Source organism: Callorhinus ursinus, unplaced genomic scaffold (assembly GCF_003265705.2).
Source record: "Callorhinus ursinus isolate GAN/ISIS: 27379988/994484 unplaced genomic scaffold, GSC_fseal_2.0 scaffold25, whole genome shotgun sequence".
Classification (NCBI taxonomy): Eukaryota; Metazoa; Chordata; class Mammalia; order Carnivora; family Otariidae; genus Callorhinus; species Callorhinus ursinus.
Window position 1 is genome coordinate 40,231,437 of NW_027397087.1, and position 72,089 is coordinate 40,303,525.

The 72,089-nt window shown below is 38.3% G+C and overlaps 2 protein-coding genes across 5 annotated transcripts in view; one reads left to right on the forward strand and one right to left on the reverse strand.

Moving 5' to 3' along the window:
* Positions 1-2,467: 2,467 nt before the first annotated feature.
* Positions 2,468-18,502, reverse strand: RCN2 (reticulocalbin 2). Of its 2 annotated transcripts, none has more exons than XM_025884378.2 (7): positions 18,175-18,502; positions 17,678-17,783; positions 14,796-14,992; positions 9,121-9,234; positions 5,307-5,403; positions 4,290-4,429; positions 2,468-3,762 (listed from the first exon to the last, which is right to left on the reverse strand). In XM_025884378.2, exons 1-7 carry the CDS (start codon positions 18,316-18,318, stop codon positions 3,610-3,612), a joined length of 951 nt encoding a protein of 316 aa, XP_025740163.1. In that variant the 5' UTR covers positions 18,319-18,502; the 3' UTR covers positions 2,468-3,609. The 2 variants fall into 2 exon arrangements, with proteins under 2 accessions (XP_025740163.1, XP_025740162.1); XM_025884377.2 differs by having other exon boundaries at positions 4,290-4,432.
* Positions 18,503-46,440: 27,938 nt separating this feature from the next.
* SCAPER (S-phase cyclin A associated protein in the ER) overlaps positions 46,441-72,089 on the forward strand; it is a 539,023-nt gene continuing 513,374 nt past the window's right edge. For 2 of the 3 annotated variants that reach the window (XM_025883907.2, XM_025883909.2), the window contains exons 1-4: positions 46,441-46,559; positions 55,372-55,438; positions 62,483-62,600; positions 67,973-68,043. In XM_025883907.2, coding sequence (XP_025739692.1) covers positions 55,433-55,438; positions 62,483-62,600; positions 67,973-68,043 — 195 coding nt within the window. In that variant the 5' untranslated portion in view covers positions 46,441-46,559; positions 55,372-55,432. Of the gene's footprint in view, positions 46,560-46,602; positions 46,996-55,371; positions 55,439-62,482; positions 62,601-67,972; positions 68,044-72,089 lie in introns of those variants that run through there. The other variant, XM_025883908.2, reaches the window with a different exon arrangement.

The following is a 72,089-nucleotide window of genomic DNA, read 5'->3' on the forward strand; positions in this document are numbered from 1 at the left end:
TTGTTATATTTCTATCAAAAATTTGATTCCAGGGGCTCCTGGGTGGCTCAGTTGGTTGAGCGTCCAACTCTTGATTTTAGCTCAAGTCATGATCTCAGGATCGAGAGATCAAGCCCCAGGTCGGGCTCCATTCTGGGCGTGGAGCCTACTTAGAATTCTCTCTCTCCCTCTCCCCCTCACCTCCACTCTCTTTCTCTCTCAAAGCAACAAAAATTTGACTCTAGTTGGTTTTCTTAAATAATTTTCTGAAGTGGAAAAGATTTCATAGCTTAAGTAGAAATTTCTCACTTAGAAGGAAATATTGTTACACAAAAACCTTAGAGAAACAACAGGACAATTTTTTTTTTCTTACATTTAAACCTGTAAAGGAATCTGAAAAGGCTACATATTGTATGATTCCAACTATATGACATTCTGGAAAAGGCAAAATTAGAGACAGTAAATTCAGTGGTCGCTAGGGTTGGGGATGGGGAGGGTTAATAGGCAGAGCATAGATGATTTTTCGGGCAATAAAACTACGCTGTATGATACTATAGTGGTGGATACCTGTCATTATATATTTGTCCAAACCGACATTATGTGTAACACCAAGAGTAAACCCTAATGTAAACTGTGGTCTTTGGTCTTGGGGTAATAATATTGTGTCAATGTATGTTCATTGATTGTAACAAATACCAACTCTGGTACAGGATTTTGGGAGGAGAAGGCTGTGCATATGTGGGGAGCAGAAAGTATATGGAAAATCACTATACGTTTTGCTCAATTTTGCTATGGACCTGTACATGCTCTAAAAAATAAAGCCTATTTTTTAAAAAAACTGCAATGAAAAGAAGTAAGGCAAATATGGCATCATGGCTTTTACCCTGAGTGTCCTGGCTTCCTTTAAATTCATGTCACAAACTAGACAGTCATTTTCTATCCTGCAAATTTGTCCAATCAGAACCACATATGCATTGATTTGTACAAGTCCACTTTTCCATTGTGAAGTAGTACCTGCAGTCAAACAATGGAAGTGATTATGTCCTTTAGCCAGGATCAGCCAACAATTCAGAAAGCCACATTCTATTTTTACTCTGTTATAAGGATAAATTTAAATTCTCCTATCAAAATAAAAATAAAAAGCTTTATTTTTAAGGTTTATTAAAATTAAAAAAAGCCTTAAAAATAAATTTTTCTAGTTTGACTTAGCAGAAGATACAGAAACTTTTCAAGCAGACAATTCTTTTTCTCTGTATGCTTGTAAGAGCCAACTGTTTAATACTACATCTTCACTCAGGATAAGCTAGGCTCTGCTGTGGTTATACACCTCCCCTTCCTCCAAATCTCAGTGGCTACACACACACACACACACACACACACACACACACACACAATCTCAGCGGCTTAACATAGTAAAAGTTTATTTTTTGATCATGCAAAGTCCAGAGGGTCCAGCTGACCTCCATGTGGTCACTCAGAAATCAAGTCCTCTTGGATCTTGCGGACCCACCGTTGTCAACTGAGGCCTTCTCTACAATGCCATGGCAAAGAAAATGGGTTTGTCACTGGCCCAGTCTGGCAGTGACAACACACTACTGCCACTCATTTTTAACTCGTCAGAAGTAGCTATTGTCTACCTGTAAGGGGGCTAGAAAATGTAATTTTCTTCTTGCCAGGAATGAAAGAACAGATGTTCTTCTAATGTCACCAAAATTCTTATATCTGCATAATCAAGGCTTAATGTAGAATGCTAATTCTTAACTCATTAAGATGAAAATAAAATCCGTATCTGATTATCTGTAATTCTGGTATAGATTTTGAAGAATCTAGTAATAAAAACAAAATAGTTATCATGCTAAGCAAACTAGTTATTCCAAATATCCCAATTTCAGTAAGGCTGACAAGTGATGAGTGAGTGATAATGGTATATCTTTAATTCTTAAACTGCTGTGACCAGGTAGGTGTTGTAGGTTGAAATGAAAATCTTGTACTGTAGAAACCAAGTTAAGCGAGCTATCAGTATGGTATAAAAGTTTACACCTTGCATTCATAATTCACATCAGCACAGATGGGGACGGGAGAGAGGGAGGCAGATGCTGTCAATTCTATCAGAAAAGAGCTTCAGGTTTTCCCAAATATTCATTAAGGCCTCGTGAAGCCCCCGGAATGCTATGTGTTCCATAGAGGACACAACTTTAGTCTGGGAAAAGATTAACAGATAACGTAGCTGAACTCTTCCCCCACAAATCAAAGTAATTTTTTAAAAAAGAAAAAAAACTGTGGGTAAGGGCTAGGAAAACTCAAATTCTTCACCTTCTTACTTTTCTTATTCCCCCCAAAGGTAAATAAATTGATCTCCAGAATAAGGTTAAAACTGATCATTTAGGTATAGATAAATACTTACCAAGTATGATTTTACTTTTAGTATAACAGATACTGAGCTCTACCACTGATAACTAACCAGTTCTACTGCTGATTTCAACCTGTGTAATTTTTTAAGATTTTATTTATTTATTTGAGAGGAGAGAGAGGGCATGAGCAGGGGTGGGGGACGGACAGAGAGGGAGAAGCAGACTCCTTGTGGAGCGGTGAGTCTGACATGGGGCTTGAACCCAGGACCCTGAGATTATGACCTGAGCTGAAGGCAGATGCTCAACCGACTGAGCGCCCCCAGCCTGTGTAATTCTTATGATCATTTCTAGCACCAAACAGCAAGACCACATTTGTTACAATAGCAACTGAAATATGTCAGGTATACATTCAATTGTAACATGATTCTTTTATCAAAAAGGAAAAAAAAAACAAAATAATAATATGCAGCAAGAATAATTCAAGGTTGGAGAACACTCACTACCCAAATATAGGAATGGATAAGGTAAGATAATGTATAATTCAACAAAACCTATTCTAAATTCTAGGTTTATCTGGGAGATCAAAGAAAAACAAACATATAAAAAGATAGGACATTTCATTTTTAATCAGTCAAAAATGAAGAGTTCTGGACAATGTCAAATTCCACACACCATAATGCTATAGTTACACATTAAATATAATTACTATCTATATATATGCAAAAATATAAAGTTCTATTTCATACAATAAAACCCTTTATAGAAACCATTTTAAAAGTAAGCAGAACTTCTCAACATTAAAATGTGAGGTATAAGTCCTTTCTAAAGGTTCCTTTAAAGGTTTTAAAACAAAATGCTAAATCTAAAAACAATGTCCTTTCTGTCAGTTCCCAAGTTAAATCTACTTAAAACAAAAGAAAAATTGATAGCTCAGTCACATACTATTTAAATAACATTGTTCAGGCATCTCTAAAATCCTCCATTTTTTCAAGTATGGAAAGAGAACTCAAATATCCCACAATACAGTACTAAACAGATGGAATATTTAGGATTTTGTCATATGGCACAATATTGTTTTATTTCTTCAATACATTTTGAAATAAATACCAGGTTTTGTTTCATTTTTCTTCTAAAAGGCCAAAATTACAATCTACATTTAAGATCATTTTGATTGTGGTAAGACTTGAGTGTAAAATATAACATCAATATTTTATCACAAAAGTAAAGCTGGTAACAAGGTATAAAAGAAGACAGTATTCTATTCAGATCTACCCAGGGATTAAAGTTCATCATGATAGAAATATTCATCATGAAGCTGTCTGCCATAATCTGTAGCTTCACTGGTAAGAAACAAGTCCTGGTTCTCCAGAATCTCTGCTTCCGAGAGCTTTCTGTCACTATTCAAATCCATTTCATCAATTAGGTGAAGAGCCTTTAAAACAAAATAAATCAAGTATAGTAAGTATTTTCAGCAAGATGTTCACGTTTCGATGTGATTTGATTTGTCAAAATCATTCAGGTATGCCAAGTACTCATTACTGTCTGAGTATCTCAAAATATTACATATTATAACCAGGGCTGTCTATGCTTTTCTCATTATCTTCTTTCTTAATTTCTGCTAGGTTCTGCCTCCTCCCTACTTAACTCCTATTTAGGATATCTCAAGGTTAAGCCAAATTAACGTAACCCACTTTGGGCCCCTATAGGTAAATTATAAACTTTAATTATTCAATTCACTGTGTGGTCAAATTAATACATGATATAATCTTAACTTCCTTGTCTCCCCGACAATCTAAAAACAGCTCACAGATTTCAGTCAAGAAATAGCAATGCACAGATCCTAAACAATCAACTCTAATACTTCTTTCTTCAGCTTAAGGCTTTGAACTTCCTTTCCTATCACTAGCACCTAATTTGGGGGAAAAAAAAGGGTATATATAGTCATTCTGTAACACTCACCTCTTCTTGTGCAATGCCCTGATTATTGGGTACTACCCAAGACAATAGCTCTTGGGGGTCAAGCCTGCCATCAGTATCTTTGTCATAATCATTCAAGAATCTATCCTTCTCAACCAGTATCCACTCTGGATCTTCATTTGCTGCTTAATGGCAAAAATAAAACACAATAAATATCACAAGAATGTAACATGTATCCAATAAGAAGTTTGGTACATCCCTAGAATAAAGGAAATGAACTTAAAGCTTACTACGTAAAGGAAGCCCAATGAAACAGATCTACTTATCTGACAAGTCCTGACATAAGTATACACTATATGATTTTCCAAAGTGACACTTAAGTCTTTAGACTTAAGTGTTTTTAAATCGATGCTCAGAGTTTTTAAATCGATGTGTATTATCACAAACTAGTAAGTCTGTTAACTGCTGCTATCTAGTTTTCCCACAGTTGAGCTGGGTAATGTTTTTATGTACATCGTGTGACTATATAAAGCTTCCTACATGTGCTTAGCAAGTAATACCATGTGTAATTTTAAAGTGAAATTCACAGGAAGTGATGCTTTTCAGCAACAATTCTGTCTGAAAAGACAGCCGTGAATAGAAAAAGCTGCATATGCAAACTCCTCAAATTTCAAACACTCAGTAAGACACCTTCTACACCAGTATTTTCTCTTTTAAGATCTATGCAAAGGTACAGGATTTTGTTTAAAAATATCAACCTTTACTTTCTTGCCCATTTGAATTGAGAATGACATTATTTGTTTGAAAAGGAAGAAAAATCTTTGAATCCGGACGTGGAACTGAAAGTGAGCGAGACCATGTTCTCACGTAAGCTGTGAGTCCTTCTGTTTTGCTTGTATTGTATCTAACTTGGGAGAACAAGGAGAAATCAGGCGCACCTCTTTCTTGTACCATTTTCCTCTGTCAAACACAGCTCTCAATGAGCAAGACTGTCTCTCAATTCCTTTCTTCTTTAATTCCATGCTTTTTTCCCTCCTTCCACACACCCAGGGTACTTACTTGGATCCCGCCTATAGTCACCAAGAAATTCTTCCAAACTAACAAATCCATCACCATTTTTGTCATGTTCTTCTAAAGCCTCTTGAATGACAAATTCCTATTGCATGTTCATAAAAAAACAAAATAAAACAATTTGTCACAAAATTTTCCCACCACCACCTGAATCTATTCCAGTATAGAACTTCTTTAGGAATAATCATTTTTGTTGTCCATTCTTGCAAGACAATCTTTCTAAACAGTGGAATTTAGAGGCAGGAATAAAACCACAAGTACTGAGTAGCTTTAAATTCAACATCTTTAAGCTTCTACTAGCAAGAACTCCGCTTTGCCCTCCTAAACAACCTCAGCACTAAACTCAAACTCCTATTTTCTGCATGTTTCCCTCCTTCTCCAAAAGGACACTTCCTACTACCCTGCTCTTCCTTAACTCCACTTTCCCTCCAGTCCATTAACAACCCTAAAAGAACCCTTATCTTGGATCCCTCTGCCCAGAACTGTTGTTCTGCCTCCAGATCTAAAGCAAAGGTGCCAGGCCCCATAAACCTACACCTCCCTGCTTCCTCTTTCACCAAATCTACCCCACCCACCCCAAACTGCCCCAAATCTGTTCCTCTTTCTTATCATGGCTTATCAACCAGTCCTCTCTAACCCCAAGATTACATGATTTCTAGTTATACTGGACCCAAGATGACCTGCTTAATGGCCAGCTATTTCAGTTCTTCTCTTATTACCTTCCTGTATCTTCTACCTTTTCTTACTTTGCCAGTCTCCACCCTGCACAGGAGACCCACATCACGTTCTCCTTTATTTCAGAATCATAAAGTCTAAAAGAAAGAGAAACAGAAATACAAACCTAATCCTTATAAATTTTTTCCCATTTCAGTGGGCTTTCACTGCAGCTTGGAAGTCTGTCTCTGCCTCAGTTTCCCTAACATATACTCTAAAGCTGTTTTTTGAAAACTCCACTTTGAGTCTTACCAAAACACTCTCCAAATACGCTCTTGGCAAAGACCCACCCATTTTTCCAAACAAGGTACAAAGGCTTCTGAAATGCCTGTTCACCAGCATTGCATTCTCCCCTTTAATTACCTCTATTTTTATGCCTATTCCTCTCATCCTTCCCTTCAATCTCAAGAATTAAAATTATCTTTCCCCCTTCTCTAGAGTGAAGGCCTGAACAGTCTTCCTAGATCCCATCCTTTCTCATTTCCTGAGTGCTTTCTTTCATTTTTAACTCTGGCCTCTCCTAAGGCTCCACTCTCTTCTCTGTTAGCTCCTTCTTCTATGCCTTTAAACACATTCAAGTCCCCTGCACGCTTTAATTGCCATCCTGGTTTCTTTTCTCCCATGCCAGGTCTCTTATAGGTTACGTTTATTATTCTCATTTCCTCACTACCTGCTGCCACCCAAATACCTTTCAACCTGGATTCTAGCATCACAGCTGTAATGAAAATATATTCTCAAAAGTCTCCAATTCTAGCCAAACCCAAGGGTCTCCTTTATATCTGTATGAAATAACACTTAAACACAAGTTGTTAGTTTTTAAAAAATCAAATGTTACAGATTTTATATATAGAAATCGGGATCTTAACCAGAGATCCAAAAATTACTTTTAGAGAATCTGAGAATCTCCTGAAATTATTATCCCATATTTTGTGTATATGAGCATATGTGATTTTTCTGGGACAGAGTCCATAGATTGCCTATTTTTATTTATTATTTTTGTGAGAGAGAGAGAGAGCTAGTGCGCGTGTCCACACACGCGACTGCGAGGAAGGAGGGGTGTGGGGGGAGGGGGACAGGGAGACTCTTCAGCAGTCTCCACACCCAGTGCGAGCTGGGCGCTATGCTCGATCTCACAACCCTGAGATTATCACCTGAGCTGAAATCAAGAGTCGGATGCTTAACCTACTGAGTCAACCAGGTGCCCCTACTGCTCCTTATTTTTAAAGGAGTCTTGATCCAAGATAAGTTAAGAATCCCTGATTAAAATGACTATTCTTCCATTCAAGTAATCCTCTTGGGAAACAACAGACTTATTTCAATAATGTTGCCATGGTTAAAATAAATTTTGGAACTTTATGAATGAAAGTTTCTCTAAATTCTAACTTTTAATCTAAATCAAAATCACCTAGTTGATCTTGCACCCTGCCTTTTCCTTTATCAAATATATCCTTAAATGAAAAAGCGATTCACCAAAACAAATTAAGGTAAATACGAATTAATGAAGCTGCTCTAAATGAGACACCACTTTATGGTCACACCTCTTATGTGCTGCAATCAACTCCAACTCGGCACAATCAAAGAACATCCTTTCCCATCCTGACACACCCCATTCTGTCAAAGGTACTACCATTTTAATCATTTTACACAAGCTCAAAACCTCAGAGTCATCTCTGACTCTTCCTTTCTCTTCTCATACTTATTTAGTCAGTCAACATTCCTGCTTGTGCTTCCTTCAAAACGATGTTCATGTTCATTTCATGCCCTTGCCACATCGTACTCTCGGGCCAGAGCGCGGTATGCCTAAGTCATTTCATTGCTTTCACTGGTCATTCCCCTCCCCAGTCTTCAAGTCAATTATTCCTTAATTCCCCAGATAATCAATATCCATCATGCTCTGCCTGCCATGCTAGGTAGGGTGCAATTAGCTTGTCTCAACTTAATTTTGGCACTTGAACAAATTGTTCTCTGCACTGTTCTAAAATTAGGTTGTGTATTTTGTGCCAAGTGAGAAGCCAGAAGCCTCAATGGCTAAAGTGGTGGCAACAGTCATATCTTGCCACTGAACTATGGAGAAAAATGTTATCTGCAGCCTTTTTATTCAAAGGCAGCAGCTTCTAACCATGACCCACTTAACATAAAGCTGTATCTTCCCTCCCTGAAATATCCAGAGAACCAAGCCACACAGCTAGAGGCTGAGGCTAGACAATAAACCTTAATATAAATATTTAGTCTATTTTCTACAAAGCTATTTATTGTATTAGTCTTTACTCTCCAACATGACAGTTTCTCTTCTCAAGAAGCTTGCCAAGTCATAGTAGGGACTTAATCAATGTTTGTTGACTTAAATCTAGAGTTCAACAAAAATTCTGAAGAACTGGTACTTCTTTTGAGTACTAAAGGGATGAGAGGAGGACTCATTTTGCCTCTTGCTGTAAACACATTAGTCAGTAGCAGCTTCATCACCTCCCAAAATCCTATGAAAAGGGATCCAAAGGTGATAAGTTTTCCCAGAGGCAAAGTTTTTACAAGTGATGTTGTAAACTAAACAGGAAATACTGACGTTACTAATACTGGAAAACAGAGAAAAGTCTGAAAGCTACAAAAAGGAAGGAAATGAAGGTAATGTGACTGTGCAGGAGAAAACAGCCAGGAAGATTTACCTTCTTCCTCCATATGATGGAGATATACCTTCTACCTTCTCATCAGCACCCCTCCCCCCACCACCAGAAACCATTTTCCACCCCTATCTTAAGTGGGGAGAACTTTGGATCTTGCTGTCTCTTAAAATTCCAGTTGCCCCGAAAAACAAACTGAGGGTTCTAGAGGGGAGGAATGTAGGAGGATGGGTTAGCCTGGTGATGGGTATTAAAGAGGGCACATTCCGCGTGGAGCACTGGGTGTTATGCACAAACAATGAATCATGGAACACTACATCAAAACCTAATGATGTAATATATGGTGATTAACATAACAATAAAAATTTAAAAAAATTCCAGTTGCCCCATACAATTCATTTTAATGACTTAGAAAAAAACAGGTTTTAAAGTTTTGGTCCCTCAAGAACTCTCTTAAAACTTTTCTTCCTTACCGTCATATAATCAACTTCTTCAGGATGCTCAAAAGCAATAAATTCTTCAAGATTCAAACCAGGACCTGCATCTTGGTTTGCTTTCTCAAATCGCTTCTTGTCCTTTAAATGAAGCTTTGAAAATTAAACATTGAACATGATTAAGATCTCACCCACATGGAAACATCATTATACATACTTTGAAAACTACATACTATGTGAAATCTGAAGTACATTCTCATACATTATCTTATCTTCCTTCACATCGTTCTCTTGTAGGTTAGAAAAATCACAAACATTTATGAGAAGCAATAGAGAGACAGACTCTAGAGTCAGAGATGCAGATCTGAATTCCAGCAATGCCACTTACCAGTTGTGGCAAGGGCATTTTGCTTAACTTAGGGCAAATTGCTTACCCTCTCTGGTTTTCTCAACTATAAAATCGGGACAAAACTCTTTATTAAGCAATTGGGATGAGGACCCCTATCAAGCAATTAGTAAACCTGAGCATTTAAAAATTATAATACATTACATGTTACATATTATTATTACTGATAGAGAATGGAAAGTAAATGATTTATTGAGAGGGATGTCAGAAATATACCTAAAATAGGTTGGACTCTGATCCTCCCTGTTCTTCTATAGTACTGCACACTCTAACAATCTCAGCTGTTTTGAATGCCCAAAAAGCAATAAATTCAGACTATGTGTTAATTCTTGATATTCCATTATCAAATTGTTTCTGGTCCTTGGAATGACTCTGCAAAAATGTTAACAGGTTTCAGAAAAACAGTCCTCATGTGAGAATACTTTTGGTATATGTATCTAATATTTGGAAGTCTATTCTTGGTAGTCTCTTTATAGTGCTAATAATTACGTATGTTCAGGCATAAATATCAAAAGCTGAAGTGGACCTATTTTGAGGTTAAATAAATCTTCCTTTTTCTCTTTTTGTAAAGTATGCTCAAGTAGTAAATCAAATAGTAGCTATTAGGGACAAGGCTGCTTTTAATGCATTTTTCAAAGGTAATTCTGTAATCAAGAGCCTTGGAAGCCAATAGTGCTATACTGCTAATCCTGCATAAATTCCATTTTGAGTATTTCTGGGAAAAACTCTCCTTTCTATAAACTACATGTATTAAACAGCACATTTAAAAACACACAATTTCAAATATTTTAGGAGCTTTTAATTTATGTGTCTCACTGTTGAAAAGAAATGCTCTTTTCAGTTTTCTAGAATAGAAGTTAGGTGGCCATCATTTACTGAACACTACTTCTTTTACAATGACTGATTTACAGTGGAGAGGCTCACTTCTTCCCCCAAAGAATTCATCTTTTAAACCATCCATTTCCATTAGCCAGTTATACTTACCAAATCATGACAGAAAAACAACAACAACAACAACAAACTTGTTTCCAAATAGCTGCTTTTAACTTCATGTTTCTTAATTTCAGATAACTAGACCAAATAATTTACACTTGATGTTCAGGGGTTTAACATGGGGAGAGGTGGACAAACAAGAATTTGAGATACTTCGTTGAGTCCATCAAGTTCTTTTTGAATAAACCACTATTCAAAATACTAAGTGCTTAGATTTCCTTATGAAAGAACCCTTCAGTTTGGAGCAAAATGTCCATGTTTCAGCAGTGAGAGCTGAATTTGGCCAAATTTGCCTATGGAAAGAAAGGATCTCTTTCAGCAAGCTCAGATTGTTTTTAAAAAAATTAAGGAAAGTAGTTTTCTGGTTCACATTTCTCAGATTTTTAAAATAAGATTAAATAATGAGATTTTAAAAAGCAGTTTTATTCATGGTCATTTGAAGAAAACAATTTAAGAGCAACTCAAATTAAAGAAGCCAATACACAGAAAGACTGTTTTTCCAAAATGGCAAAAGATAACAACAAAAAAGGCTGTCAGTTTCATAAAACCTCAGCACACTTTTTTCTTCTGTGTAAAAATACCATATTCCAGTGGAGAACAGAAAGTGCTACATACAGTAGTAAAAAGGTAGAAACAACCATAATCATTTATTTTCATATTGTAACAGAAACCTGTGAAGCACAAATCTGCCATCTTTTGGTAGACTAATGATTTTACATGAGGAAATACATAATGTGTGATACCAGAACAAAAATCTAGGTCTTAAAAATTCTGATTAGCCACATACCAGATTATATCTTACATAAATAAATATTGCTTGAACATGCACATTCAGCAGCTGGCTTTGGAAGTTACACCAACTGAACTTTTTGCCAGGTAGGTTCCTAAACTTTAATTATCCTGCTTAAAAGTGTTGACTATAATTGTTCATCATTACATAAAGAAATGCTTTTTCAGGCATTTCACAGCACAAGAGGGTCCTTACTACAGGTTATCTCCATTCTCTACATGGAAACTTATGAAAAAAAAAACTTGATGCCTGAATTTTAGTATATGTGCTGCCGAAGCGAGCACTGATGCCTGAATTTTATCTTAAGATTTATTTATTTGAGAGAAAGTATAGGGGGGGAGCAGAAGGAGAGGGAGAGAGGATCTCAAGCAGACTCCTGGCTGAGTGCAGAGTTTGACAGGGGGCTCCATCTCAAGACCCTGAAATCATGACCTGAGCTGAAAGCAAGAGTTAGAAGCTTAACTGAATAGGCCACCCAGGTACCCCTTTGTTGTTGTTGTTGTTGTTAATAGGCTTCCATATAGAAAAAATTTATTTTATTTAGGTATCCAATTACTTTTGTTAGTTAGTTATGGTATAATGTTAAGTCTGTAACTTTGATTAAGACTGATTCATTCTTCATCCTTGCTTTTTTAATTTGAAGAATAATGCAGAAGTTTCTGGGTTCATCTTTATACCCCACGTCCAATTTTAGGGGGTTTATATCAAATTCTAATAAAGCATTATGATTAGGACTTCATGTAGAGACATGAAGAGAGACATGAGATAATATCTCATGTAGGGATATTCCTGGGTTGTCAGAGAATAGCCAATAGGACTCCCATTGAGAAGTGTTCATTTTAGGGATCCATCAATTCCTTAACACTATTAAGATCTATCTAATTCATTCTTAAAAAGTACAGTCTTATAATCAACATGTACTGAGTACCTGGGTGGTGAACACAGTATTAGAACCAGACACTTTTTTTAAAACAAAAACTGTTCAAAAGCAGTTTATATTAATGAGTCCTGTATCTCTTCAAAGTGAGTATTTTCTTCGCAACACCACCATCTGTTACTAATCACACCCACCCAAGAATACAGACTCAAGAAACCAAACACACATATTTCTGTTTTGATGGGATATCATTAAATTTTTTGGGTGCCAAAAGGAAAAAAAAAAAGGACACAATTATAATCTGATTCTAGTAAGATTTTATTATTTATTTATTTTTCTAGTAAGATTTTTAAATACTGTATTTAACTTCTCTTGTTACTTAGCAGGGAAGTCATATCATACCATGGTTTGGTTTTAGAAAAGTCTCAGAACTCGAATGGTGCTTTTAAGATTAATTAATTCCTACAGGATATCTCTAGACAGACAAATCCCAAATCTCATTATCATTTGTTTCTTTTTTAGCACTAAGTAGTAAAAAGACTGATTTCCACTCTCTTCAGTCTGCTCTAAGATGAAGACCCAAATAAGGAGGAAAAAAGTGAAAAGGAATCTTAACTAATCTAAAACTGATATAACCAATGCTTCAACAATTTTAAAAAGCTAATTCTGTACTAAATATTAAATATAAACCTACGTGAATCACACATGCTTTCTTCAACAATATTCTCTTAAATCAACAGAGAACTGTTTACCAGCCCAACTGCTACAATAGTATATTTAATAGTATAGTATAATAAATATATTACTATTTCTCCATACTATTATCCTCATTTTTTTTGATATGAGGAAACTAAGGCATAAGGAAGTTTAATAACTTACCCACAACTACACAACTATTAAATTATACAGCTGGATGTGAAGCTGGGCAAATTGGCTCCAAGGCTGAAGCCCTTAAACTCTACAGTGGTGGCATATGCAGAGCATATGCATAATCATTAGCAGAAAAAGCAATCCACTTTGTGTTAGTGATGGCCTTATAGACTTCAAGTGGCCAATATGATTCTAAAATAAACAGCATGTACAATGATAAATATGGCCACAACAAAAACTAAAAGGTAGATACCCACAATGGGATAAGTAAAGGAAAAGAAGAGGCTCAAATGTTTTCCAAGCACTCTTGACTAGTATTTTGGGAATAACAGTTTGCTACAAGGTGTTTAGTTTTGTTTTTTTCCACATATAAAAACATATCTTTAAAAAAAAAGTCCTTATAATGGGGTGCTTGGGTGGCTCAGTCAGTTAAGCATCTGAATCTTGAGTTCAGGCTTGAATCAGGCTCTGCTCTCAGGGGGAGTCTGCTTGTCCCTCTCCCTCCCTTTCCCCACATGCTCTCTCTCTCTCTAAAATAAATAAAATAAAATCTTTATTTAAATATAAAACGTCTTTATAATTACCTTTGAAATACAGAAGTATTGAAATAGCAATTTAAGCTTATAGTCCTTTGTCTTGAAAAGTTCCTACAAATTACTAAAAGTTCTTATTAATTCCTAAATAAAAATGGTCTTCCTCACCTCTGCTTTAGAAGCATTAGAACAAGACATCTTTTAATTTTGACAAATTAAACCATGAGAATCTACAAAACTCATAGTGATACTAAATCTTCAAAAATGAGTTATTTTAAATGGTACAGCATCTATGGAAGACCATATGACAGTTCCTCAAAAAATTAAAAATAGAATTACTATATGATCGAGCAATTCCATTTTGGGGCATATACCCAAAAGAATTAAAAGCAGGGTCTCAAAGAGGTATTTGTACAACCATGTTCATAGCAGCATTATTCACAACAGCCAAAAAGTTTAAGCAACCCATGTATCCATCAGTAGATGGATAAACAAAGTGTGGTATATACACACAATAAAATATTACTCAGTCTTAAAAAGGAAATTCTCACACACATTACAACATTATGAGAACATTATGTTAAGTGAAGTAAGCTACTCACAAAAAGACAAAAATATGTATGATTCCACTTATATGAGGTACCAAGAGGAGTCAAATTCAGAGAAAGAAAGTAGAATGGTGGTTGCCAGGGGCCTATAGGCGAAGGAATGGGGAGTTGTTTAATGGATTTAGAATTTGTTTTGCAAGGTGAAAAGAGTTCTGGAGATGGGTTGTGTAACAGTGTGAAGGTACTTAACACTACGGAACTGCACACTTAAAAATGGTTAAATTTTATGTGTATTTTATTACAATTTAAAAAATTTTGTATTATTTTATATAAAACTATCTGTTTAAAAATGGGAATGGGCCTCTATATTCTTAATAACTATGATATAAAACAGTTCAATAACAAAAAATAAAATATTGAGATATGTATTCAAAATACACTAAAAAGCAACTTGAAATGAGGACAAATGATGCCGCTGAGAAAAACAGATGCAAGGATACTTTAGGTAGTGCAGAATAAGAAGTCAAAATCTGGCTAGAAAGGAAATCATCAAAATGACCAGTGAAGTGGAACAGGTGACTGCCCAGAGAACAAGGCGACCCCAGTCTATGAGCTCAGGCCCTCTTGTGCTCATTCATGCAGGAAGGAAAAGTGAACTGATATGATCAAAAGGAACAACTTGCGCACTGGTACTCACCTGCCTAAAAGACTCCTCTTCTGCATCATCCAGAGCAGCATTCTCATCAAAGTCGATCACACGATCATACATCTGAATGTTGTATTCATGCCATGACACACTACCATCACTGTTTTTGTCATATTCAACAAACTGTTGTTTTGCTTCTTGCATAGCATAATGTTTAAAAGACATTTGAATCCATGAACTGAGTTCGCCTGTGAGAATTTCCCAGAACACAAATGAATATTGACAATAATTGTGATATTTACAGAAGTGAAGATTTCTAAACTTTCTCTAAAAGAAAACAAAAATCTTGAGTGTTTTCAAATACTGAATGAGAACTAGCCCAGTTGTATCCATAGAAATAGGAGTAGAAGGTGTGAGAGTGGTTTGGAGTCCAAGAATATAACAATATGTGATCCAAATAGAATGCAAACTCTTTGAGTAGAGTTTGGGTATGTTTTGTTCATTGAGGTACTCTAAATGCCTAGAAAGTACCTGGCTCAACCAGTTATTTGTTAAATGAATTACCACTTGGCCAAAATAGTACTTGACTTTTAAAAATTATCATCCACAAAATTGCAGATAACGTTTGCTAACTATCACAGATCTCTCAAGAGGTACAAATACGTTAATAATGACCTATTTATTCTAATATGTATTAGAAAAGTGTTTTCCATTTATGAAAGTAATATAAAGTTTACCTTTAAAATAAATTTTATGTTGAGTTGAATCAAAACCATATTAAGGAAATAATAGATGGTAAGTAGCTAGGACCTAAATTGTGAAAATGTATTCAAGTGACTGAAGTTTGAGAAACATTGTTACAGTATATGTCCTTCAACCATCATAAAACTTCTGGAGAAAATTTTAACAAAAGTTATGGGTAGCATTTATGACTTAAGCCCTTCTTGCAATAGCTCTGTCTTGGTACCTGAAGACATGGGGGAAAGTTTCTAAATCTCTAATGTCCACATTCAGGTCAACTTTAAAAAAATCTATTCAGAGATATTTACTACACTGCATTATGGAAAAAAGGTCATAGGGAGAACATGAATATTTGCAAGGATAGCAAGAGTACAGCATTTGGTTTAAAGGTAACACACCATTTGGTTTAAAGAGTGGTACCCCTTTATTGGTCTGGGGGAGGTCAGGTGAATAGAAAAGTAAAGACACTTTGTCTCTCCTGAAACTCTAAATTAAGGCAGAATTACAATTATTATAGCAACCATGTACTGAACAATTATTATATATCAGACAACATATGTTGTCTCTGATCTTCAAAACAAGGCAATTCTTATCATTTTCCATTTCCATTTCTAATCTAATCTATTTTACAGTTCAAGAAATTGCCCTTTGGAATTGAGGACTCACAGCTGGTAAGTAGCAGAATCCAGATTCAAACCTATGTTTAGCTCCAAAGTCCAAACTCCTTCCACTGAATTTTGTTCTCTTTCAAGAACCTGAGTCCAGTCCTGGACTTTAAAGTGCAAATTAGCAAACTTCTCTGAAGGGTCCTGCAAGTACAATGAGGGTTTCTTCTGGTTTATTTAAAGAGATCATCGTCACATAATAGAATACAGAATGGAAAAGGGGCCAGAAACATGGGTTCACACTTCAGTTCTGTCGTAACGGGCAAGTTTGCCCTCTCAAGTTTTTTTCTCATATGTAAAATGAAGATTTGAACTAAGTTCCTTTTAACTTTAAAATTTTTTAAAGTTTACTATTAAATATTTGAATATTTACAGGCCCTTACAGCCAGGTACCACAGTCTTCCAAATCAATTTTTTCTGTGTGCTTGCTAGGGTAACCAAAGATGGACAGACCTATTCTTAGTGGACAACTACAGTCTAAAGCTTTTATTTTTATTTAGAGAAACCAAAATCTTAATATTCCTGAGGGCACCAATTTTACTGACAATGCATCTTAAATTTACCAATTAGTTTGCAGTTCTCTCTCCAGCAACTTCAGTCCTTATTTGGTAAGCTGTAAGAGTTATAGCAAAATATCTCCTGAATTTTTTTGGAAGATCAACTTGGAAAGTTGATATGGTTCACCGCTTGAATTAAGCAATGAGGAGAGACAGTTGCAAAGCAACTGAATATTCTTTTAATATTCTGTGCATTTCATTTCTGACTGGAGAAACTACCTAAGAGCACTCAGATTTTTTTTTTTTTTTTTTAAAGTAAGCTCTACACCCAACCTGGGGTTTGTACTCATGATCCAGAGATCAAGAATTGCATGCTCCACCAACTGAGCCAGTCAGGTGCCCCTCAGACTTTTTTTTTTAAGTGAAGGATATTAAAAGCTGAATTAAGAGCAAGAAATTTGGATTCTAGTCCAGGCTTTGCCACTCATTTTAGAAAGGCACTTACCCCTCTGGACTTCAGGATCTTCAGCTCTACAGAGAGGTGGACAAGATGATTCTAAGACCCCTACCAGCTGTAATAATTTGTGATTATCATAAATTCACATGCAATAGGTCTTTTTCTACTTAAAAAAAGGTGCAAATCCTTAAATTCCTAATGAAACACATATCAAAAGAGCAATAAATCATGTCATGCCATAAGAAGGTTTCTGACATATTGTTGACACTGATAAAAGTCTTATGAGGAATACGGTGTTTGTTCAATGTATGACTTGCACATATCGACTGAGTCAACGATGTTTATATATTACTGGAGAAAGTCCTGATTTTTACTTGGGACCTATAGCTAAAGATTTTCAGATATAAACCTACTCAACCTACTCAGCATGTCCTTTTTTCCCCTTCGCACAGTACACTCTCATTTGTTGCAACACTAGCAATCTACACGCAACAGACAGCCCTGCTTAAATGTTCGTGTTTCTGTCTCCTACAAAGGGACTTCTCCATTGTTAGTTGTGTAGGACGTCCTTACTTTCCGTGAGAAAGCCATCTGAGTCCAAGTCAATTTTCTTTATGATTGACTTCAGTCTTTTGTGTTGCTCTTCGGGGGAGAGTTTAACATATTCATCGACTTCTTCCTTCGGGGGGGTAAGCGATACACAGAGGGATAAAGCATTACTATCAGTGGGGCAAAATGGTGGAAAAAAAATAAGGCTACCAGAAGCCTTCTCTGCCCAGGGTTTTTGGGGTGACCCACACCTGCTCTCCAAGGCCCTTGCCTCCTACACACCCTCAGTGACCATGCCCCGTGTCGGGAGGGTGGAAGGGAAGCGGCTCCCGGGCCGCGCTATTTCCTCAGGCGTAGAGGCCGCGGGGTCCCCCAGAGAGTGAGCGGCGCCCCGCCCGGACCCCATTGTCAGGCCGCCCGGGCCAGGCCTCGGCTGGCCGCCCCTCTTTGTCCCGGGACAAAGCCCGCGGCAGCCGCGGTTCGAGGCCGGGCCCTCCCAGCCCCGGGCCTGGCCACCTCACCTGGCCGCCCAGTAGCGCCTCACGGTCGTAGTCGCTGCGGTGCTCGCCCTGCGGGTAGTGCAGCTCCTCGGCGTCCCCGGCGCTGGCTGCCGCAGCGCACAGCAGCAGCAGCCCCAGCGCCGCGGGCCTCGGGCCCAGCCGCATCGCTCCGGCCCGCGGCTGACACACAGAGGCGAGGAAGGAGGCGGGCGGGGGCTCAGGCCGGCGGCTGCGCTCCGCGGGTGGCTGAGGACTGGCGGCGCGGCGTACGTGGGGAGGAGGGAACGCGACGCGCAGGGGGCGGTGGCCGCCGTTCCTCGGAGTCGCGCAGCTCGGCGCGCGAGCGACTACTGCGGTGAGGGGGTTGGCCAGGCGGAGGCCTATATGGCCCCGGCGGAGGGGCGGGGCGCCAGGCCGCGCCACTGATTGGGCCGCACGGCGCTGGGGGCGGGCCGCGGCGATGTGGCGGGCCGCTGCGGGCCCAGCAGCTCCTCGGTGCTAGCGGGCGCCTTTCTCTGCCCCCCCCCCGAAAACATGCCCCCACCTTTCTCCCGCCCTGTCTCTTCCCGTCGGCCTTCTTACTGCCAGAAATTCAATGTCCAGTCCATGTGTCCACCCGGCTTGCATCAATGAGAAAGGCTGCAGATTTGGGTGAAAAAAAATATGGTACCTAGAAAAATGTTTGCCTTGAGGAACCAACCTACAGTATGCATTTTCCAGTCTTCAGTGTATGCTTACTTATTTATTTCACCAGAGCAGGACCAACAAACCCAGCTACCGAAGCCAGGTATTTTTATCTGAGGCTCAATTTCGTGACTTACAAGTTCTGTGACCTTGGCCAAGTTACTTGGCCCTTGAAAACCTGTTTGCTTATTTATAAAATGGGCATAGTAATAAGATGACCTTAAAGAGTTGTGAAGATTAAATAATATAATGCGTTTAGAACAGTAGCTGCCACGTAGAGTAAAGTGTAAATAAATATGAGCTTACATCCATGTGGGTAGAAAAGCAGATGATTGTACAGAAGGAATAGCTTAGCAAGTACCCAGGAAAACCTTTATGGATAGAATGCATATACTCGTGGCTTCTATGCCATGTCTGTCTGCAGGTCTATGTAATTTCTGTACCTCATCCTGAGCACACTAAACCCAAAGAAATTTGTAGGCTGCAGCTTGAGCCCTTTTCTTTCATTGATTGCTCCACTTAGGATCAAGCCTTTTCACACAGAAGAAAAGGCTTTCTGGGTCCTCTTTCTCTTCTCACAGCTTCTATTTGGATTGGGAGTAAGAATCCCGTTCCAAACTGAAAAACTGAGTGGGCACAAATCAGACAAATTTCCTGGGTCAGGATGGAATTTTATTGTTTTTGGTCAGAGATCATTGAAAGGTTTACAGAACAGAGTAAGTTCAAATGGGATCTTTTAGGTGTTATAAAGAGGAATGCAGAATAAAGTTTTAAGTTTCAGAGTCTAAATATAGACTATGCCTTAGAGTTGATTTCTCTAAAACAAAGAAAGAAAGAAAATAAAGGAAAAAGCTTTTATCACTAAGCCATTTTAATTTTAACTTCAGTTCTGGGTTTTGAGGCAGTCTGTGAAAAAAGAGAAATAAACGTCCCCAACTCAGCTTTGTACCTATTGTTCTCCAGTAAGTACAAGGCAAACTTTGGCTAGCTTCTGATATGATTCCATTTACAAAGGGAAGGATACAAGGTATTATGGAAGTTCTTCCGATCTCAAAGGCTCCACACATGGAAGTTTGGGGGCAAAGGAAATCTAATGATATCTAAAGAGGCAGTGGAGTGAACAGCATAAATGTCTGAGCATCAGAAGCCATGGGTTCTGTCTTCCCTCAGCCCCTACATTGGCTGCTTTCCCTCCTTGGGCCTGTTTTGTTCCTTGTAGGAAAAGGATTGGGTTAGCTCAGAGGATCTGAATTTGAGATCCTAGGGCTGCTAAGTAGGTCCAAATGGTGTGATAATCTCCAAATCTCATGCAAAATGTTGTGCATATGTGCATTTCTGGAGATGAGGTCTATAGTTTTGCTTTCATCAGAGTCTCCAAAAGATCGATGTGGCAGCCCCTATAGGAGTCTCTAAGCAACTCTTCATCTCTCTCTTTTTAAAGATTGTATTCCTTTACTTGACAGAGAGAGAGAGCACAATCAGGGGGAGCGGGAGAGGGAGAAGCAAGCTCCCTACTGAGCAGGGAGCCCAACGCTGGGCTCAATCCCAGGACTCTGGGATCATGACCTGACCAAAGGCAGAGGCTTAACTGACTGAACCACCCAGGCGCCCAGCCACTCTTCATCCCTTAAAATCCACAGGTTTATGATCTTGACAGTCAGGATTGTTAGGAAGCAGATTATAATAACGACCTATGCTCAAGAGAGGCAAGATTGATGCACTGTCATTACCTGTAATTAATCCATTTTATTCAGGGAAAAATAAGTATTTAAAATAAGCAGACGGTTAATCAAAAAAAGGCCTTCCTACTCAATCTTCCAGACCCAACACAAGCATTTCCTAAAGGAGGCCTTTTCTAACTCCCTGCCAACCAAACTTTTTGATCTCCCAGGTCTCTCTGTTTCATCATTGTTCCAACATTGTGCATATGTTCCTCTGCTCCAGTATTTAGCACAGTCTACTGTGACTATTTGTTGACACCTACTGCAAGAACGTGGGAGCCTTGAGGTCAGGAAATGTGTGATTGCACCTGTATTTCACTAGTGTCCCTGCTAGTAAGAGGAGCTCAATAAATTTTTATGAAATGATTTCTGCTGTACTGACGTTCTGTTAGAAGTATGTGCCATAGATAGGAGAGTTACCTTGGAAACTATTAGAAAAGGGAGTTTATAGAGTTCTTGAGTTGGGTAAAATGTGTGTTATGAACCGCGGCTTAAAAAACAAAGCAATACTTAACATATATGGTGGGGGCACTTGTGTTATAGGCTGATTCCCATGGGGATGAGGGAAATTTGGCACAATAAACAACTGAAGTAGAAAAGCCAACAAACTCAATGAATTTGTAGCTTTTCCAAAGTTGGGAAACACAAGATAAAGGATCAGACTATAGGGCAGTGACTGAAGGAACAACTTAGACTGAATGATCACACAATTAGAAGGATTTTGTTGGTTGTTTAATCTTTTATTAGTCTTTTGAGGAGAGGAGATGTGAAAATCCCAGGGTTATAATGGAGTCCTAGATGGTGACAGAATATAGGCAGGTGGGTGGTACTGTTACAATACCTAGAGAATATTTTTCTTTCCAAGGAGTATCCACAAGTGTGTAAAGTGGTCATAAAATCTTAATAACCTATAAGAAGTAATTCCAAGAAATTCAATGTAACTGTTTCTTACTGAATGAGGGTTCCTTAAATTAAACATGAATCAATGATCAAATGTAATGACAGCTCTATCCTCAAATAGAAGCTATCCTCTATATCCGGCAATTCACATTTATGGCCCCAGGCCAGTTACACCCATCTCTGCCCTAAAGGCAACCCAAATGGACAGATATTAGTCAGATGCCTTCCCTGACTTGCTCCCTAAATCCACAGGGCAACTGCATATCCCGGTTGACCTGGCATAATTGTTAATCATGTCCCCTTTCATTCTCGAAAGTATTCCAGAATGGGGTGATAAATTATAATGTCACCTTACCTTTGGGCCTCACAATCGAACTGTCCAGCCACCTCCCAGTTCCGCTCCCCAAGTCCTAGTCTTTATTCAGCCTCAGAACACTTTCCCACACTCTTTTCCCCAGGTTTTCAACAACAGGTCCTTAAAGTCTTAGTCAAACACAGTAGCAGTAAAAATAAAGAGTACAAAGAAGGGAGGGATAAAACTTAGCTAAAGAAGGAAGTGAGACAAGGAGCAAAAAGAAGAGTAAGGTTGTGGACTACGTAGGAGTTTTTATGAATTATAATGAAATTGATTTTCTTTTGGCATTACTCAACCAGCTCTGAAGACTGTTTTGTCAGAGGAACTCAAAACTGATATGAGCAGAGTAGCTTCTTTGAAAGACAAAACTTCCTGAATGTATAAGTTTTGGGTGTTTGTAGGATGAAAACTCAGGATTGCTTTATAGTCACACTAAGCTTTATATGTTCTCAGATCCAGCTAACAGAGAAAACACAGTTGCTATGATTGCAACTCCATCACAAGATGGTGTCCTGGGACTTGTACGTGATTTGGGCTTCAGTTTTTTGGATTCAAGATCAAACTAAGGTCTGTGGGTTTTTGAGGTTGGTTTCTGTTAAAAAAAAAAAAAAAAGATTTGTACTGTGATGTAGTGCAGAAACAAAGGAATTACAAATATAATGCATGCTTACTTATTTATTTTAGGAAAGTCAGTATATACAAATAAGCAAAAAAAAAATCACAAATCCCATTCTTATAACGGCCATTAACATTGATGTTTAACTTCCCAGAGTTTTTCTGTATGTGTTATATATACTTTCGAAGGCAGATATACCTTATGCAAAAATAAGGTACAAAGGAAGCCACTACTATCAGTGAAATAGCTTAAGAAAGCAGAGGAACACACCCTAGAGTGTCATATAAGGTCTGGGGACAAGCTAAAAATCCTCACCAAATATCCATATTCTGTCTTAGTAATTTCTTGGTGTCAATTCTGTGTATCCAACTTTTGCCTGATATGCTTTTCCTCATCTTCTCCCTTTCTAGTTGCATGTTTCCCCCTCCCACCACAAATGCTGCTTCATCTAGAGCCATCTCACATCTAGGAATGTGTAGTCTATTTTGGAATAGAATATAACAAACTAGACCTTTGAGTCTCCTGGTCTCTACTCTTACATTTAACTCATAATACCCAAAGTGAACGGTATCTCTCATGCTCTAGCTAAACAACCTCCTTCACCCAGCACTCAATAGGAGAGTAGAATTGGAACACAAGGGGGAAAGACAGACATGACTGTATCTGTTATTTATTCTATTACAGAGGCCAGATCTTGGTCTCCTGCTTCCCTTGTCTTTTTCTAAAGAGTTCCACACAATGTGCACTGGGGAAAAAAAAATCATATTCTGAAGTTGTTGATTGCAGTTTTCTATGTATATCAATTAGGTAACATTTGTTCATTGCAGAGTATGGATCTTTTATACCTATACTGATATTTTTTCTGCTTGTTTTATCGGTTACTGAGAGATACATTTCATAATCTTCTACTCTGGTTATTTCTCTACCACTTTAAGTTTTGTCATTTTTTGTCATATATATTTGAGGCTATGTTATTAAGGACATACAAATTTATTATTTTTATATCTTTCTGGCAGATTGACTTTTTGACATTATGAAATGTTATCTTTACCTTTAGTAAAGCCTTTTGTCATAATGACTACCTTGTCTGATGTTAGTATAAGTACATCAGGGTTCTTTTCATTACAGTTTGCAGGTATAATTCTCCTATTCATTTACGTTTAGCCTCACTGTATCTTTATATTTAAGGTGTATTTCTTGAAAGCAGCATACAGTTGAAGATTTACATTCAGTTCTTAAAATTTTTGACTTCTAATTTACTTATTCTATTTTTGATGTAGTGACTCAGAGATTTGGGTTTAAAGCCATCATCTTACTATTTCTTTTCTATCTGTCTGATATGTTCTATATTCTTTTTTCTCCCTTTTCTTGCCTTTTTAAAATTAATTTTCTTTTTATTATTTTGGTTTTTTCTCTTATTAGCTTGCTAGTTATACACTGATTTATTGTTCCTTTAGTGTTATCAAAGTGATTATGACAAACACCTTTGATTTATAAAAATTTCTCTAATATAAATTAGAATTATTTATTTCTCCTGAACAATGCAAGGATCTTAGAATCCTTTCATTACATTTACTACCTACCACATGCCTTACTGTTATTGGTGCCGTGTATCATAATTCTTTCTACATGTTAGATTCTATAAGATGTTATTATTTCACAAATCAATCTTTATTTATTACCCACATACTTACCCTAGCAAGTTCCAGTAGGAGAGTCACAGTCCACTTGGGTTCTAGAGTGAAGCCATGACATCTATAGCAGCAGAGAATTTTCTTTGAAAATGGAGTTAAACTCTGTTTTAACCATCTGAAACGCATCTTCAGGTATGCTACTGTGCCTTGGTAAAGAACGAACATCTGGCTATGATGACTTTGTGAGAATGGGTCTCTATCTTTCTTTATTCCTTAAACCAGCAATCATTGTCTAGTGCTATGTCCCCAGTCAGTACCATACATCAGTCTGAGAACCAGAGAGTGGAAGTAGGAGCAGCCCTGGTCGCCATCAATCTCTGAAACCCGTTGGAAGAATTTGGGTTTTTGGTCCCCCTAACTTTAGGTCCAATGATTCTAGATATCCTGCCTTCCAGAAAGAGTATACTTCTACCAGGGAACAAAGAGTCCCATTGAACTTAATACTACGACTGCCACCTTGCCACTTTGGGTTCTTTGTGCCAGTAGAAAGGAGTTACCATCTTGTGAAGGAAATTGATTTGGATAATCATGAGGAGACAGGTCTGCTGCTGCATAGTGGGGAGAGGCAGAAATGTTTGGCCCTTGCAGGGGGCAGAGGTGGCTCAGTTGGTTAAGCGTCTGACTCTTTTTTTTTTTTTAAGATTTTATTTATTTATTCATGAGAGACAGAGAGAGAGAGAGGCAGAGGGAGAAGCAGGCTCCCAAGGAGCAGGGAGCCCGATGTGGGGCTCGATCCCAGGACCCTGGGATCATGACCTGAGCCGAAGGCAGACGCTTAACCATCTGAGCCACCCAGGCGCCCTTAAGCGTCTGACTCTTGATTTCACCTCAGGTCATGTTCTCAGAGTCGTGAGACTGAGTCCTGCATCGGGCTCCATGTTCAGTGGGGAATCTGCTTGAGATTCTCTCTCTGCCTTGCCCTCTGCCCCTCCCCACACTTTTGCACTCTCTCTCTCAAATAAAAATAAGTAAATCTTTTTTTTTTTTAAGAAACGTTTGGCACTTGGATGATCCACTAAGGAGTCTCTTGGTACTCTTATGGCAGTTTTAACTATAAATGGAATTATAGCTGATAAGGGCATAGTAATCAGGAGCTCAGGCTCCTCCAAGATGCGGATTGAGTCATCCCACCAGACAAACCACCTAGACCAGCAAAGGACTACCTGAGGGTGAGGAGAATCTAGATTGGATGGTAGAGGAGAGAGATGATGAATATCAATGATGGCCTTGGGTCCAGCTACAGCAGCAGAAGCTGTAGCTCATCTCACAAACCTTCCTTTCTTATGTTTTGCCAGAAATTGTAATTGACTAGAATCGTGGAGAAGCCGTGACAGGATAGAGTGAACCCAATGAGTAAAGCACATGGATCTGAACAGTGCAAGAGGTAGACCTTGGCAGCCACTGTTGATCCTCTGCCTAGATCTTCTGAGATCCCTTCTTCCACTTTGGTTGTTGTGTCCATTGACCAGCTACCACAGGTATTTGGAATAATGGGTCATACCTGTAACTTTCTCTGGAAGATTTCTCTTATATGTTTGAAGCCTCCTGGGAGTTCTACCAACCTCCCATTTCATGAACTGTGACCAATAATTGATTGGGGCATATGTACAAAAATTCTACTCCCTTGCTTCAAGGCAAGACAGACTCTGCAGTATACTTTATACTCTTCAGCTTCTTGTAGGATGAAGCTGAAACTAGATTTCACCCGAAACCCCATTCTTGCATAATTTCTTGCCTATCCTACCTTCCTCCCTCCTCTCCCTGTCTCTTCTGATTGCACTCCAATAAATCACACACAAACAAATACCCATCTCAGGTTGTTTCTAGGGAAACTTCCTTAAAATCTCTGCCAAATAAACTACGGGCATCCAATTCTTTCTCCAGAGTAAGAAAGCAGTCATTCATCCAATGGATTTTTAATACCTGGAAAGACCACATGACCCTAAGTTATTGTAGGAAGCAACTCCTCAACTGCAACTTTAATTTAAAAAAATCACTAAAATTGGATCACAGCATATCTTGGCATACATAACTATATATTCCTAAAGTGTTTTAATAGATTTTTACTCACTTTCTATATGGAAGATTGTGTGTGTTTGTAGAAATTTCATTAACAATGAAATATGAAAGACTTCAAGATGTGAAATTAGCTTCAAGGGTGTAAATTACAGTGACAAGAAATTCCATTTACCACAGAGAGTTTTTTAGCTATTAGAGTGCTCTCAGGTTAGGCTGAATTTTCTGTCCTCTTAGATTTTCAAACACAAGCTGGATGATCAACTGGTGAAAACAAAACAAAGGGCTCTTCAAGCATCAGAAGCATTGGATTGGTAACTAGTTGATGCAGGTGATCTACAGTTATGATCTGTATTCAGGAACTTAAATATAGTATTTTGAACCTTCTCTTGGTTAGAGAAAGATTCAACTGAGAAATTATTATTTCCAATCATTTACTTTTTTTTTAATTTTGCTTTCTGGTATCTAGTACTAAATCCATCATTTTTTTTTAAGATTTTATTTTATTTGACAGAGCGATAGAGAGCACAAGTAAGCAGAGAGGCAGGCAGAGAGGGAGAAGCAGGCTCTCTGCTGAGCAGGGAGCCTGACGCGGGGCTTGATCCCAGGATCATGACCTGAGCCGAAGGCAGCTGCTTAACCGACTGAGCCACCCAGGCGCCCCTCCATCATTTGTTTTGTACACATTTTTCTTCAATCAAATCTCATCTTTATGGTAATGGGTATTGATCAGAAACATAACGAACACACTAGTCTATGTGATCCTTCTTTGAACTGTGTTGGGCAGTGACTATGATTGGAGATGTGGACTGAAAACCATCAGCTGGCTTCCTATACCTGTAGATGGCTGAAAACCAGGTTTAAATTTCATTTGCTGAATTTAGACACTTATTGACACACAGCCTTTCTCTTATGTGAAAATTAAGGCATTGATTGTGAAGTAGGATGCCTAGAATTGAAGTGGAATATATGGTAGTCTTTGGATAATTGCTGTCTGATGGTACCATCCGATATCCCTGCCCACCATGCCTCAGACCATACCACTATCCATAGCCCTTAAATATCTTATACACCATCATGTTATCCCATGTATTGCTTCTGACATGGAAAACTCACTTTATGATGAAAGAGTTAAGGCAATGAACTGATGTCTATGGGATTCACTGGTCTTATCATTTATTTATTCCATCACTCAGAAAAAAGTGGTCTTATAGAGAGGTATGATGTCTATTGAAAACTCAGTAATCATGCTAGCAGGAAGATTTTCCAAGGTTAAGGTGTTACTTTACAAGGTGTGCTCTAAGTCAGCAACCAAGATATAGTCTTATTTTTTTCCATTGCAAAAGTATAGGTTCCAAGATGAAAATGGGAAGTGTACCTTTCACACATAATGCAAACTAGAAAAATTTTTTGTTTTCCATCCCCACGATTCTTGATGGGCTGGTTTAGAGGTCTTGGTATGCATGAGAGAAATGCTTCTGTCAGGGGACCCACAGTTCTCCTGAATTGGAAATTAAGACTGCTACCTGGGTGCCTGAAGTTCTTCATGTCGCTAGGAAGATGGGTCAAAAATGGTACTGGCTAGGATGATTGATCCTCACTATCAAGAGGAGATAGTGTCACTGATAAACAGTAGAGGCTTAAAGGACTATGGCTGGGACTTACAGATCTCCTTGGGGTTACTCTTAGTACTGCCGTGTCCAGTGGTAAAGTTAATGGAAGAGTCCACCAGTCTTATGTGGGCAAGACTACCAAAGGCTCAGATCCCTTGGGAATGAAGATTGGGGTCATTCAAGCAGGTAATAATGCCTAAGCAGCTAGAGTTGTTGCTCTGGGCAAGAGAACATGAAATGGGTGGTGGAGGATGGAGGTTAGAAATATCAATTACAGCTTTGTGACTATTTGCAGAAATTAAGGTTATAGAATCTGCCTAATTTTCTCACTTGTTCTGCGATGCATATATTTTAAACTAGTTTTCTATTCTTTTACATCCCTTTCTTTCAGGGCATGCTGGTGGTGGTTAGCTCTGCAGTTTCACTCATGGGTTACAGAATTCTGAGACAGGATCATGATGGGACCAGAAGAGGACTGAATACCACACAGAGATTCAAGCTGGATTCAGCTACCAATGGGATTTGAGGTTATCATCCTTTGAGGGAGGGAGTGAGCAAATTTTAATTTTTTCTTCTGCAGGATTAAATATGGGAAGAAGACTTTATGGTACTATTGGACAGGGGCAGTAAGGAAGTGAACTCTAGTGAATATTCTCACCTTTTTTCATCTAGCATCTGTTTTCTTCTTGATGATTGGAGAATTCCCCACCTTAAAGTCTGCCTCTCACTCTAGAAGCTGAAACTGGCAAATACTCACTTTCTTACCTTCCTTACAGTTAAGTTGTGGGTACGTGTTCCAACCAGACACAATCTCCCAATACTCAATAACAGGAGTAAGCCACAGGAGGACTGCGGGGACTGCTAGACAACAGCAACATTACAGAATGATCCAGTTCCTTGGGCAGCAGTGGTGCCTTCAGTGACAAATTCCAGGGTGTGAATTTTGGATATGTTTCTGGTTGGGTAACAATGAGCCTGAAACATGTTCTCCTGCCCTCCTGCCAATTCTGTAAACAGCTTCTATATCATGTATTTTTTGTTTGCAAAGTTTGATTTTTATAATTTCATACTTATCAGCCAAATTGCCAAGATTAGTTAAGGAACCATATGCCCTTAGGAGGAAGGGAGAAGGAGAAAGAGAGCAAGCGTGGGGAAGAATGGTAAAGCAAATGAAGCAAAGTAAATTTAAATGAAAGGAATATGGGAGTTCCTTAACTTTTTTTTAAGGGCTCAAACGCAGGGTGTGAACTCACAATCCTGAGATCAAAACCTGAGCTGAGATTAAGAGTCAGACACTTAACTGACTAAGCCACCCAGGTGCCCAGTTCCTTAACTATTTTTGCAACACACACATATACGTGCGCATATTTTTTTCTGATTCATCTGAGAGTAAGTTGTAAACATTGCTCCATATCCCTAAATACTTCAGTGTGTATTTCATGAGAACATGGGTGTTCTCTTACATAACCACCATATAATTATCTAAATCAGAAAATGTAACATTGATATACATTATCTAATGTATAGTCCATATTCAAATTCCTATATCATTTAAACAAATTTATTTTCTGCTTACCTGAATCAGTGTTAGGTTCTGTGAACTCTGATTAATTCAAAGTCTCAGATATCACTTCCTCCAGGATATGCTCCTGGGCCCTAATTTTGGGTTAGGTGACTCTCTTGTGTACCGTTATGATACAGGGTACTCTACCTACTGGAGTATTTATAACACTGCAATCATGATTATGTGTCTGCCTTTCTAAGCTGAATTAAGTCACTTAAAAGGGTAGCTAGGTCTCTTTTTCACTGGTCTTTCTTCACTGACTCGCACAGTTTCTGACACAGTAGAGGTTAATAGATATTTGTTGAACAACTGGATTTCTACACTTCAGTGGCAACTCAAATTAAATATGTTCTAAGTTGAATTTGTCATATTTGCTTTTTCAGTTGAAAGTTATATCTTTCAGTTTCAATGGAGAAATCTATAAGTTTCAATGGAGAAAGTAGAAACCATTCCAGGTTTTTTTTACAGGAAGAAACTTATTATAAGAAACTGATGCATATAAGATCGAGGAGAGCAAGATCCATACTGGATCACTAGAAATTATTCCCAGAAAAAGAACTGGACCATCAGCAACTTTCCAAGGTCATCATTGGAATTATTTAAGACACACCTCCATAGCTTTGATCCAGGAGTCTGGAAACTGTAATCCAGAAGCTGCCACCACCTACCACCATAGATGATGTCATTGCCTCTTAGTACTCAGAAAGCTGGAAAATGGCCACTGGAATCCAGCTGCAGAAAGAATTCACATTTTCACAGGTTTTCTTGATAGGATAGAGGCTAACAAAGTGGCTTTAAACTTTATCTCACTTCTATGTGTCATATTTCACGAGTTTATCCCATTATCAGAAACTAACTCACATTCAGAAACCTAGTTGCAAAGGAACCTAGAAAAGGCAGTTTTCAGCTACCCTGGCTTTGCAATGCAGGAAGATACCCCATGGAGGCTGAGTTGATCCCCATGATGCACCACAATGAGACCCCCATTCACGAAGTTGCTGAAGCCAGTGTGCAAAACTCAACACCTTTCTAATGTCAAGATACTTTTCTTGGATGGAGGTGGTAGCACCTCTTCTCCATGAGATTAAATTTAGAGGATTCGATTTAGTATTTCCAGGGAATGGGACAAAATACACCTTGGTTGACTGCTCCAGATTCACTGATCCTCTGAGCAGTTTTCTGCCCAAGAAAATGGCAGTCACATGACAAACTTGAACCCTCCTCCTTCTGGAGGTGGCTGTAACATACTAACTCATTTCCCAGGTACGCCTGTGACTTCTGGGGGTCAGTGCAGTGGAAGGAAAGTGGAGAAACCAAAGCCCAGAGAGATGAGATCTGTGTGACATTATGGAAAGAACATGGACTTTATAGTCAGGTGGCCCTGGCTGGATTTGTCTCTTACTAAGTGTCACACCTGGAGCAAGTTCCTTAATTGCCCTGTATTTTGATTTCCTCATATTTAAAATACCTATCTCCTAGGGTTGTTATGAGGACTAGATTAGATAACACATGTAAAGTGCAGGTATATAAAAGTACACAAAGGAATGTTGGTTCCTTTATTAGTTTCCTCTGGCTACTGTGATAGATTGTGATAATCTTAGTGGCTTAAAACAACATTTATTTACTCTCTTACAGTTTTGGAGGTCAGAAGTCTCAATTCAGTTTGGGCTGAAATGAAGATGTTGGTAGGGTCACACTCCCTCCTGAAGGTCTAGGGAACAGCTGGCCTTTTCCATCTTCTAGACTGTTTGGAGAGAGCTGAGACATGGAGGAAACATAGCCATTAATGGACATGTTGTCTGAGAAGGAGTGAGAGAGCATAATACCCCGATTGCTCCCTCCTCCCACCCTCCAGTATTCTGTCAGGGTCTCTCACTGGCCAAATCTACCTGGAATCCACTTGCCAAGGGTGCCAGAAATTATAGTTCTCCTAGAGTCAGGGCAGAGCAGGGGGAAGATCAGGAATGGACCAAGAGCAAACAGGCAAATAAGTGTCACGGTCCACATTGTTTGGTATTCAAAATATTTACCTCCTTTATCATAGTATCATACTTCTTTCTAACAGGATGCAACTATGTTTCACACACATTAAGATGCCCTTGTCATCTCAACGTGGGTGAGGTAAGTTATCATTGACATTTTAAAGTCCAAGATCTCTAGGGAATTCAGTCTTTCCCAATAAACCCTGTTTCTTATGGTCTGGTGACATATGAATTAATTGGCAAAGTTAAATGCCATTGACCTTCTTTGTGCAAAATAGTACAGGAAGAAGGAGAAAAAAAATGGTTAACATTAATATGTACATAAGAAAATATGCATAGCTGTTAGTTATTTCTATAACTGGTCATAAGGGCAGAGTTGATATTTATCACTTTCTTCTTTCACTACTCATTCCATGCTTCTATTGTCCTCAGTCAGTGCTTTGACTGATTGTGGTTTTTCACCTGGGTAGTGACCGAAACCTTCATTCCTGAAGGATCTGAGTCCTACTGGTCCTACTGGTCTTGCCTTTATTGGTTTTTGCCTTTTTTGGGGTTCTTTAAACTTTTCTGTTGGAGATGGAAAAAGAGAGGCACCCTAGTGATTTCCCCCTGGATACCAGGTAGGGTCCTCTCTGCCCTCATTGTTAACTGGACTTACCACTCCATCCAGTATTATAACCTCTCCTCTGGCTATTGGTTCAGTGGCATGAGGGCCCCAAAATAGTCAGGTGGCAGTTTCTATTTCTCATTTACTTGGGTTATTAGTGGGTGCTCATGAAAGTGTAGCTCCCTTGGGACTGTAGCAGATGAGGTAGATGCCTTTCTCCGTATCCCGTCTGTCCATCTGAGTTCATTGCAGCTGCAATGGAGAGTCTCCTGCACAATGACAGCTTTCCCCTTTCCCTTGTCTCTTCCAGTGGGCTTTCTCTGGCACCCTGCCAAAGGGAAATATAGCCCCCAAATGGGAAAGAGTTAATGTCCTGTGAGTTGGCGTTGATGAGTTGGTGTTGATGCTTTCCTGTCCTCCAAAAAGTTCTGAAGCTTGTTCCACACTGTTTTTCAGAGGGTTCTTGGTGAGATTGAGCTTCAGTTGCCTACAGCGCTCATCGACTCATTGTCACACATTTATTGGCTTTTCTCCCTTCTCCAGCTCACTTTCCTCTCTTCCTCACTTGTGCTTCCTGGGATCATTGTCAAGGCAAACTATCTGCACCCAAGACCTGTCTTATGACAAGAATCCAGACTAGGACAGGAACGAAGACCTCTAAACTAGAAGGGTCTAGGGTTGTGGAGAAGGAAAAGTAAATTTTGTCAGTGGGTCATTAGGTTTCTGGAACCTGGCTATTTTGCCTGTAAGAGAAATAGCACCATCTGTTGGTCAATGGCTCAAAGCATATATTCCATTCTGTAGGATGGCACTCTGTCTCATAGGGGTGTTATCCTACAGGTGGTGCTGTGCTTATGACTTCAGGAGGCCATTCCACCAATCTACTAGGTCAGTTGTTCTCAGATGATGGGGTATGTGATAAGACCGGTGATATCCAATAATGTGAGTCCATTTCTCTTGCTTTTAAATGAGTCCGTTGGTGAGAAGCAACTCATTTAGCATATAATGACAATGAATCATGGAATCAGGACATTCCATAAGTCCACAGATGGTGTTGCTGGCAGAACCATTTTAGATAGGGAAAGAGAAAAAAGTGTCCATTTTAGTGAGGACAAATCTCTGTCCCTCTATGATGGTAGAAGTCCAACATAATCAACATGTCCCCACTGCCCCCAAAGATTCATAACAGGGGCTCAACACTGGCCTCTGCTATTCGCAGGCTGGGCTTTCTGCCTTGGAGAGGGAAGTCCATTGTTGTTGAGCCCAGGCATACCCTTATCCCCGTTGCCGTGGCTACTAGTACACCGGCCACTGACCCAGGGCTGAGGTGGCTTAACAAAGGAGCTGACTAACATCCATAACATGAGTCATCCAACCGATAATATTGAGAACCTTCTCTTCAGTGAATACTCATCAATAAGCGTTCACCTGAGAAGCAAAAATCCTCATGCTATTGGCCAATTTTGAGAGATCTATCCATATACCTCTTCCATAGATTTCCTTATTACTAATATTCCAGTATTGTTCTTGCCAAGTCTCTGAGTAACAGGCATAATAGTTAGCTACTACCCATGAGCCAGAAGAGGTTTATACTTTGGACCATGTCTTCTTCAGGCAAGATGGACATCCAGATGTGCTGCCCAGAGTTCTCCCCACTGGGAGAGTTGACTTTCACCATTTTCCTTAAGAGTCACTCCTGAATGCCATGGTGACAGTGCAGTGGTCCACTTCCACCCAATGTGCAGACCCATCTTTAAATTAGACCCAAGTTTTTTCCCCCTGACAGCTAGTTATAGGGAACTCTTCATGAGGCCCAAGAGTCTGAGCCACCTGCCCATGCAACTTCCTTGTGCCCTCCTGACCTGCTCAAGTGTAAATCTTTTCTATACCATTTTTAACTGATGATGGTTTGTTGCTGTGTGTGCCCAATCTTATGGCAATTCAAGAATGGCAGCCGAGATCACATCAATCTTGATGTCATCAAGACCCAGTCTCTACCAGAATTCAGTGCTCTTTCAGCAGAGGAGAACATGGCATTGTGTCAAAACTCTGGGATTCTGTGCTTTGGATCTCTTGTTGGCATTTGCCAGAGGGTCCATACAGTATCCTTACTTGCCACAGACACTTTGGATCTTCTGAATTTTTAGGCTTGGGTAGCAACGTAGCAGCTGGACCTGCTGCAGAGCTTTTCGTTTCCTGGGAACATAGGTTTTTCAGTAAATGGGTCAGAGAAATATACCCAAATATGGTATATGTTGCCTCCGTGTGCAAGGTACAGAATTTTGTCTTTCATTTTGAGGCCAGGATTCTTGACTTAATCTTGACATTCGGGCTTGATAATTCTTGGTTGTGGGGAGCTGTCCTGTACATTGCAGGATATTTAGCAGCATCTTTGGCTTCTACCCACTAGATGACGGTAGCCACTAACTCTTTTACCCCCAACTGAGACAACCCAAAATCTCTCTAGGTATTGCATGCTAAATGTCCCCTTGGGGACAGAATTGTCTCTGGTTGAGAACCACTGGTATAGAGAGATATTGCAACAACCCTTTCACTGAATTTTTGTGTCTCTGGCATTCATGTGTCTTACTAAGAATAGTTGTTGCTTCCTGTCCACCAAGGCAATAGCATGGTGTTATCAATGTAGTAGATCAGAGTGATGTTCTATGGGATGTCCAGATGATCAAGATCCCTGTGGGCTATACTGTGACAACAGTTTGAGAGTCGACATGGCCCTGAAGTAAGATTGTAAAGGTATATTGCTGACAGGTGAAACTTTGCTGTTTCTTACTATCCTTGCTAATTGATATGAGGGGAAAATGATTTGTCAGATAATAGCTGCATACTACGTGGCAGGACTATGTTGATTTGTTCTAGCAAAGATGCCATATCTGGATCAGAAGCTGCACGTGAAGTCACCATCTTAGTTTTGTAACTGTCAAACATAGGAGTTAAACAGAGGTATGATGAGCACAATCAGTCCTGCATCTAGCAAATCTTTGATGGTGGCACTAATTCCTACAGTTCCCACAGGGATGTGGTATTACTTTCGGCTTACTATTTTGTTAGAGAAGGTAAGTTTCGGGGGCTTCTATTTGGCTCAACCTACCATAGTATGAGTTAGGGAGCCAGTGCAGAGAATCTGCCAGTTACCAAGTATGTCTAGTCAAAATACGCATTTAGGACCTAGAAATTGCCTCAACATGTGTCTACAGAAGCCATTGAGCCCTCTGTGTGATGGACTTGGATATAAATTTAACTTATCATCTGATCACCCAAAGCCCTCAATCTATTCAGCTTAATATAGGCTTCCTAATGCTTGTGAAGTTGTCAATTTACTCTACAGTCCTTGTGATTATCATTACTGATGCATGGCAGAGTAGAGCAGGTCCCCAAGGATGTGCATAAATTCAGAGTAGTATCTAATAATCTTTTCCTCAGTGCACACTCATCGTGTTAGTAGTCACAGGTTCTACTGGGAAAGGCTTGGAGAAATATTTATAGTATATAGTTGCGACAATGTTGCAGTGTCCTTCCTTAAGGGGACCCAGTTTCTCCTTCAATCACTGGGCCCTGGGTATGTGGCATTAACTTAGATCTGGGAACTAAATGAGAGGTTGTGACTTCCTTTTGTGACGACTCAAGTCAGTTTCTGTGCAATAGACCTATAGTTTTCCCAGTTGTATATATCAAGTAATACTTTAGTAGACTGCCCATCTATTTCATTCCTAGAGACCTTGTCATCAAGTCTCTTCAATCATCCTTGGTCTAGAGAGAACAGTTATTGCAGAGTTTTCAAGGATGCCTATGTCTCTCTCAACTAATGTTTTCTCAGTGCCTTCATGCCCTCTCATCGCTTCTAGGAAACATAGTCAGGAAAAGGGTGAGCAGGTTACACATAATAGAGCCACTCCAACATTTCCATCACCTTGATGCTTTCACATATTTTACCCTGTGGCTTGACCCTTTTGAATAAGATCATTTACATTCATTTCTCCACATTATGTGACTGAAGTTCTGGCATCTCAGCTTCATCGAAGTTCAGCTTCATTGAAGTCAACCAACCAAGTAAACCATTAAAGATGCTTCCAGGTGCTCAACTTAGTACATCAAAATCAGAATCTCAGGTAAGGACACCTGTATGGCAATATAGCCTGGCTCATCAGTATATTCTATCTTTTCTGATGTAGCATCCTTAGAATATACTCCGATAGTTTTCTAGGTTACTGCTGATGTAAATACACACAATTCTTTGAGTGTATAAGTTTTTTATTTTTTATTTATTTATTTATTTATTGTTATGTTAATCACCATACATTACATCATTAGTTTTGGATGTAGTGTTCCATGATTCATTGTTTGTGCAAAACACCCAGTGCTCCACGCAGAATGTGCCCTCTTTAATACCCATCACCAGGCTAACGCATCCCCCCACACCCCTCCCCTCTAGAACCCTCAGTTTGTTTTTCGGAGTCCATCGTCTCTCATGGTTGGTCTCCCCCTCCGATTTCCCCCCCTTCATTCTTCCCCTCCTGCTATCTTCTTCTTCTTCTTTTTTTCTTAACATATATTGCATTTGTTTCAGAGGTACAGATCTGTGATTCAACAGTCTTGCACAATTCACAGCACTCACCATAGCACATACCATCCCCAATGTCTATCACCCAGCCACCCCCTCCCTCCCACCCCCGACCACTCCAGCAACACTCAGTTTGTTTCCTGAGATTAAGAATTCCTCATATCAGTGAGGTCATATGATACATGTCTTTCTCTGATTGACTTATTTCACTCAGCATAACACCCTCCAGTTCCATCCACGTCATTGCAAATGGCAAGATCTCATTCCCTTTGATGGCTGCATAGTATTCCATTGTGTATATATACCACCTCTTCTTTATCCATTCATCTGTCGATGGACATCTTGGCTCTTTCCACAGTTTGGCTATTGTGGACATTGCTGCTATAAACATTGGGGTGCACGTACCCCTTCGGATCCCTACATTTGTATCTTTGTGGTAAATGCCCAGTAGTGAAATTGCTGGATCGTATGGTAGCTCTATTTTCAACTGTTTGAGGAACCTCCATACTGTTTTCCAGAGTGGCTGCACTAGCTTGTATTCCCACCAACAGTGTAGGAGGGTTCCCCTTTCTCCGCATCCCCGCCAACATCTGTTGTTTCCTGACTTGTTAATTTTAGCCATTCTGACTGGTGTGAGGTGGTATCTCAATGAGGTTTTGATTTGCATTTCCCTGATGCCGAGCGATGTTGAGCACTTTTTCATGTGTCTATTGGCCATTTGGTTGTCTTCTTTGGAAAAATGTCTGTTCATGTCATCTCCCCATTTCTTGATTGGATTATTTGTTCTTTGGGTGTTGAGTTTGATAAGTTCTTTATAGATTTTGGATACTAGCCCTTTATCTGATATGTCATTTGCAAATCTTTTCTCCCATTCTGTCGGTTGTCTTTTGGTTTTGTGGACTGTTTCCTTTGCTGTGCAAAAGCTTTTTATCTTGATGAAATCCCAGTAGTTCATTTTTGCCCTTGCTTCCCTTGCCTTTGGCAATGTTTCTAGGAAGAAGTTGCGGCTGAGGTCGAAGAGGTTGCTGCCCGTGTTCTCCTTGAGGAGATGGACTCCTGTCTCACATTTCGGTCTTTCAACCATTTGGAGTCTATTTTTGTGTGTGGTGTAAGGAAATGGTCCAGTTTCATTCTTCTGCATGTGGCTGTCCAATTTTCCCAACACCATTTGTTGAAGAGACTGTCTTTTTTCCATTGGACATTCTTTCCTGCTTTGTCGAAGATTAGTTGACCATAGAGTTGAGGGTCCATTTCTGGGCTCTCGATTCTGTTCCATTGCTCTATGTGTCTGTTTTTGTGCCAGTACCATACTGTCTTGATGATGACAGCTTTGTAATAGAGCTGGAAGTCCGAAATTGTGATGCCGCCAGCCTTGCTTTTTTTTTTTTCAATATTCCTCTGGTTATTCGGGGTCTCTTCTGGTTCCATACAAATTTTAGGATTATTTGTTCCATTTCTTTGAAAAAAGTGGATGGTATTTTGATGGGGATTGCATTGAATGTGTAGATTGCTCTAGGTAGCATTGACATCTTCACAATGTTTGTTCTTCCAATCCATGAGCATGGAACATTTTTCCATTTCTTTGTGTCTTCCTTAATTTCTTTCATGAGTATTTTATAGTTTTGTGAGTACAGATCCTTTGCCTCTTTGGTTAGATTTATTCCTAGGTATCTTATGGTTTTGGGTGCAATTGTAAATGGGATCGACTCCTTAATTTGTCTTTCTTCTGTCTTGTTGTTGGTGTATAGCAATGCCACTGATTTCTGTGCATTGATTTTATATCCTGCCACTTTACTGAATTCCTGTATGAGTTCTAGCAGTTTTGGGGTGGAGTCTTTTGGGTTTTCCACATAAAGTATCATATCATCTGCAAAGAGTAAATGTTTGACTTCCTCTTTGCTGATTTGGATGCATTTGATTTCTTTTTGTTGTCTGATTGCCGTGGCTAGGACTTCTAATACTATGTTGAATAGCAGTGGTGATAGTGGACATTCCTGCCACGTTCCTGACCTTAGGTGGAAAGCTCTCAGCTTTTCCTCATTGAGAATGATATTCGCTGTAGGTTTTTCATAGATGGCTTTTATGATATTGAGGTATGTACCCTCTATCCCTATACTCTGAAGAGTTTTGATCAAGAAAGGATGCTGTACTTTGTCAAATGCTTTTTCTGCACCTATTGAGAGGATCATATGATTCTTGTTCTTTCTTTTGTTAATATATTGTATCATGTTGATTGATTTGTGAATGTTGAATCAACCTTGCAGCCCAGGGATAAATCCCACTTGTTCGTGGTGAAGAATCCTTTTAATGTACTGTTGGATCCTATTGGCTAGTATTTTGGCGAGAATTTTTGCATCCATGTTCATCAAGGATATTGGTCTGTAATTCTCCTTTTTGATGGGGTCTCTGTCTGGTTTTGGGATCAAGGTAATGGTGGCCTCATAAAATGAGTTGGGAAGTTTTCCTTCCATTTCTATTTTTTGGAACAGTTTCAGGAGAATAGGTATCAATTCTTCTTTAAATGTTTGGTAGAATTCCCCTGGGAAGCCATCTGGCCCTGGGCTTTTGTTTTTTGGGAGATTTTTGATGACTGCTTCAATTTCCTTAGTGGTTAAAGGTCTGTTCAGGTTTTCTCTTTCTTTCTTGTTCAGTTTTGGTAGTTGATACATCTCTAGGAATGCACCCATTTCTTCCAGGTTATCTAATTTGCTGGCATAGAGTTGCTCATAATATGTTCTTATAATTGTTTGTATGTCTTTGGTGTTGGTTGTGATCTCTCCTCTTTCATTCATGATTTTGTTGAGTTGGGTCATTTCTCTTTTCTTGTTGATAAGTCTGGCCAGGGTTTTATCAATCTTGTTAATTCTTTCAAAGAACCAGCTCCTAGTTTCGTTGATCTGTTCTACTGTTCTTTTGGTTTCTCTTTCATTGATTTCTGCTCTGATCTTTATTATTTCTCTTCTCCTGCTGGGTTTAGGCTTTATTTGCTGTTTTTTCTCTAGCTCCTTTAGGTGTAGGGTTAGGTTGTGTGTTTGAGACCTTTCTTGTTTCTTGAGCAAGGCTTGTATTGCTATATACTTTCCTCTCAGGACTGCCTTTGCTGTATCCCAAAGATTTTGAACAGTTGTGTTTTCATTTTCATTGGTTTCCATGAATTTTTTTAATTCTTCTTTAATTTCCTGGTTGACCCATTCATTCTTATTAGGATGCTCTTTAGCCTCCATGTATTTGAGTTCTTTCCAACTATCCTCTTGTGATTGAGTTCTAGTTTCAAAGCACTGTGGTCTGAAAATATGCAGGGAATCATCCCAATCTTTTGGTACCAGTTGAGACCTGATTTGTGACCTAGGATGTGATCCATTCTGGAGAATGTTCCATGGGCACTAGAGAAGAATGTGTATTCTGTTGCTTTGGGATGGAATGTTCTGAATATGTCTGTGAAGTCCATTTGGTCCAGCGTGTCATTTAAAGTCTTTATTTCCTTGTTGATCTTTTGCTTAGATGATCTGTCCATTTTAGTCAGAGGGGTGTTAAAGTCCCCCGCTATTGTTGTATTGTTGTCAATGTGTTTCTTCGCTTTTGTTATTAATTGCCTTATATAATTGGCTGCTCCCGTGTTAGGGGCATAGATATTTACAATTGTTAGATCTTCTTGTTGGATAGACCCTTGAAGTAGGATAGAGTGTCCTTCCTCATCTCTTATTACAGTCTTTGTTTTAAAATCTAATTTGTCTGATATAAGGATTGCCACCCCAGCTTTCTTTTGGTGTCCATTAGCATGGTAAATGGTTTTCCACCCCCTCACTTTCAATCTGGGGGTGTCTTTGGGTCTAAAATGAGTCTCTTGCAGTCAGCATATCGATGGGTCTTGTTTTTGAATCCAATCTGATAGCCTGTGTCTTTTGATTGGGGCATTGAGCCCATTTACATTCAGGGTAACTATTGAAAGATATGAATTTAGTGCCATTGTATTGCCTGTAGGGTGACTGTTACTGTATATTGTCTGTGTTCCTTTCAGATCTCTGCTGCTTTTAGGCTCTCTCTTTGCTTAGAGGACCCCTTTCAATATTTCTTGTAGGGCTGGTTTTGTGTTTGCAAATTCCTTTAGTTTTTGTTTGTCCTGGAAGATTTTTTATCTCTCCTTCAATTCTCAATGACAGCCTAGCTGGATATAGTATTCTTGGCTGCATATTTTTCTCGTTTAGTGCTCTGAAGATATCATGCCAGTCTTTTCTGGCCTGCCAGGTCTCTGTCGATAGGTCTTTGCCAATCTAATGTTTACCATTATAGGTTACATATCTCTTCTCCTGAGCTGCTTTCAGGATTTTCTCTTTGTCTCTGAGACCAGTAAGTTTTACTATTAGATGTCGGGGTGTTGACCTATTTTTATTGATTTTGAGAGGGGTTCTCTGTGCCTCCTGGATTTTGATGCTTGTTTCCTTCCCCACATTAGGGAAGTTCTCTGCTATAATTTGCTCCAATACACCTTCTGGCCCTCTCTCTCTTTCTTCTTCCGTTGGGATCCCATTTCTAATGTTGTTTCATCTTATCGTATTGCTTACCTCTCGAATTCTGCCCTCGTGATCCAGTAGTTGTTTATCTCTTTTTCTCAGCTTCTTTATTTTCCATCATTTGGTTTTCTATATTGCTAATTCTCTCTTCTGCCTCATTTATCCTAGCAGTTAGTTCCCCCATTTTGATTGCACCTCATTAATAGCCTTTTTGATTTCAATTTGGTTAGATTTTAGTTCTTTTATTTCTCCAGAAAGGGTTTTTCTAATAACTTCCATGCTTTTTTCAAGCCCAGCTAGTGTCCTTAAAATCATGATTCTGAACTCTAGGTTCAACATGGTGCTAATGCCCATATTGAGTAGGTCCCTGGCAGACGGTACTACCTCTTGTTCTTTTTGCTGAGGTGATTTTTTTCATCTTGTCATTTTGTCTAGAGGAGAATAGATGAATGAGAGAACGAAATGCTAACAGGTTAACAACGTCCCAGCAAATATACTCTAAACAAATCAGAAAAGACCTGAAACCAGGGGAAAAGAAAGGGAAAGAAAGAGGGAAAAAAAAAGAAAAAGAAAAAAAGATAAAAACAAACAAAAACAGAACAAAAAAACAGAATATGATCAAATATGATCAGGCTAGTGCATAGATCAGTGCCACACCCTAGATTTTAGGTGTATTTTGGTCTGTTAGAAGAAAGTGCCTCCTAAAATTTTAAAGAAAGAAAGACTTATATATGTACAAAATAAGGGTTGATATAATGAAGGGATGGAAGATGACTGTAAAGATGAAAATTATAAAAGATTTTATAAAAGGAATTGATAAGAAGTTCGAAAAAAGAAAGAAGAAGATTTAAAAAAAAAGAAAAAGAAAAGGGAGTGAATGTGATCAGGCAGGAGACTAGAATAAAGCCATACACTAGTGATTTAGGGTATATTTTGATCTGTTAGAAGAAACTGTATCTCAAAATTTTAAAGAGACAACAACTTATATATATGCCAAAAATAAGGGTATCTACTATGAAGGAATAGAATATGACTTTAAAAATGAAAAATAAAAAAAAATTTTTTTTTCAAAAAGGGATTGGTAAGATGTTGGTTGAAAAAGGGAAAAAGAAAAATTAAAAAAACTTAAAAAAATTAACTTTGAAAAACTAATGAATCATGGTAAAAAAGCCATGAATTCTATGTGCAGTATTCCCCTAGCGCTGGAGTTCTCCTGTTCTCCGGGGGAGGAAGGGGAGTCTCCCCGGATCTGCCGCTTGTTGGGTCCCTGCTGGAGGAGCAGTGGCCTGACTGGGCCGCGGATCACAGTTTATGGCAACCCTGAGCTGAGAGCCTGCACCTCGGCACCGTCTCTGCAGCCGGCTTCCCTGTTCCGACACCTGGCAGCTCTGCCGCACTCAGGCACCCCCGGTCTTTCTGTGACCCCGAGGGTCCTGAGACCACACTGTCCCACGAGGGTTCCACCCCCCGCTTAGCCACTGGGGGGACATCCCTCAGCGGAGCCGACTTCTAAAAGTTCCGATTTTGTGCTCCGCGGCTCTAGCACTTGCCAGAAGCGGCCGACGGAGGCCCTCTCCCCCGCAGTTTATCCTCCCAAATATCGCCTCGGATTCACTTCTCCGCACGTCCTACCTTCCAGTAAGTGGTCGATTTTCTGTTCAGAGAGTTGTTGCTATTCTTCTCTTCGATCTCCTGTTGAGTTCGTAGGTGTTCAGAATGGTTTGATCCGTATTCAGCTGAATTCCTGAGACCAGACGAAATCCAGGTCTCCTACTCCTCTGCCATCTTGCTCCGCCCCCGAGTGTGTAAGTTTTTTAATTTGCCCCTATAATAGACCTTACAATTCTGTCCTGGGTTCCTGGATTTGATTATAGAAGTGGGTTTGGAGGTAATGAGGAGTGGTGGATAGAATGTGAATTTGGAGAGAATAGGCATCCCTTTCTTTGTAGGGCAACTGTTGTATTCCAGATCTTTAAGCAAGGGAAGGTCAGTTTCCTAAAATGGGAGAGGGATCTGCTGCAGGATACCACTATTTTATACTTCTATTTCATGTAATTTCTTTACATGGATTAAATATAGTCCATGTGAAGTGCTTCAGCATAGTACCTGCTACATAGTTAGTGCTCAATAAGAGCTAAGTACCTCTAGTATATTTTTACAGCATAATGATTCAAAGAGGGGCTTTGGAGTCAAACAGACCTGGGTTCAAATCCTAGGCGTACTTGGGGCACCTGGGTGGCTCATTTGGCTAAGGGACCAACTCTTGATTTCAGCTCAGGTCATGATCTCACGGTCGTGATATGAAGATTTGCATTGAGCCTGGTGATGAGCCCTGCAATGAGCCCTACATCAGGCTCCTCGCTCTGCGTGGAGTGCACTTGAGATCCTCCCCCTCTGCCCCTCTCATTCTCTTACAAATAAAAAAATAAAATAGATCTTCAAATCCTAGCTCTACCCACTTCTAGCTGTCTGCCCCAGGAAAAGTAAAATCTAGGGCCTTTGTTGATTTGTAAAATGGTAGAAATTACCTAATTCTCAGGGTTGTTTTCAGATGAAATGAGATTTTCTCTATATATAGTTTGCACATTGAAAATGCTTAGGCAAAGATAGCTATTACTATTCCAGTAATAAGGAAAAACTTGAACAGAGGCCCAGGTAGGGAGAGAAAGAGAGGAAGAAGTGAATTTCAGGGTCTCAATGTATTTAATTTTGTCTGGAACATAGGGTGGTTGAGGAAATGGCCTGGAAATGAGGCTGAAGAGGTTATCAGGCCTGATTCAGGCCTTGTGGGCCATGTCAAGGAGCCTGGAGAGATAGTAGACCTAGTCACACAGCATATGGGACAAGTAGTACAGGCCAGTTTATGGCACAATAACAAATGTTCCAAGTATCTGAGTGGCTTATGAAAACAAATGCTATGTGTCCATTGGGGAATCATGCAAATACATAATCAGGTTCTATTCCATGTCATTTTCACCTTGGAACCCAGGTTGATGGAACAACTTTTCTCTGAAGTAAATTGCTGGCAGACGGAAAAGAGACATGGTGAACCCACAAACTGGCTCTTAAAATTTCTGCTTGGAATTGACCCTCCTGCTCACATTTTATTGGCCACAGCAAGTCACATGGTCAAGTCTGCCATCAGTGGGGCTGAGGAAGGGGCATTTTACAGAAGGGCACCAGAATATTTGGCAGAACAATAATTGAAACAGCTTTTGTGGCAAAAGTTAATGAGTGGTAACCCAATTAAAAAATGGGCAAAGGATTTCAATAGACATTTTTCCAGAGACACACACAAATATCCAATAAGCACATGAACAGCTGTTGAACATTATTAGTCATTAGGAAAATATAAATCACAATCATACTTTATACCCACTAGGATGACTGTAATCCAAAAGACAGACAATACAAAGGCTGGAAAAGATGTGGAGAAACTGAAACCCTCATTAACTGCTGGCAGGAATGTAAAATGGTGCACCTGGTTTTGTAAGTCATCTGGCAGTTTTTAAAAAAGTTAATCATAGCTACTGTATGATCCAGCAATTCCACTCCTAGGTATATACCCAAGAGAAATGAAAACATATGTCCACCCAAAACTCATACACATATGTTCATAGCAACATTATTCATTACGATGAAAAAGGGGAGATAACCTAAATGTCCTTCAACTGATGAATGGATAAATCCAATGTGGTATGTCCATACAATGAAATATTATTTGATCACAAAAAAGGATTGGAGTATTCATACATGCTACAGTGTGGTTGTACCCTGAAAACATTATGCTGAGTGGAAGAGGTCAGTCACAAAATATTGCATGATTCCCTTTACATGAAGTGTCCAGAATAGGGAATTGAGGGAAAATGGGCAAGTGACTACTAAGAAGTATGAGGTTTCTTTTTGGGGTGATGAAAATATTCTCAAATTAATTGTAGTGATGGTTGCACAATTCTGTGAATGTATTAAAAACCACTGAACACTTTAAGTGGGTGAATTGTGTGGTATGTAAATTATCTCACAAGGCTGTTTTACATGTATATAAGAAAGATGAGTGTTTTTTTTTTTTTTTTTTTCGTCTTGTTGGTTTTGAGAGGGTCATGTGGAGGTAACCAGGTACTTAACCATGTAGATCTGGAGCTCAGGAGCAGAAATCAGGCCTAGAGATATATACTGGGAAATATAAAGCACAAAGATGCTAACTGAGAAAAAGCAATCACCCAGAGAGAGTGTGTCCAGTGGGAAAAGAGAGGTCTTGCACTTATCCCTCAGGGATACCAACACTGAAGAGATGGAAGAAAGAAGAGGAGACTTCAAAAGAGATGAAGAGGGGTGGTTAGAGATGGAAGAGGGAGATCAAGAGAGTAAAGATGAAAGGCAAGGAAAGAGTGTTTCCAGAAGTAAGGAGTGTCAACTAATGCAGAGAAATTAAGTTAGGTCATGATGAATACGTTCATAGCAACTGCAGTTAGGAGATCCCGAGTGACTTTGGAAAGAATGCTTTCCATATAGTGGTAGGGCAGAAACAAGAGTGCAATGACGTGTGTTACTGGACATGAGTTGTAGTTGAGGAATAGAGACATTGTTTGGATGATTGAGGAAGTGTAGTGGTGAAAGGCAGATCTGCAAAGAGAAAAAAAACAGGTTGAAGTGGGGTTTGGTGGGTTGGGTGGGAGATTTCAAGATGGGAGAGGTTGTTTAAATCCTTATGGGAATTAAAGGAGAGGAGAAAAGGAACAGTTGAAAAGAGGAATAAAGCCCCGACCACCTTTTATGAAATTGCAGTATGTTCCCTGATCCATCCTCCTTATGCTACCATAAGCTTATATTCTTAATTGTGAAGTAGACTGCACTGGATTCCACGACTTCTGCATATTGTGGGTAGCAAGGGAGAGAGAAAGGTTGAGTCTGAGTTTCCCAGATGGATGAAAAGTGATGTGGAATATTCATTTAATTATGATCTGCCTTGAGTCTCTGTTTTGTTCAGAACTGTGATTTAAACACCGTTCATGTGTTTATTTTGTCTTTGAAGTAGAGAAAACACATCTGTTAGGTCTTTGTACTTTGAGCCTTTCAAGCCTGGAACACAAGAAAGGACGAATAAAGCTTCACGGCGGAGGGTAAGCTGTGCTCGTCGGGCGTAGTCCTGCATGCTTTTCCGAAGCGTTTTCACAAGTACAGATTTTTGTGAGGCGGACCTCCAGGTCGCCAATCTGTGGGACTAACTGGCGGTGAGACGGGCGGAGGAAAGGGACTGAATCCAAGACTGTGGCTAAAAGCAGCGAGGCGAGAGCAGCCTGGGAAGAGGTCCGGAGAGGCAGCGACCCCGGGACAAGAAAACCTAACCCACGCCCAGCTTCCCGCCTCCGCGGCCGGACGGCGCGAACCCGGCTGCGCTTGCGCGCGGGCGGCCGCGGCGAGAGGCCCGGAGCAGCGCGGCCACGGCTGGGAGTCACGTGGTGCGCCGGGCAGCCGCCCCGCCCCTCCTCAGCCGCCCCGCCCCGCCCCGCCCCTTTCCCGGCGGGACGCTCGGAGCCGCCCCGAACTGCGCAGGGCGGCCGGGGGTGAGTGTCCGCGAGGGGCGCGCGTAGTGCAGACCCGGGAGGGCCTGGGCTGGGGCGCGGGCCGGCAGAATGCGTTGCGGGGTCCAAGGGACAAAATGGCGGCGGGTACTTCCCTTCACACTCTTCCCTCACCTGGGAGTGCGGGCGGAGAGGGGCAGCGATCGGTGCTGGGGGAGGGGAGCCGCGGGTGCTCGGGAGGGCCGGGGGTTCCTCTCAGGAGGCCTGGGGGGCGGCGGTGGGCAGTCTCCTGGCCTGCCCTGCGGGTTCAGCTGGGGTGTGAGGGACGTGGGACCCTGCGCACCCCACGGCGGGGGACTGGGCGGGGGACTATTCACCCCTTCATGGGGTGCGCTGCGGCGCGCTTGTCGAGGCTTCTGGAACGTCCAAACTGCAACGGGCTTCCGGAGGAGACTCCCACCGGCTCTTCATTTGACAGGTGATCGCCATCAGCATCTCGTTCTCCGCAGGGTTTACCACGCTTTCCCTGCTCGATTATTCGGGTCTTAGTTGTCAGGGAAGCAGGGCGGGAATGGCTCTCCGTCTTACAAATGCATAAACTGAGGCCTGGAGGGGTGAAGAGTTGAACCAATACCTCGCACCTGGGAGTAATAGGACCCAGCCTTCTGCCTCTGTTAGTGCTCCTTTCCACCACTTCATTCGCGCCTTCTCCCCCCCGCCAGTGAGTGACGGGATTTTTAGAAAGCTGACAGAAAACTGATTCTCTGAGCACCTGCTGCTGTCAAGTGGCTCTCGCTGAGATGGGGCTGCCTGCCTGAGAGCAGCTTCCTGTTGCTGGTGGACTGTATCCATCGTTCTGTTTGTGCCAAGATATTTTCCATGAAAATAGCTATTCATTATAGTCATCTTACCGAATAGATAGCAATTCTTTGTATGTATTATAATTTGTTACAGTTTACACATTGATTTCACCAATATTAACTATTTCACTCTCATAATCCGAGGTGGAAGGGTGGGATAGGCATTATGTCCATTTTATGAATGGGGAAACTGAGGTTCAGAGACGTTATGACTTGCCGCAGGGTCACCCGCTGGTGAATGGTTGATCTGGGATGATGCTTTCCCACCTAGGGTTGGTAATCCGACCATTATCCCACTCTGATTTATATTGGTGCTCTGGCCCTTGTATTTTTTTCTATGACTTTTCCTCAGAATGTGTTGCATGCAGATTGATTTATGCCACATATAGAAGTGATCTGAATAATATCCACTAAGGAATTAATATTTTATTTTTCTTTCAAGATTTTATTTAAATTCAAGTTAGTTCACATATAGTGTAGTATTAGTTTCAGGGGTAGAATTTAGTAATTCATCAGTTTCATATTAACACCCAGTGCTCATTACCTCCTAATGCCCATCACCCAGTTATACCATCCCTCCACCCACCTCCCCTCCAGTAACCCTCAGTTTGTTCCTTATACTAAAGAGTCTTTTATGGTTTGCCTCCCTCTCTAACTTTTTCTTTGTTTTTCCTTCCCTTTCCTTATGTTCATCAATTTTGCTTCTTAAATCCCACATATAAGTGAAATCATATGGTATTTGTCTTTCTCTGACTGACTTATTTTCCTTAGCATAATACACTCCAGTTCCATCCATATCATTGCAAATGGCAAGATTTCATTTTTTAGGAATTAATATTTTAATTAATTTAATATTAATTGAACAGTCAATTTTAATATTGGAAAATTTCTTTGTGGGAGGAAGTGTGATAATGATGGCTTTGAAGGCAAATTGATCTGAGTTTGAATCCCAGCCTCACTACTTGTCCTTTGGCAGATTACTTAATTTTTCTGAGTCTTGATTTCCTCATCTGTAAAGTAGAATCATTCGCCTCATGTATTTGTTGATAGCAAGTAAATGAGGTGTCTGTAAAGCATTAAGAACTCCTCCTTTGTTGCTCTCAACAAATGCTTACTTCTTTCTTCTGCTCCCTTGTGCTGCATTTTTTTATTCTCTATAGTTAACCACCTTTGGTCAGTCTGCCTGGTGGATTATGCATGGAAGCATAATCAGTGGTACTATACAAATGCACTTATAAATAATTTCGGTGACTAGGGTTCACAGGATTAGTGTTTTAAACATAGACTTCAAAAATGGCCTTAGGGCTTCATAAATACTTAAGAATCACTAAAAGTTTGATTTGATATTAACGTTATTAATACCTTCACTTAACCTCTTTCAGGAACGTTTTAACGATAAGAGGAAGGGGCTTGAGATTCTGTCTTTTCTTTCACCTTCATAACTAACCACAACTCATCCTAATTTTAAAGGAGAAACAAAATTATTTGGGAATCACATGTGAACATTCTTTAAGCATTTAGAAAGTGGTGGTGGCATTTAGTGGGAAGTTAAACAGAATTCTCTCTAATGGTGCAATCCTATATCCATTGTGACATTGGCATTTCTGAAAGTGTAGAAGTGATAACTGCAAGTGGCTTGAATAACAAACTTATTAATAAAAATCTGTTTCCAGTTTTATGCTTGGATGGTGACCTTCACAAATATGTTTGGCTTTGATAGTACATCTTATGGGGTATAAACAGCAAAAAGTCCTGCAGTTCACTGGTGGAGCCACCTTACAAAATTATTAGGAGGAAATGATTTATAGAAAGTCTTTTTTTACTCTGGACATGAAACACTAAAGATTTCATGAAGTTTTGCTAAAATAATGACTACTTAAAGTAGTAAGTGATGTAGGAAAGACATTAGGGTTCGAAGCCAATGGCCAAGAAACAGTTCTTGAGATGTCTTTGGTGCAAAAAGGTGGTTTTAATAAAGCTTGGGACAGGACCCATGGGCAGAAAGAGCTGCACTGGGGTCATGAGGAGTGGCCCATTGTATATATTCAAGCTGGGGTGGGGATTAGGGATAGAGCAAGTCTCTAAGGAATTTTGGAAGCAAGGTTTCCAGGACCTTGAGGGGCTATTGTTGGGAAAAAGTAATTTCTTACTGTTTAGTAAAACCCTAGTCAAGAGACCCTTCAGATGTATATCGGTGGGTCGTATGCTTGGGGGATGATTGCCAACGTGTATCTTGGGGAGTAGAGATAAAGGAAGTTTCCAAAGAAATTTTTATATGTTAAAGTAGATTTACAGGATCCTGGAGGGTCTGGCTAAGATTGCCTTTTGCCCTTAGCAAAGTATTAACATCAAAGCAGCTGAGTCCCTAGAGGAATGCCACTCTGCCTGTTTTAAGGACTTGTCAGTGGGCTGTAGGTAGTAAGGAAATTTAATTTTTCTTTTGCCTTTGTTTCCCACATCGGTAAATTCATTATATATTTTGAAAACATGTGGATTAGAATAGTAGAATTAATTGCTGTGTACCAGTCTATTTCAGTAATATGTATGCATGGACAATCTTGTCTCATAAAAGCTAACCCCCCTTCATTGTTTTGAAGCAAATCTCAGACATACTTGATTTGTAAAGATTTCAGTTTGTGTTAGGCTTGTTTAATATAGTATTGCAGAAGAAGGGTAGTTTGGTATTTTCAAAGAGGCATGTCAGGTTCATGGGAGAAGATGCCTTCTAGTTGATTTCTTCATAGTAGTATATATGTGAGTGATCAGAATTGAAAATTTCATTAAACTGCTTGGAACTATAAAATGTCTGTGGTGTTCTTCAAAGTACTTATTTTACCATAATACATTTATTTTCCACTCAGCAAAGATGTGAACAATTACTGATAGTTTTTGAGTATGCCGACAATGGCATTGTATAAGTACCAGACTTGGAAATATTCAGATTTTCTTCAATTTCAGAAAATGCCAGAACATTGAGTGATAGATTTTGTGAACATTGGATATTGCCAAACCCAATTTTTCTAGAATTTATTGGCAAACATGAGAACAATTCATAGATGTACTGTCCTGGCTTCTGTTAGATGGGCCTATATTTTTTAGAGTAGAGTTACTAGCAGGCTTCTCACTGTTTTGAATCTGCCATTTACTTCTTGCCTTTTCAGAACCTGTGTACCTAAACTCAGGTAAAGAAATGAGGCAGGCCTTTCCTGGCATTTGAGCCAATCTTCCCATTTCCATTTGTAGGACTCTCAGGTGTCTCCACAGACTTTCTGGGACTGTAGGGCAGGCTAGGACAAGTGAGACTTCAGTTTATCACTGGCAGCAGCTTGTTCAGAAATCTCTGGCCCAGTCAATCCTAGTGTCTCTTCCCTGTTTACTGACTTGTTTTTTTGTTGTTGTTTTGTGCTCCATTTTCTGCTTGCCCATTGTTTTACTGTAGCCTAGAGTTTCTCAAATTTATTTGAATAGCACTGCCAATATTTGCCATATCCATTTTTTATATTAACTGATTGTTTATGACAGTGTTATAAATTTTCTTTTAAAATGGAAGTAAAAGTTTTAGAGAAAAATGTTATAGAAATAATAGTATAGGTGGTAGTTATAGCAAATATGAAAGTAGTAACTGAATACTTGAAATTTTGGAAGTTCTGGATTAGGTATTAGGGTTTTTTTTGTTTTTTGTTTTTATGATGTTATGTTATTCACCATACAGTACATCATTCATTTTTGATGGAGTGTTCCATGATTCATTGTTTGCGTATAGCCCCAGTGTTCCATGCAGTATGTGCCCTCCTTAATACCTGTCACCGGGCTAACCCATCCCCCCACCCCTCTCCACTCTAAACCCCTCAGTTTGTTTCTCCAATTCCATAGTCTCATGGTTCGTCTCCCCCTCCGATTCCCCCCCCTTCATTTTTTCCTTCCTTCTCCTAATGTCCTCCATGCTATTCCTTATGTTTCACAAATAAGTGAAACCATATGATAACTGACTTTCTCTGCTTGACTTATTTCACTTAGCATAATCTCCTCTAGTCCCATCCATGTTGATGCAAAAGTTGGGTATTCATTCTTTCTGATGGCTGAGTAATATTCCTTTGTATATATGGACCACATCTTCTTTATCCATTTGTCTATTGAAGGGCATCTTGACTCTTTCCACAGTTTGGCTATTGTGGAGATTGCTGCTGTGAACATTGGGGTGCATATGGCCCTTCTTTTCACTACATCTATGTCTTTGGGGTAAATACCCAGTAGTGCAATTGCTGGGTCATAGGGTAGCTCTATTTTTAATTTTTTGAGGAACCCCCACACTGTTTTCCAAAGTGGCTGTACCAACTTACATTCAGGGTTTTTTAAAATAGCTTTATTGAGATATATCTCACATACCATAAAATTTAGCCATTTTGTGTAACCATCACCAAAATTTACTTTAGAACATTTTCAAAACCCCAATATGAAACTCCATAACAGCCATTCCCCATTCCTGACCTTCCTCGCTTCTCCATCCTACTTCCTGCACCAGCCCTAGGCAACCACTCATCTTTTTTTTCTCTATGGATTTGTCTATTCTGGCATTTCATATTAATAAAATCATATAATATGTGGTCTTTTGTGCCTAGCTTCTTACATTTAGCATAATGGTTTCAGTGTTCATCCACGTTGTAGCATGTATCAGCACTACCTTTTTTTTTTAACACTTTATTTTTTTAGGGCAGTTTTAGGGTCACAGCAAAATTGAGAGAAAAGTACAGAGACTTCCCATATCCTCCCTGCCTCTACTTTTATCAACAACCCCCCCTTTATCAACATCCCCCATCAGAGTGGTATGTTTGTTACAATTGATTTAACTTATATCGACAAGTCCCTATCACACCAAAGTCTATAGTACATTTGTATTTACTCTTGGTGTTGTATTTATGGGTTTGGACAAATGTGTAATGACATGTATTGTATCCACCATTATAGTATCATAAAGAATACTTTCGCTGCCCTGAAAATTTTGTGTTCTGCCTATTTATCCCTCCTTCTTCCTAACTGCTGTAACACTTGATCTTTTCCTTGTCTCCATAGTTTTGACTTTTTCAGAAACTTTGTCTTTTTATGGCTGAATAATATTTTATTGTGTGGATCTACCACATTCTATTTATCCATCAGTTGATGGACATTTGGATTGTTTCACTTTTTGAATATTATGAATAATGCTGCTATAAACATTTGTAATGCAAGTTTTTGTGTGGACATGTTTTCATTTCTCTTGGGTATATACCTAACAGTGGAATTGCTGAGTCATATGGTAACTCTGTTTAACTTTTTGAGGAACTGCCAGACTATTTACAAAACCAGCTACAGCATATTACGTTCCCAACAAGTTCCCAACAAGCCGTGTATGTTACCTCCAGTTTTTCCACATCTTCTCCAATACTTGTTATTGTCTTTTGCATTATAGCCATCCTAGTGGGTGTGAAGTGGTATCTTATTGTGATTATGATTTGTATATCTGTAATATTCAACATCTTTTCATGTTATTAGGTATTTGTATATCTATTTTGGAAAAATGAGGACATAGCCTTTAAACCTCTTCATCTTTGTAGATGAAAATACTGATACTCAAAAGAGATTAAATGACTTCTCAAGGTCACATAGTCAGTGCTTTGGTTGATTCCAGTGTCTCTATATACTCTTTCAACTATATCATGCTTTCTCCTACTTTTTAGAAGTAAAGAATACAGATGATATGGTCTGGAAATTCAGATGTAAAAAATCTCTGTCAGCTGAGGATGTCAGAATAGGCTTTTTGAAGATGACTTTTGAGTTGATCTGGAACAATGGGAAGGCTTTGAATATGTAGGAGGGTGAGAGCAAGACAACATGGTGAGCAAATATTCTTTAGCATGGGCTTTATTTATTAGTAAATAAGTATTTAATGCCTACTCAGTGCCAGGCACTGTTCTAGGTACTGAGGCCATAGCAGTAACAAAACCAACAAATACTGTGAAGCTTATGTTCTTCTAGGGAGAGATGGACACTATACCAATTAAGTAAATAATATAAGGTGATAAATGCTCTAGAGAAGTGGGATAGGGAGTGTCAGGGGTGGGGGTCAGAATAAATGGGTTGCAATTTAATTTAATTTAAAGATTTTACTTTACTTTTTTAAAGTAATCTTTACACCCAACATGGGGCTTGAACTCAACAACCCTGAGATCAGGAGTTGCATGCTCTACTGACTGAGCCAGCCAGGCACCCTTGAATGGGTTGCAGTAATAGTGTTTGAGAAGGCCTCACTGAGGCAGTGACATGTGAGCAAAGATGGAGTAAATCTTGAGTGTTCCAAGTAAGTATAAAGCCCTGAGGCAGGCGTGTGTCTGGCATTTGAGGGAACATAAAGAAGCCAGTGTGGCTGGAGTGGAATGAACATCAAAGAGGAGAGGAGTCGAGGTATGGTCAGAGAGGTATGAATATGATAGGCTACTGTGAGGACTTTGACTTTTACTCTGAGATGGAGAGGATGATTCAGCCATTTAAAACTTTTTTAGATTAATTAATTAATTAATTTGGCAGAGGGAGGCAGGGAGAGAGAGCGTGAGCACAAGTAGGAGGAGCTGCAGAGGGAGAGGGAGAAGCAGGCTCCCCGCTGAGCAGGGAGCCCAACATTGTGCTTGATCTCAGGACCCTGGGATCATGACCTGAGCCAAAGGCAGACACTTAACTGAATGAGCCACCCAGGTGCCCGCAATTCAGCCATTTAAAAAATGGCTTTTAGAATATTCACAGAGTTGTGCAGTCATCACCATAATGGATTTTAGAACATTTTGTCATCCCAAAAAGAAACTCTGTCCTCTTTAGCAGTCATTCCCATTTTTCTCCAACTCCCTAGCCCTAGGCAACCAATAATCCATTTTCTGACTCTATGGATTTGCCTATTCTAGACATTACCTATAAATTATATAATATATTATCTTTTGTGACTGGCTTCTTTCACTTAGCATAATGTTTTTAAGGTGCCTCCATGTTGTAGCATGTATAAGTGTTTTATTCCTTTTTATGGCCCAATAATATTCCATTTTATGGGTTGTTTCCACTTTTGGCCATTATGTATAATGCTGCTATGAATACTTGGGTATAAGTTTTTATGTGGACATGTGTTTTCATTTGAGGTGCTGCATTTTAAAATGAGCAGATTCACTTGGCAATGGATAAGTTACCTAGGCTCCCATCCCTGAAACACCTAGGTTCTAATTGCTACTTTCTTTTCTTTGTTCATTATAGGGTTAGGCCATTCTTTCTAGCAATATCTCTGGCCCTTTTTGTTCTATCTAGGTTTCTGCTTTGGGTTTTCTTTGAGTAAAGGTTTGGCCACATTATATTGATATCCTGAAAAGTAAGATCTGTTCTATGTGGAGGCTTATGTAATAGTAATTAAAATATTCTGATAAAAATCTCAGTTTTCCAAAGTTCCTAAGAAGAGGTACAGTGTTTTGTATACTAGTTGTCATTCATTGGTGGGTCATAAATCAATTTAATGAAAGCAGCATTTGAAAAATGAGAAGGATATGTCAGAATGCATCTCACACAATAGGGATAAACACTACTTTAGGAAACTTTTGTTTCAGTTAAACATATATTTGTGAACTGAGTAAGGATGTACTGTATGTGTGTTGTGTGCACTATATAAATGGTAGTAAAAAAAGTCTGCATTGAGATCTCATAGACTATTCATATAATTAACAGTGTTTCTCTTCTGTTTAACTTAAAAAAATTTGGGGGAGATAACCTTAAGGTATTCTTCAGTATGGAATATTTAAAACATGCTATATTATATCCAAACAGGCAGTATAAAGGAGCAATTTTATTTTTTTTGTTGTTTAATGTAATGACAAACTTCTGATGAGACTTGTATCTTTTTAAGCATAAACATTTTTGACAATGTTATGAGTAAGAGTGTATATATATATATGTGTGTGTATATATATATATATTTTTTTTTATTGTAGGAGTCACACCCCAGGGGTTTCTGTGGTAAATGAGCTTCTTGGCATACAAGGAAATTAAAGAATGATGGTAAGTGATCGCTTACTTGTGATCGAGCTACCTTAAATTCTAACCTTAGTTTTTTTGTCTTCCTTTCCTTACATCTCTTTTTCATTTAGTATCTTTGCAATATACCCTAGAGCATCAGAGATCTTTATTTCCTTTAACAACTTCATAGTATTTCCTATTGATTTGCCTTGTTTTTAAACAGCTCTAATGGGCAAAGTGTAGTAAAGCACTGCTAGTCTGCCAACTGTGGCTTTAAGGAATGTGGCCAAAAACCCAAGAGTAAATTAAAAATGCCTGTGATCATCCATAACAGATAATTCATACAATGAAAGTATGTTCACCGTACTTGTAGAATTCTTGAGCTTCTTATTCAGAACCATAGTAGTAACATTCCCATAATTCTAAGAAGTAAGAATTGAAAGCTGATAGCTGCATAGGGAAGAAGAGAAAATAATTGGGAATTAAGCTTTTGTGTTCTGCCTAATCATCAGGAAGTAAAGAACTCAAAAAGTCTAAAAAGCACTTTGGTCTGGGCCCATTTATCTTACAGCTACCATCCTGTGTACTTCTATAGCTCCCGAGGGCATATTATAGTATCATACAAAAGTTGTTCATAGTGATAATCTGAAAGTACCAAGAAAAGAGGAAGTTCCTTCAGTAGCCTCCGTTTAAAAGTCAGGAAGTATGATTCAGAGATTTTTATCCAAAACGGTAAAATGGAAAAAATTTGTGCTTAGCAGGGCAAACTTTAGTTATGGATTTATGTTGATACCTCATTTCCCAGTGATGTTGTTCATTTATTCATGATATACTTATTTCAGTCATTCATGATTTCTTTATCATGCCAATTATTCGTCATTCATGGGGGAAGATAGATGGTAAATACATAATTATAGGATTTGAAATGTAATTGTGAAATGTACTGCAAAAGAGTACAGGTTGGTTCATGCATATAAAAGTGGTCCTGGCTAAGTCTGGGGGTTAAAGTACTTCATCCTGAGAGAGTTACTTTTTAAGTTGAGACTTGAAGACCAGTAGGTTTTAGTTGGGCTAGGGGGAATACCGTGTTAGCATGCTTTGTGTAGCACGTGCTCAACAGTGTCACCAAGGATTTGGTAAATTATATTTTTCAAGGAATTTGTGCATTATATCAAATACTGTAAGTTGATATGTTAGTTATAATATCCTTTTACCTTTTTAAAGCTTGGAGGTTTTAGAATCTGTAGTGATTTTCCTTTATTATTCCTGATATTGGTTATTCTTTCATTAGTGTTTTCAAATAACCCATTTTAGGTTTTATTATTAGTTTTTCACTATCATATGTTTGTCTTGTATTTTATTGGTTTTTGCTGCTTATCATTTCCTTCTTTTTTTGGAATTAATATGCTACTCTTTCTAGCTTCTTGAAATAGAGACTCAGATCATTGATTTTTAGCTTTTTGTCATTATATCATTTTATGGCTATACATTTTCCTTTAAGCATGGCTTTGGCTGCTGTACAAGTACTGATGTGTCATATTTTTATTATGATTCAAATGAAAATATTTTAAAATTTCCAATGTGACTTCTTTGATCTGTAAGTTATTTAGAAATGTATTGCTTAATTTCCAAACATATAAGGATTTTTCTGGTTATCTCTCTTTGGTACTTTCTGTTCTTTGAAATTTAGTGAGGCCTGCTTTATGACCCAGGGTATCTACAGTCTGGAAAATAACATACACTTGAAAAGAATGTATATTCTACCATTGTTGAATGTTGGGTTCCGGATATGTCAAATATGTCAAGTTTGTTAATTATGTTGTTCAAGTCTTCTGTATTGTTACTTAACTGTTTTTGTCTACTTATTCTGCCAGCTTCTTAAAAAGGTATGTTAGAATCTTCCATGGTGATACTGTTTTTTCCTATTTCAGTTTTTCCTTATTTGTTATTAGATACACATTAAGAATTGTTATAATTCACTGGTTGATGAACCTTTTACACTTATGAAGTATCATTCTATCTCTAGTGGTGATCCTTGCCTTAAAGTCTGCTTTGTTTAATATTGCTACCATCCTTTTTTTAAATTTTATTTTAATTCCAGCATAGTTAACATATAGCGTTATATCAGTTTTAGGTGTACAATATAGTGATTCAGCCATTCTGTATATTATTCAGTTTGTTTCTTTTGTTTTTTGTCCGTTTGTTTCATTTCTTAAATTTCACATATGAATGAAATCATATGGTATTTGTCTTTCTCTACCTGACTTCTTTTTTTTTAATGATTTTTTTTTTAATTTATTTTAGAGAGAGAGAGAGAGAGCATGAGCAGGGGAGGGGGGAGAGGGAGAAGCAGACTGTGCGCTGAGCACGGAACCTGATAGATGGGGCTTGATCTCACGACCCTGAGATCATGGCTGAGCCAAAATCAGTAGTCAGACAGGTAACTGACTGAGCCACCCAGGTGCCTCTCAATCTGGTCTTTTAGTTTTCTGGGCCATATTAAGTAGACTCACCTTAAAATCTTTGTCTGATAGCTCCATTATTTGGATCATGTGTGGGTATATTTCTATTTTCTGTTTTTTTTCTTGATTTTCAGATATTTGACATGTTTCATAGTGTGTCTGGTAATTTTTGATTGGGTACAGATATATGTGAATAATAGATAAGATGATAATATATTCCCTAGAAAAGATGGTAAGATGCCTAAGATGATAGTATATTCCCTAGAAAATTTAGTTTTGTTTTTGGCAATGGCTAGGGAGACTGGCAGTCATAGTTTAATCCTGCCAGATATTGAAATGATTCAAAATTAGCTCTGTTTTTTTGTGAGGGCTTATCTATTTCTAGTTTACCCTTATTCTAAGGGGATGGAACTTCAGGGTTTCAACCTAACGCCTGCGATGGCCCTGGACAGATTTTGTTTCTGTACTTTTGCAAGTCTATCAAACTGTGGTCAACTTTTCTGTCTTGGTTGTGTCGGTTGGAATTGCCAGGTGCCTCTGGGACAACAGCAGCCCTGATTGCTGGACTCACTTTTTTAAGTTTCTTATTTTCCCTGATCTTGCCCTATGATTGCTTGCTTCCTTCACTTTTTTCTGGTGCTTTATTTTATTTTTTTTTAAGATTTTATTTATTTATTTATTTGAGATAGAATGAGAGATAGAAAGCACGAGAGGGAAGAGGGTCAGAGGGAGAAGCAGACTCCCTGCTGAACTGGGAGCCCAATGTGGGACTTGATCCTAGGACTCCAGGATCATGACCTGAGCTGAAGGCCGTCGCTCAACCAACTGAGCCACCCACGCGCCCTTTTCTGGTGCTTTAAACAGATGTTTAAAAAATATTTTGTTCAGCTCTTACAGTTTTTCTCAAGTGGATGGTTGGTCTGAATTACCTAGCCCTTTATAAGCAGAAGGGAAGTTTATTTCTTATTCACATAATAGTTCAGTGCAGGTATTCAGCATTCAGCCTTTCACATTGTAACTCGGACCAACTCTATTTTTGTCTTTTTACTCATTCTCTAGAGTTCTGTGTTGGATCCTCTGCATCTGGCCAGTAAGTGGGAGAAAAGAGAGAGAGAATATAAATGGTGATACATGAGATTTTCTTTATAAGCCAGGCCTGGGCTTACCTTATTTTTGCCTATATTTTAGTGTGCAGAATTTAGTCATATGGCCATCTCTCTGCAAGAGCCCAGTAAGTGTTATATAGCTTTGTAGCGGACAAAAATCTAGTGGTTTTGGTGAACATATTGTTGTCTCTGTCACAGAGGCTGTTGTAATAGTTTATGTTTGACATGATGATGGCTCAGATTCGGGTGATATTAGTGGATTTACAATTTCAAGATATATTTAGGAGATAGAATTGGTAAGATTCGATACCTGTTCTAACAGAGATCTCAAAACAAAGTAGCTCATACAAGATTGAAGTTTATTTTTGTCCCTTGTGATAGTCTGGACAGCCTTAGTTGATCTAGGGCTTTACTTTACCTTTAGAAAGATGTGAAATGTCGGTAAGATCTGACAAAGTTATCATAGGTCACTGTACAGAATTCCAGCTCCACATCCTATGTTAGGGAAATTGTACCAGTTACTTAGTTTCTCAGATAAGTTTGTGGTTTGTTGAAAGTATACATAAGTGCTACCACTCTTAGAATTTTAATGTACTTAATCTTGTCTTCATACTACTTAAAATATGAAGGGCTTTAGTAGTAGGAATTTAAAAGAAAGGGTCTTTCCTGAATTATTTAGAAAGCTGAAAAACCATTTTAAAAAAGAAGGGAAATGAGTTTTATGAGCAAGTAGTATTATGGATGGATTTTGAAGAACTTGTGAGAAGTAACTTTAATGGAGGTACAAACATAAAAATTTAATAAATTGTTTAATAAAGGTCATACAGGACCTTTAATAAGGTCATATTAAATAAATTTAATAAAATAAAAATTTAAATAAAGGTCATACAGGACCTTTAATAAATGTCATATTAAATAAATTTAATAAAATAAAAGTTTAATAAATAGTGCTTGAAGCCAGTTTAGGATTATGAACAAAGTTGCTTAAAGTAGAAATTATTTAGATTTTTTTTTTTAGCCTTAGCAGATAGGTTAAAAATTTCTTTTCCCAGTCTAGGAGCAAGTCTCAGAAATTATATACTTAAATCATAAACTGTAAGTGTTAAACATAAAAACTTTCACTTAGGACTGATGTTTATGCTTTTTACTGAAACATTTAGTATTTGAACAAGCCTCTGCAAAATCTCCATATGGCACTAGGTGGCACACTGTGACTTTGGGATGAAAATAGTATATTTTGTTTAAGTCTCCTGGAAGAACCTAGATTAAAATTCTGTTTGAAATAGACATCTGTAATGTTATGAAGTATCTCAGAGTCATTTATTGAATAGCAAACTCTGATGCTTAGATTAAAATGCTTAAAACTATTGTATTTAAGTTACTACTGACATCTTTATAACAATAGGGTTATTAAAAATGATTAGAATTTGTGAGTTATTGAAAAGAGGTCACTTAGCATATGTTACAGAATGCACCTGCGATTTTATGGAAAAATGGTTCTCAGATGTTGTAGTAAGATGAATGTTATGATGTTTTTGCATGTGAAGTACTAGAATTAAGAATTAAAACAAAGTCTTGAGTTGGTGGTAGCTTTTTCTTTGAATTTGTGTATGTGTACTAAGAATAAAAGAACTAACTTTGGGGTGCCTGGGTGGCTCAGTTGGTTAAACGTCTGCCTTCAGCTCAGGTCATGATCTTAGGGTCCTGCGTTGGAGCCCCATGTAGGGCTCCCTGCCCAGCAGGGAGTCTGCTTCTCCCTCTGCACCCTGTCCCCGGCTTGTGCACATTCTTGCTCTCTCTCTCTCTCTCTCAAATAAATAAAAATCTTTAAAAAAAGAACCAACTTTGCAAAATTTATGGTAGAATTGAAACATTTATAGAAGAAAAGAATATTAGATTTCAAGTTTTCTGTTTTAGCATTATATCATTGCTATCTTGTGATCACTTTAGTTCCTAGAAATTCATCACTTTATGAAGACTCTTAAGTTAGAGAATAATGTATAGAATAATGAATTTTATGATACATATATCTCCTTATATCTACCTATAAGATTTTATGTGATTGCATAATTATCTGAAATTATCTGAAAAAGAGCTGAAGAGTAGGCCACCTATTTAAACTTGTTCATCTGGCCTATAAGGAATAGTGATGCTTCTTGCTTAAAACAGTGCTTAGGTAACTTAAATGGTAGATGCCAACTAAATTATTTATAGAGCTAATAATCACTGGGAGATGTGTTTAATCCAAAAAAAGGACATTTTATAGTGTTAACTTGATTGGAAAATACGGGAATAGAGATGATTCAAGAATTTTGCACAGGATGAAGCTGAAATAGTGGTTGCAGATTAATGAGTTTCAGCATAAGCTTATGAGTTAGGTAAGTAGATGCCACATGGATATCCAGGGTAAAGTCAGAAGAATGAAGAAATGTGGGGGCAGGTATTTATTTTAAAGATGTAAAAGTTAAGTTCTGGCTGCTTTCACACAAAAAGGCATGATTGACTTGTTGTCATGCATGTTATGACCTGCAAAGCCTAAAATAAAAAGTTGTCATCTGGCCCTTTGTAGGAGTTTGCTGACCCATGCTCTAGAGTGTAGTGTCTTTTTTCTTCTCTTCAAGTCATACTATTCATCAATAACTGACTTTGAGAATAATGTGTTGCTTTCTTTTACACAGTCCCCCAATAAACTTAAAATCAACCAGTAGATGAGGAGAACCCAAAACGGAAAGGAAAGAGTAACATACTGCAAGTGAATAGTGTAATCTCATTGAAAATAGGGGTGAGGATGAGAAGAACTAATTTTTTTTTAAAAGATTTTTATTTATTTATGAGAGGCAGAGGGAGAGAGAGAGGGGGAGAGAGAGAGAGAGAAGCAGAGGGAGAAGCAGGCTCCGAAGGAGTAGGGAGCCCGATGCGGGACTTGATCCCAGGACCCTGGGATCATGACCTGAGCCGAAGGCAGACGCTTAACCATCTGAGCCACCCAGGTGGCTAAGATAAGAACTGTATAGAAATGTTGTATCTTGTTAATAAATGCTGTGGGTTAGCAATTCTGAAACTACTCTATGTATGTAGTAGAATTGAACAGATAAGTAAATATATTTTAGGTAATGAGAACTGGGTTTCTGACTGGCAGAGAAAGAAATTACGAATAAGGGAAAGGCTAAAATGAACCCTGTGTATAGGATTGAAATCAGAGGATCATACCTGTTGCTGTGTAAGTGGTGGTGCTGAAATGTGTACAAAGCAGTATTTGTGCTTCTTAGGGCACATTTTCAAACTTTGGTTTGTATTTATTCTTGAAATAATTTGTTTATGTTTAAAATTGTAAGACCAGTCTTTTCAGAAATAAAAAGATCTGTGACTTACTTTTTCTCTGTTTAACTACCTTTTCAATCCTAAATTAGTTTTAAGTGTTTCCTTTGTGAGAAAATGTGAGAAATAATGAATTTGTCAGCCAAATATATTTTATATGTTGACTAATCTAATTAATATATATATATTTTTGTATATAGGCATCATTCCAGCGCTCCAATAGTCATGACAAAGTAAGGAGAATAGTTGCAGAGGAGGGTCGTACAGCAAGAAACCTGATAGCTTGGAGTGTTCCTCTAGAAAGCAAAGATGATGATGGTATGTATTTTTAAAATGTTTCATTTTTGTTGTAAATTAGGAGGGTATATTTAGTCTTAAACAGTAGATAGACTGAAAACTGTTTACAATTTGAACTGTTGGGCAAATTAGCATACATTAAATAAGAAATAACTTTTTTAAAAAAGATTTTATTCGTTTATTTATTAGAAGGAGCATGCACGAGTGGGGAGGGACAGAGGGAGAGGGAGAGTAACAATCTCAAGTAGACCCTGTGCGAGGAGGAGGAGCAAGATGGCGGAGGAGTAGGAAACCTAAATTTCATCTGGTCCCAGGAATTCAGCTAGATAGTTATCAAACCATTCAGAACACCTACAAACGCAGCAGGAGAGCGAAGAAAATAGCAGCAATTCTATGAACGGAAAAGTGACCACTTTCTGGAAGAAAATAGCAGCAATTCTGTGAACAGAAAAGTGACCACTTTCTGGAAGTGTATATTTTTCTGGGGTCGTTGTTACCCTTTTAGCATTTTGTTCTCTCATTCATCTGTTCTCTTATGGACAAAATGACAAGACAGAAAAACTCACCTCAAAAAAAAGAACAAGAGGCAGTACCGACTGCCAGGGACCTAATTAGTACAGACATTAGTAAGATGTAGGAACTAGAGTTCAGAATGATGATTATAAAGATACTAGCTGGGCTTGAAAAAAGTATAGAAGATACTAGAGAATCCCTTTCTGGAGAAATAAAAGAACTAAAATCTAACTAAGTTGAAATCAAAAAGGCTATTAATGAGGTACAATAAAAAATGGAGGCTCTAACTGCTAGGATAAATGAGGCAGAAGAGAGAATTAGTGATATAGAAGACCAAATGATGGAGAATAAAGAAGCTGAGAAAAAGAGATAAACAACTACTGGATCATGTGGGAAGAATAAGAGAGAGAAGTGATACCATAAAGCAAAACAACATGAGAATAATTGGGATCCCAGAAGAAGAAGAAAGAGAGAGAGGGGCAGAAGGTATATTGGAGCAAATTATAGCAGAGAACTTCCCTCATTAGGGGAAGGAAACAAGCATCAAAATCCAGGAGGCACAAAGAAACCCCCTCAAAATCAATAAAAATAGGTCAACACCCCAACATCTAATAGTAAAATTTCCAAGTCTCAGAGACAAAGAGAAAATCCTGAAAGCAGCTTGGGACAAGAGGTCTGTAACCTACAATGCAGAAATATTAGATTGGCACAGTCCTATCCACAGAGACCTGGCAGGCCGGAAAGGACTGGCGTGATATATTCAGAGCACTAAATGAGAAAAATATGCAGCCAAGAATACTATATCCAGCTAGGCTGTCATTGGAAATAGAAGGAGAGATAAAAAGCTTCCAGGACAAATAAAAACTGAAAGAATTTGCGAACACCAAACCAGCCCTACAAGTAATATTGAAAGGGGTCCTCTAAGCAAAGAGAGAGCCTAAAAATAACATAGACCAAAAAGGAACAGAGACAAAATATAGTAGCAGTCACCTTACAGGCAATACAATGGCACTAAATTCATATCTTTCAGTAGTTACCCTGAATGTAAATGGGCTAAATGCCCCAATCAAAAGACACAGGGTATCAGATTGGATTAAAAAAACAAAATCAAGTAGACCCCGTGCTGAGCGTGAAGCCCCATACAGGGCTCAGTCTCATGACCCTGAGATCATGACCTGAGCTGAAATCAAGAGTTGGATGATCAACTCACTGAGCCACCCAGGTGCCCATTTATTGCCTTTTTTTCTTAGCTTATATACAAATGGTTTCATGAAAGTGTTAGTTTTGTAGTTTCACATTAGGAATGAAGGTAGGTTTGTTATGATTGGCAAATTAGTTTTTTTTTTTAAGTTAGAGGACATTGAGATAGTTTTTCTTTTATTAAATTCTTATAAAAAATAAACAGGTTTTTAAAAAAAATTTACTATATTTACCACAGTTAGTTATAATTTAATGTGATGTTTTAGAAAAGAAGAGTATAGGGACACCTGGGTGGCTCAGTCGTTAAGTGTCTGCCTTCGGCTCAGGTCATGATCCCACGGTCCTGGGATCGAGCCCCGCATCGGGCTCCCTGCTCTGGGGGGTCTGCTTCTCCCTCTCCTTCTGCCTGCTGCTCCCTCTGCTTGTGCTCTCTCTTTCTGTCAAATGAAAAAATAAAATCTTTAAAAAAAAATAGAAAAGAAGAGTATATTTCTTTAGTTGTTATTATTTGAACTAGAAAAAATACATTTTTAGTCCTTTCACTTTCATGGGTAGGATCATTGTGAGCACTGCCTAAATCCTGGGTATCTAGAAGATTGGATAGGGATGTAGAAAACAGGAGGTTGGGGTATGCCAAAGGGGATCTTACTTTGGAATTTTCTCAGGGTTTGTAGAATATTCCTCATCTTGGGTTTGTGCAATATCTTTTCATGCTTACGTTCAGTTACAGATTTTTGGAGGGATTCTACAGAAATTATGCCGTACCCTTTTCAGTGGGTCAGAGAAGGCACATGGTAGTGGTTTGCTTTTGTTGCTAGTGATGCCCACATTAATCATCTGGTTAAGGTGGTATCTCCTGAGTTTCCGCACTGTGAAGTAACTATTGACTTTGTAATTAGTAAGTAATTTGGGATAAGGTAGTTTGAGACTATGTAAATGTCCTGTTTCTCTTGAAACAGTATACACACTACTTTCAGCTTTTGTTGATAATTCTTACCTGAATAAGTTACTACTCTGGTAGTTGCAAAATGGTGATTTGCTAACCCCAGTGTTCCTTCTTTATTTATTAGCTGACATTCTAATGAAAGAGAGAGCTTTCCCTTTTTCCATTTGTAGTTATATGTGTAAGTTTATATTTAATTTTTATGGAGTCATGGTTTCTTATTTAATGAGTTCCAATTTATCTATTTTGATGCTTAATTGTTCTAGGTTTGTCTTAATTGTTCTAGGTCAGTGGGAGACCTGTTAAGCTGGCTTCTGTTTCCTTTTGACATACTCTTTGAGGACACCCTTACCCAGGGCGATGTTCAAAGCTATATAGGAGTTCATCCATGTTTTATTCTTTTAAATTTATTTTACATTTACATATTTTTTATACTTTGTTATTTAAAAATTTTATTTATTCTGTCTTTTTTTTAGTTTTCTACATTTGTATCTCTGATCCATTTGTAGTTTATTCTTACATGTAGTGTGAAGTATGGATCTAATTTTATCTTTTTCCATATGGATAACAAGTTGCTCTAGCATCACTTACTGTAAAGTCTACCTTTGCCCCATTTTTTGAGATGTCACTGTATTGTAAATTAAATTTCCATATGTACTTACATTCTATTTCACTGAGCTGTTCGTCTAATTCATATGTGAAGGCCACACTGTTTTAATTCTAGAGGCATTATAATATATTAAAGTATCTGCTTGGACCAGTACTTCCTCGGTAGCTTTTCTTTGTCAATCTTCCTAAGATATTTTTTTTACAAAAGATTTTATTTATTTACTTGAGAGCGAGAGAGATAGCAAGAGAGCACAAGCAGGGGAGAGGGAGAAGCAGACTCCCTGCTGAGCAAGGAGCCCAATGCGGGGATGCAGGACTCAATCCCAGGACCCTGGGATCATGACCTGCGCCGAAGGCAGACACTTAACTGACTGAGCCACCCAGGCACCCCTTCCTAGATATTTTTAAGGAGCAGTTACTTTGAATCAAAAACTACCAAATAGAGGGAGAAATTAAATTTATCTTTTTAAATTTAGCTCTGTACTAGCTAAAATTTTCATAAAGAAGCTTACTATTACATTAACTTTTTTGGTAAAAAATATATATCAACATTATTTACTATAAAAGTAATAACATAAAACCTAAAAATGTCTTATGGTTGCTATGTATGATTCATATTATTTTATGAAATTTCATTTTCCCATTTTCCATGGATTATTCAGAACACAAAATAATCAGATTTATTAAAGTTGCTTCTATTCAAGGAAGGAAAGAAAATACAATGATGAATCACATATCTGTATATAACCTGATTTTGCATATAAGTACATAAAAAATTGACCAGTACAGTTGTTTTTCTTTTTTTAAGATTTTATTTATTTATTTGACAGAGAGAGACACAGTGAGAGAGGGAACACAAGCAGGGGGTGTGGGAGAGGGAGAAACAGGCTTCCCGCAGAGCAGGGAGCCCGATGTGGGGCTTGATTCCAGGACCCTGGGATCATGACCTGAGCTGAAGGCAGATGCTTAATGACTGAGCCACCCAGGCACCCCTGGCCAGTACAATTTTCAAGCTTAATTCATGCTTGTTGCAAAATAATAGAACTGTGAGCCCAGAGAATTAGAACTTTCTGACTATCTAAATAATAATGACAAAAGAAGAATGTGTTTCATAATTTTTTGATAAGGATTATTTTATGTTGTTAAAACTTTGCCAATAATAGGGAAATCTTTATTTTGCTTTTTTAAAAAACAACTCGTTCTTATTTATGGCTATAATATGTACTCAGATATTTCTGAGACTAATCCTTCAATTTTTAAAAGTTGTCTTCTGTTGTTTTATTTCTGTTTTCTCTGGTACTTGTTCTAAGCTGGTTATTCTACTGGATATTCTAAAAAGCCTGCTTGTACATTGTTCTCTATAACCAAAGGATGAATAAAGGGCTCTGTAGTTGAGTGAGAGTTCTCCTTTCCTCCCTTGTAGAACAGTTGAGGGAGGCCCACTTATGTGTGGAGAAATTGTTAGTAGGTGTTATGGCTCACTTCATTTGTACTGCTTCAGAGGTCCTGGCCCAAAATTATTTTGCTGAAAGGAAAATTATTCTGTTGTACATTATAGAGAAAATTTTATTCCTATTTTGAATTGCTCTCAAAAATAGAGTGATTATAAAACAGTAGTTAGTATGTTATAAAAAAGAACAAGTGAGAAAGCTGTATTTGATGGCAAAAATAACAAAGAACTGAAAACTTCTCTTTTCAAATTAAACTGTGAATTTCATAAATTAGATAAATTTGTCAAAACAAAATGCTGAGTTCTTAAATGGTAAAAAATGTATTCTTGATTTTATTGTTAAAATAAAATTTGAATTCAAAGAAGTATTTTCCAGAGCTGGTTATAAGGTGAGGAGTATCAACTAATTTGGCCTTGTTTTTAAATTGTCAGAATAACTGACTTATTTAAGAAGTTGATTTATTCCTGTTCTGAGAAAGCCATTCAATAAAATCAGTCCCTGAGACCATGGAAGTTTGTTTTTTATTTTATCTGTAGTTCATATTGACTATGTATAGATTGTACTGTTCTGTGATCTCTGGAAGGAGATTATGTGTTAGTATGCCCAAATGATTTGTATAGTTCCATTTTGTACTACCCATTTGTTGACCTTTACATATGTCTGTCCTTGCCTTGAAGGGAAATCCAAATGTCAAACTGGTGGAAAATCAAAGAGGACAATTCAAGGAACTCATAAAAATACTAAACAGGTACAGCATATACAACTTTCTGCTTATTGACTTTTAATTTCAGTGAGAAAATGTAATTTTTCAGGATTTGAATATTGTTTTGTCTTCATGTAAAAATTCAGTGTAGCATTCTTTAGTTAACAAATGTGTATATAGTACTGTGTGCCTAGCTAGTACTAAATACTTTACAAATATTAGTTTATTTGCTTCTTGTAACAGATCCTTCAGTGTAGGCATTATTATTATCTTCATCTAAAAATGAGGAAACAGAGGTAGGGAGAGGTTATATAACTTGCTAGTGAGTGACACAGTGAAGATTTAAACCCAGGTCATCAATTTCTAGTTTATGCTCTTAACCCTTCTGCTACACATCCCGTATTTGTGAATTTTTTTATGATTTTCTTTCTTGGTATAGTATGTTTTTAGGTTGTAGAATAGTAAAAGTATTGTCTCTAAAGATTTTCAAATTGCTTTATTAAAATTTTAGAGAACACAAGCCTATTTTAAAAGTGGTTTTTAGCTTTTTAATTCATAGTTACTTTCCCTGAGCTATTCATATATATTATTTTGGTTTGATGTTATTAAATATACCAATATGCTTATACAAACCCAAAACTTCACATAAGGAAGACATTAATTGCTAATCAAAATGTCATTGTGACTTCATAAGATAATCTGGACTTCTCACCTACAATGGCATCAATGATAAAAATTTTTTTTAATTAAAAAGATAAAAAATTTTCAAAAATAAGATAACCATCTCTGTAGATCAGAAATAAAACAAACACACTGACAGGTAAGTGGAGTTAGGGACACAAACTTAATGGACAGGTCTTATGGGATAAAGGAGGCTAAGATGTCCTGATTATCAGTGGGGAAACAAATCCAGGCACATGGTATAAAATTTTGGGCTTATGCAGGGTTTTGTACTAGGAGCAAAAAAAGCTACAGTCTACCTGGGGTTATGCCCTGTGAATTGATGTCTGAAGCAGTAAAAGGAAGTGGCCCATGGTTTATGACTGGATCTGCTAGTATTCTTGATGGGTGAGAGTTTTAAGTCTCCAATAAAAGACCTGTGGAAGTGGGACCATAGTGGGCTAGATGATGGTCACCATAACAGTAGGACACATGGAGTGAGGGTGAGCAAAGTGAAGACCTAAAATACAAGAAATTCAAATTCAAAGTAAAATATCAAAGCACAGGAGGAAAATAATGTTATAAAATATAGATAACATATTCTACAAGTGAGAGAATTTACTCCTGAGGTAATGAAAAAAGGGCATTTTCCTAAAGAAGACTTTCAAATAAATAAGCCTAATTTCCTCAAAGGAAAGAATAACTATAAACAAGAAAGAGAAATTCTGGAGTAAAACAGAGGATATTAATTTTGAACATTTATAGATAAAAGTGAACCAATTAGAAAACTTATAAATGAAAGTATTGTCAATAAAATTAAAAAAACCCATATTTAATGGAATAAATGTACTGGACAAAGAGAAAATTTGTGAATTGGAAGACACTACTGAGGAGAATTTAAAACATATTGCAGAGAACTAACGAGATGGAGAATAAAGAGAATTTAAGATTGAGAAATTCTTATATATGCTTCTTAGGACTTTTAAAAGTAGAGTGTAAATAATGGTGGGCATTGAATATTTGGAGAAATAATGTTGAAAAATTTTCTCACTTGAGTATTGAAGAGCTTCAGAGCCAGACTGTGGAGCTGAGCAGGGTAAATAAAAATAGATTTATATACCTAGCTACATTCTAGAGAGTCTGAAGAATGTTAAGATTAAGGAAAAAAACCTATAAAAATACCAGGATGTAAACAAACCACAGAGGAACGACAGCTTAATAGCCTTGTTTTGAACAAAGGACAATGAAGCAATATATTCGAAGTTATAAGACAAAATTACTTTTTTTAAAAAAACGCTTTCTTAATTTTATTTATTTAAAGAGCACAGAGGGAGAGGGAGAAGCAGACTCCCCACTGAGCAGGGAGCCTGATGCGGGGCTCGATCCCAGGACCTTGAGATCATGACCTGAGCTGAAGGCAGACGCTTAACTGACTGAGCCACTCAGGCGCTCAGACAAAATTACTTTTAACTCATAATTTTATGCCCAGCCAAGTGCAAGAATGAAATAAAGCTATTTTTAGTTATTTTAAACAAAAACTAAGTGTTTGCCACCCACTGACCCTTAATGAAGGAACTACTAAAGATGAACTTCAACAAGAAGAAAAGGTAACATGGAGGAAGGAACTTGTTAAAAAGATACCTGTAGCACGTGATATGATGAGCACTGGGTGTTATATGCAACTGATGAATTACTGAACACTACATCTGAAACTAATGATGTACTATATGTTTGCTAATTGAATTTAAAAAGGTATCTGTAAAATGTGTTTGTAAATCTCATTACCTATTGATGGTTTGAAAAAAACACACGATTAGATTTAGAGAAGTGGAACTATAGTTTTAGACAATATTAACATGAAGGCTGGATTGTAGGGAGTTTGGAAGGGAATTAGAGTGATAAAATCCTTGTCTTGTTTAGGAAGAAGTTTTTGTTAGAAAAATATGAATGTAAGTATGTATGATAAAAATATAAGGCTATCAACTAAAAGCAGCCATGATTTCCAAATAGAGGAATATTAGCAAATTGTATCCCACAATATTTGAAAAGAATGGTATACCATGACCATGTATATAAATTTAATTTTACATAATGTATCCATGAGTTGTGCTTTTTGTCTTATCTAGGAAAGCCTCTCCTATCTCAAGATTATAAAGATATCTTTCTAGATAGTTTTGAATTTTTGTTTTCATATGTGGTCTTTAGTTCATCAACAGACTAAAAGAAAAATCACATTATCACTTCAAAAGGTGCAGTAAAAGCATTTGACAAAACTTGACACCCATTTATGATAAAAATTATCAATAAACTAGAAATCCTCAACTTGATTAAAAAAATCTACAAAAACCCCTACAACCAATGTGATACTCAATGGTGAGAAACTGGAAGCTTTCCCCCAAGATCAGTTATAAGGCAAAGATTCCCCTGTCACCACTGTTTTTCAACATTGTAATGGAAGTTCTAGCTAATGCAAAGACAAGAAATTGGAGGAATAGGTATACAGATTGGGAGGAAGAAATAAAACTGCCTTTGTCCACAGATGATACGATTATATAAGAAATCTGAAAGAATCAACAACAAAAAAAAAAACGAACTAATAATCTGTTATAGCAGGGTTGCAGGGTACAAGATTAATACACAGAAGTCAGTGGCTTTTCTATATACCAGTGGTGAACAAGGGGAACTTAAAATTAAAAACACAATACCATTTACATTACCACTCCCTCAAATTAAATACCTAGGTATGAATCTAACAATGTATGTGCAAAGATCTGTATGAGAAAAACTATAAAACTCTGATGAAAGAAATCAAAGAACTAAGTAAATGGAAAGGCATTCCATGTTCATGTAGGAAAAGTGAATATTGTCAAGATGTCCTTTCTTCCCAGCTTGATGTGTAGGTTCAATACAATTCTGACAAATTATTGTATAGATATTGACAAACTGATTCTAAACTGTATGGAGAGGCAAAAGACCCAGAATAGCCAATGAAATATTGAAGAAGAACAAAGTTGGAGGACTGACACTAGCCAACTTTTAGACTTATTGTAAAGCTATAGTAATGAAGGCAGTGTGGCATTGGCAAAACAATAAATAGATGATGGAAGAGAATAGAAAGCCTAGAAATAGACCCACGTAAGTAATCAGCTACTCTTTGACAGAGGAGCAAAGGTGATACAATGGAGCAAAGGAAATTTTTTTCAACAAATTGTGCTGGAACAATTGGACATCCATACATACACACAAAAAAAGAATTTAGACAGATACCTTGTGAAGGGTATAAACCCTTCACAAAATTAAACTCAAAGAGGGATCATAGACCTAAATGTGAAAGCAAAAAGTATGACATTTCTGATGATAACATAGAAAACCTAAATGACCTTGGGTATGGTGATGACTTTTTAGATATAATACCAAAGTTGTGATCCGTG

What these genes read in the sequence shown, in the direction of transcription:
- RCN2 (XM_025884377.2), bottom strand. Translation starts at nt 18,318, where the DNA reads ATGCGGCTGGGCCCGAGGCCCGCGGCGCTGGGGCTGCTGCTGCTGTGC. An exon ending in AAGAGGAGTCTTTTAGGCAG is followed by an intron (nt 9,235 to 14,795) that starts GTGAGTACCAGT and finishes TAATTTTCAAAG; the next exon opens with CTTCATTTAAAGGACAAGAA. An exon ending in AGGGCATTGCACAAGAAGAG is followed by an intron (nt 3,763 to 4,289) that starts GTGAGTGTTACA and finishes TTTGTTTTAAAG; the next exon opens with GCTCTTCACCTAATTGATGA.